The sequence below is a fragment of the Anarhichas minor genome, unplaced genomic scaffold (genome assembly GCF_050575085.1).
Source record: "Anarhichas minor isolate MPS153535 unplaced genomic scaffold, ASM5057508v1 ptg000011l, whole genome shotgun sequence".
Taxonomy (NCBI): Eukaryota; Metazoa; Chordata; class Actinopteri; order Perciformes; family Anarhichadidae; genus Anarhichas; species Anarhichas minor.
The window spans coordinates 15,124,026-15,184,973 of NW_027466457.1; the positions used below are offsets into that span (position 1 = coordinate 15,124,026).

General features: G+C 42.6%; 1 protein-coding gene and 1 non-coding gene across 2 annotated transcripts; both read left to right on the forward strand.

The window, feature by feature from the left end:
• Positions 1–45,945: 45,945 nt before the first annotated feature.
• Positions 45,946–54,379, forward strand: eif4g2b (eukaryotic translation initiation factor 4, gamma 2b). The gene is made up of 18 exons (XM_076089618.1): positions 45,946–46,071; positions 47,744–47,846; positions 47,989–48,120; positions 48,296–48,362; positions 48,454–48,605; positions 48,771–48,881; positions 49,179–49,361; positions 49,619–49,760; positions 50,091–50,254; positions 50,331–50,437; positions 50,859–51,000; positions 51,551–51,655; positions 51,878–52,093; positions 52,189–52,447; positions 52,594–52,798; positions 53,003–53,211; positions 53,414–53,535; positions 53,625–54,379. The coding sequence occupies exons 5-18, from the start codon at positions 48,522–48,524 to the stop codon at positions 53,688–53,690; spliced, it is 2,115 nt and encodes a 704-aa protein (XP_075945733.1). The 5' UTR covers positions 45,946–46,071; positions 47,744–47,846; positions 47,989–48,120; positions 48,296–48,362; positions 48,454–48,521; the 3' UTR covers positions 53,691–54,379.
• LOC142948173 (small nucleolar RNA SNORD97) lies at positions 50,622–50,779 on the forward strand. Its single transcript, XR_012953457.1, has one exon. It is a non-coding gene; the product is annotated as a small nucleolar RNA SNORD97 (small nucleolar RNA).
• Positions 54,380–60,948: the final 6,569 nt, after the last annotated feature.

Sequence of the window (60,948 nt, forward strand, 5' to 3'; positions counted from 1 at the left end):
TTTTTGAACTTCACCCTGTGTCCTCTGTCTGTCATTGTCCAGTCCAAAACCGTTTGGACAAAACAAAATTTGCCGAATGATGGTGTCATTGACCTGAACACTCAGATCTCCATCTTAATTCAGCCAGCAGAGCTGGGCACCGAAGCTTCTTGTTATACGTGCTGAAATGTAAGTGTCTACAAACCAGTGAAAAGCTTTTTTTTCCCTTCATAGGGCCAATGGGGTTCTAAAAATATGCCTCTTGAAAGAAGAAAGAGTTTGTTTAAAGTCAATTGCACAGCAGTTTTTCTGTGTTGGCTTCTATTTTCAGCCCGCTTTGAAGATGCAGGGGGAAAATTCCAAATTAGTGTGTGCAAAGAGATCCGTGCAATGAATTGTGTTCGTTAATTCAACATGTAGAAACATGTCAAAAATGATTTAGGCACACAAAGAAAGTCACCTGCAGAATCAGGAACCGTGCGGTGCCATTATGTGCACGCTTGCAGAGCGTAAAAAAGTTGAGCTTTTGTTTTTCTCTGTTACATGCATGACAAACCCAGCTTGACATCTGTGGGGGGGGGGGGGGGGGAAATGTGCCGTGAATGTTCTGTGAGACTCCGGAGCGGGGTGTGATGAAATTCCCTCATGTCTCAGGGAAGAGGTGTGTCATTTGGGGTGCAGGGAAAAAACAACAAGCAGACAGAATTCTGAATTTCTCTTTTCATGGCGCAAGAAGCTTTACAGAGCAACTGCCCCGTTTTATTATTACCCCTTCTCTGCACCGTTCACAGGATTGTTGGTTAAAAACATAGAATGCGTGGCCAAAAGTATTGTCAACTTCTGAACATCACATTTCAAAACCATGGGCAATAATATGCTGCTGTAACATCCTCCGCTCTTCTGGTTTCATGCTTTTCACCAGACTTTGTAAACTTTGGAAGCCCACTGTTGTCCAAAACGGTGGTTTCCAACCTTTATGGCTTGTGACCCCCCTCAAACAGACCTTTTGTGAACCTCTCAACACAGGTTTTGTATTTGATTGTAAGCAGTTAAACTCAAGACCAAAATAATGATTCTTTGTTTTCAGATTGTTTTTATTATCACCGCCAGGAGGATCATGCACTTGATCAGGTGCGGGAGTGAGTGTGTGCGCCTTTGTGTCTGTCCACGGCTAATTTCGCAAACTGCATTATATTTTGAGTGGCCAGTTGTGGCTGCATGCTCAAGAATCTCTCAATTCAAACTTTTTCAAAACACCTTAATTGCCTGTTCTATTCTGCCATTGACTGCCTGCTGACTCCTAACTCACTACTGTTAACAGGCCGGTGGGGGTAGCTTCTGATAATACTGCTGAGTGCATTGCCAAACCCCTAGCTGCCAGTAGTCCTTGCAGACACACCTTCCCGGAGATCTGCACTCTACTAAGTGCACCTTTACTACTTTGAATTGAAGTTAATTGTTTTTAGAGTAACAGTTATCCATTGTAATAAAAAGCAATATTTAAAGCATGTCTGAAAAACTCAACGTGGGTTTTTGTTGCGGAAATCTTTTTAGATTGTTAAGTCATCTCATGACCCTTCAGATTCATCTTACGACACCTAAGAGGGCCCATCCCCAAAGTTGGGAACCACTGGTCCCTTAATTTGATCTAAGGGGCCGAGCCCAAACCATGACAAACAGCCCCTGGACCAAAAAGACGCCCAAGTGTCTCCACAAACTTTTGACATTATAGAGCAGATGTAAGCCTGCTCCGTTTGGACTCTTTGGGAGGAGTAAAGGGGAATTAACAATAGCAGGCATCACTCATTAACATTATTATATGCTGCACTATAATATCTACAATATTAATGTTACACAATCATCATGTTTGAATGTTCCTACCTCTGCCAGACTGTGTTTCTCTCCTGAGTGTAATGAGCAGTGATGTCTAAGAATTCAGCTGTCAACAATACAAAGAGACAAAAACACCCAGTGATTAACAGTGACGTGCAGGTTTCCTTCGGCTCTTCCCAAAATGATTAAAAAAGACAAACTAATTAACAACTGTCCAACTTGTCCAAGAAAATCTGAATCACGTTGGACTTTCAGTCAGACTGAAGACAGAAAGCTCGTTTTTTTTCGCAGCCTGTCGCAGGGTGTGGTTCGGTCCGGACGAGGTGTTGATGACTCATTCTGAATAAAGTAAATTATTCATATACTATCATGCTGCATGTAAAGATATCCAGTGTGAAAAACAGACATTTTCCCATCTGTGCCTCGGAAGTGTCTGAAAGTTGCAAATAAAGCTTCCTCTGCTGACGAGGTTTCTTTGTTCCGTGAACGGTACGTGCCGCAGTGTGATGAGCTTTTTAAGTCATTTCCATCATGTGCACCATCTCCAGGGACACACACACACACACACAGGACAGCTTGTGCTTCATCTGTCGGTTGTCACTTTTTATGACATTAACAGCATGATTAGCATCGCTCTGTCAAGGAAGAGCATTTGTGTATATATATATATTTAGCCCTAAAAGAAAAGCACCACCCCTCCCTTCCTCCACGATATTAAAATGTCTCCAACTGTGAGTGGCATCAAATTAGCATTTCTATGTGAGTCATTTAGCTGTTATCCACAATTACTCGCAACAGTAGAAGAAAAGCCTCGGCTCCTGGATCATCAGACTAACAGGAGTGGAGAGGGTCGAGGCAGTCTGACATTCCTGTAACCCTGTAAGGGAGGTACGGGGGAGTGAAAGAGGCTGATATGAAGGAATGGGGACAATGGATTACACCTTCAGCCTACTATCTTGTAAATTGCATGAAGGAGATAAAGCAACAATCGGAGTGAAAAAATGGAAGATTGACATGAAGACAGTTTTCAGTGAGCTGTGTATCAGTTAAAGAAAGCAGCGACGGCCTGCACAAAGCAGCATCGCTGAATAGGCTTCAGCTTCGGCTTACTGCGCGTTTTGACAGTGATGATTCACCACCAAGAGGAACAACAATGTGGATGGCAGCACGCCAGGGATTGAGAATTATGTTCTGTTCGACACCTTCATTTGTATCCATGTGGATCTTCTGTTTAATCCCAAGTACCTTAAGTAAACATAAGTTGGGTGTTTATCTTGAAAAAGAGACTATGCATAGATTATGAATAGAATCATGTTATTTGTTTCATCAGTCTCATAATGTAGAGTAATGATCACTGAAGATGAGCCGCTAGCAGTAGCTTCAGGCTGTAGTTTTGGTTGTGTGATCCAGTGACTTTACTGATCCAAAATATCCACAATATTCATCCTTAGCTTGACCACAGCTCTCACACATCTCAGCATTTTATAGACATAACTTTGCATCCGTTTGGTTAGTAACAGTGACAGCAGATGAGCGGCTCATGAATGCTTTGATTTGATCTCAAAATGTGTACCAAGTCAGCTGTGCATCCCAATTAATGTGGAAAGAAATGTATTTTTAAAGTAAAAACAACTTTGTTCATTGAGCAGTCTGTCCACTGAAAGGCTCGCGACACATTCACTGATGCACCACTTTTATTTCATCTTTCTGTTTACAGCTCAGTTATCATTTGACTTTGGTTTGCTACTTGGTCTCTTGAATTAATGCAATAAATGATTGCTCTACGGTTTTATTCTACGGGATCTTTTCCAGGTATTATTTGTGGTAAACGTTGTGCCGCCTCATTCAGACAGTTTCAAACGCCCTTAGGGGTCAAAACAAGAGGTGGATGAGATAGTGGCGCACTTCTTTCATGTTGCCGGGTTAACTCCAAATTCTGTGAACCGTCAGATTCTGTGACACTCGATTAACTACAAGAAAAAAGGGCCAATATGAGGTCAACTAGAAATTGACAGGTGCTCATGCGCAGACCTGTGGTAGAAATTTAAAGTCTCTTTCCTTAAATGCCTCGAAGTCTATCCTCAACAAAGGAAACCTTTATAAGGGACTCTGTGCAACACCCTTAAGTAAGTCCCTTAGCTTAGGCGTGAGTAAGCCTTAAGTGTCATACTTAAGGTGAAAACTTAAGGAGGTCTGTGCCACCAGCCCCTCCCCTGTTAGAAAAAGATGCAGCAGAAATGGCACAGTAGCTGTACATGAGTCCTTTCTCTGGTCTTTTTAAGACAGAACCCCCCACATACTCTACATATCAACAGTGTTTTCCTTTCACAATCTTTTAGTGTAAGAAATGCAACTGTAAATGGGTTTAACGAAGAGTAAAAACGGTAATTAAGAGCTGCTGATCTAGTTCAAAGCAAAGCAAACAGAAGTTGACTGTTTTTATACAGATACGAGTTAAATTAAATTTCCTATATGATTTGCAAAACAGCCAAATGGTTTGGTGGAGCAGTGAGGGTGGATGAGTTTTTCCCCCTATAGTTATTATTAATAATTATGATTTTCTTTTTTGTCTCATTTGTTACATTTGACACTTATTTTACATCCATTTAAATCAGTTTTATAAACATACATTTGTGCCACATAAGAAAGCAGTGAAATCAGTGCTGACATATTTAATATACAGTAAGTAGTCACAGAACTGTTTCATTCCACGACAACTGATTTAATCTGTACTCCGACCTGTATACTGGCTGAGTATTTTAAACCAGGAGAACTTCATTGCATCTCTAAATTCTTCTTCTACTGTTTGTGTATCTGCCCTGTCATCAGGTTTGCCCCTGACATATTTTTCTTTTCTCGTGCGGTGGGGGAAATGATGATGTATGTTCCTGGCATGCTCACACATCGATCCGTCTCTCTAATTCTGGAGCTCTGCGGGACATCTTATCTCTGGGACAGATATTCTGCCACACACTCTGAGTCATCCCTCTGTCTGAGCCAGAGAGGGATCGATAACCATCTATCTTATGAACAGTGAGCAAAGTTATACATCCTGAGCAAACACACCTATTCATAAAATTAACGGGCACTACGGAAGATGAAGATAAAAGGCTTTTCAACATAGATGACTAAAGACATTTAGTATTATGTTTATAAAGAAGGTGGAGTCCTGCAGGAAGGGGCTGTTGAGAATATTTGAGTTTCAACTTTTAAAAGGACAGTTTGAAGTTTGAACAGTTTTACCTCACTTAGAATATCTGTGTTTTACATGTAGATTGGTTTCTAGCATTTCCTTTGTCTTTGAATTTTTTTTCTCCAAATTATAGTCTGGATATGAACACCGTTAATGCAGGGATGAGTTTTAAACCCAGGGAATTAGTCATCTTTGCACTTCTGGTTCCCTCATCTTGAAATCTATAGTTATTTTAATTGGTTTTTGGTAAGATGCCTTAAATAAGGTCTGTGGTTAACACAAGCTTAAGACATTGTAATGCTTTGTTCTACGATATGAAATACGTCAGTAAATACACTTCTGGTGAACTTTGAAGCTTTTACGTGTCTTAAAAAAGGCGGTTGCTAACAAGCGGCTAATTAAGACTGCAAAACGCCATCGCGCCGAGTAATCCGCCTTCACAGCCTCGGTGTGAAAACTCGCGCTCATGTGGCCGTGGTTTAGCTTTTGACTTCTGCCAATTGCACTTATGCTTCAAAAAGTCTAGATTATCTTGCTGAACAAAACGTGTAAGTATCATAAACGTTTGTTCCCCACAGACCCTTTTTTCTGTATAATCCAAAATCCAATGGAAAAATCCCATTGACTTTTTGTGGAGGGAATCAGTGCAACGCTAATGCACAAAAATACATCATCCCTGCCTGTAATACCGTATTCGTCTGCTTTGTTTGAGCTCCCTTTCCAAAAGTCACATTATGACATCGTCACATTGTTTACCAAATAAGTTCTCGTGCATCATTAGGCAAGGACACAGCACTACATAATGGCTGCCATTTCGGCACTGACACCAACATTAGGACTTCATTCATCATAATAAAGTCGCTCGGTCACAAGTGTTGGATCGCTCCGCCTCGCTGAGCAGATGGTTAAAAAAAAGAAGAAATGTCTCGGATCAACAAAACGGCACTATATGATGCTACTGAAGGTCTCGCGTTCAAAGTAGCGAAGTCACATTATAAGAAAGATAATCATTTCACTAAGAAGTCAAGTTATCTTCTATAATCACTGTAATTTCATCATACAAAGTGATACAAAGTGATTTTAACAGGTGTTGATTTAGCAGCATACGAATACACAAACCCTCTGACTTCGTCTTTTGAATTCTCAAACTCTAAGATGAAAGGATGCTTTGTGTCTGTGGGACATCAACAAATCTGCCCTCAGGCAACTAACACGGCTGATTAATTATTGTAATAATAACTCACTGCTTTGAAAGAGGAGAGCCAAGAGGTGTAAAATGAACTCTCATTGTACTATTGACTATTACAGCAGTCATGTTTCATGTGATGCCTCCTGTCAGTGAATGTTATGTATAACGTGAATATTAGAATATGAAGTGCAAATGTTACTCATTGCATTATATGATCAGAACTTATTTTATACTATGTTTCTTGCAGAACTTATCTCACCAGACTAATCTTTTATATGATCAGCGCTACACGGCATATTTCTTATGGCCAACAAATCCAAGGGTAGACCAACACCGACGATGACTTGTTGTTATTCATCTGTGCCATAGACTTCTATTGTTGTCCATTAGAAACACGTCAACACTGCTGCACTGGCTGACATGTTCCTTCGTTACCATGAACACACGCACACACACACACAATTTAGTTAATTCTGAGTCAAACCCCAAATACTCACCAGCGCCTATAAATACGCAGCTGAAAATGGTCCCCATCAAATGAACTATTTACTCTGAAAACTGAAGTTATCTGCTGTTTTTGGTTATTACTTAGGCTTTGCTTGACAGTAAGTCGGGCGTAAACAAAAACAGTGGTGGTAGTGCAGTTGCACCGGGGCCATGAGAAAAAACATGTAATAACACTTGTTTAATCATGCATGTGTAAGAGCGTAGGGGAAGTTACAGGAGTCGTCAAAATAAACAGACAGTATGAACTAAACCTCCTCTTTTAGTGGAACCTGAAACTGGTATGTTTAGACCCTGTATCTTTCCAGACCTTGTCATGTTCCACCTGTCCAACGTACATACACCGTCCTCATTATCTCCCATGGTATACACCTGGGGCTCTTCTACTTTCTTGATTTTGTGTCTCCTCGATCCTCCGGCTTGTGAAATCCATCTCAGCCCTCCATCTCGAAGGACGTCTCCTTTCTTAAAATGCATCTCGAGTGAAATTCAACAGTGTATCCTTTGCGAAAATCTTTTCAGCACCCGTGATGAATAAAAGAGGCAGCTGTGCCACACGTCACTATTCAATTGACACCGCTTTAAAAGGACGCCTCCGGAGCACGGATGTATCATTTTGTTAAATGCCTGTTGCCTTGACTCCTCCACCTGCATCTCGCGTGGGCAGGACAAGGACGCAAGGAGAGGAGACGAGGAAACTCCACAAACTTGGAAACAGGAAATGCCCAGATTTCTAGATTCAGGTCCTTGTCAGATTGAATTGATTTTTCATTCTGCCATTGTGTTCCTGCCTGTTGCCTTTTTCTATACCTGTTATTCAAGTAAATTCTATTTATATAGTCCAAAATTACAAATCAGATGTCTGTCTCAAAGGGCTGTAGTGTGTATCTTCCGTCCCCATTCTTCCCGACAAGTCCTCCAGATTGTTTGTCCATGCCTTCTAGAATGAAACATAGACGGGGTTTCTAATCTGAAGCTCGTATCGGCGGGAAAATATAATTTGTCACTTCGAAAACCAACCAAAAAGAAATTAAAATCATTGTTTGATATTAAACATGAAATTTGGACAACATGTAAAACAGTCTGTTGTTTCAGCTTCTTAAATGTGACAATTTATTGCATTTCTTCGTTTTCTATGATTGTAAATTTGATATCTTTGCGTTTTTCGTAGTTGATCAGACAAAACAAGAAATTTGAACAGGAAATCTAGATTTCTGGAATCTTAAAATAAGCAAAATATTGCAGACTTCAGTTACAAACATACAATCTGCCAATGAATCACTCACATACTAAACACTTACATTTCACTGCGTCCCGCTGTGTTACTGCAGCTGTACCACGACAAGCTTTACATTATCGTCCTTTTCATTAGTCGCCCCTCTAGGCTTTACTTTGCATTAGCTCTTACAGGGGGAAAAAAGTAAATAACAGATCAGGGATGACCTTGAGTGTCTTGTAAATGTGCTCTTTTGTGGCTTTTTTCTATTCAATACCAATATTATCTAATCAACACTTGACCGTGTTTGCAAATGTTGAAGGGCAGATTTAATGAGACGAAGCCCCATACTGTTTCCATTAAAAAGCCATCATTGTTATTAAGATTTCGGACATTCATGACCTTCATCTGATATGAGACACACAGCAAATTACATAAGATTATAATAGAGAAGGGGCTCTAGTGACAAAACTGATCTTTTTAGACCAATCAATCTTTTGTTTGCATTTACCATTTGACAGAACCGACTTTCCTTATCCGAATCAAGAATCTGAGGACTCAGGTTGTTGTATGCATAGACTGTATACAAGAAGTGGACGTAGTCACCATGAAGTCACCCATTGGTACTGTATGTGGACTGCCGTTTTGAAGCCTCAAGTTCAGCATTTTGGCTGTTGTCATCCTGTTTTTTTTGCAACCAGAAGTGACACGACAACCGAACGCTAAATAAGACATTTTTAGGCAACCAGAAAGGTTCCAAATAACTTTGACAAACTAAAAAATAACTGTGAAACTACTTGACTCTAAATGGAACATAATTTACCAAATGAACCGCTGCATTGAAGAAGACCATACACTCAAGTTTACAATGTTAACTCAGGGAATAAATCAAAGTGAGAAGTAGAGTCATTTTCTCATAGACTTCTATACAATGGAACTTCCTTTTGCAACGAGTCGCCCCCTGATGGCCATTAGAGAGAATGCAAGTTGAAGGCACTTCAGCATTGGCTTCACTTTTCAGACCCGGTTTCATGCTGAAGAGATTGTAAAAGCCCCTTCAGGCTAACTTGTGATTTTTGATATTGGGCTATGTAATGTAATGTAAATTCAACTGACATAATGTTGACTTGAAAAATGAGAAAGATCTCTCTTTTTTTGTGGGCATTAACATTTTCAGTTATAACTCGGTGTCTAATCATAAAGGACATCAGTGATATCACCCATCTCATACACGTATTGGTGCAGTGTAGGGGGCGAGCACACAATGAGGCCAGTAAGAAACTGCATGCGTAAGAATTTGAATAGCCACCAGCTGGTGACAAAGACAATGAGAGAAGCAATCTGAGATGTGTGTTTTTTTTTTCTGTGTGTGTGTGTGTGTGTGTGTGTGTGTGTGTGTGTGTGTGTGTGTGTGTGTGTGTGTGTGTGTGTGCTGGGGCCCCTCGTGCTGGATGTGGCAAGACATTGCTCTCTCTGAGACATTTCAATGTTGTTCTGGATCCCAGCAATTAACATTATCATAACCAATATTAACAATGTCCCAAACTTCCAAAACAAAACAAGAAGTAATAAAGCAGCCCGGCTCCAGAGCTCTTAATGTTTGGAGAGGAACCATTGATGAATCACACCTTTTGGAGGTGGAATTAACAATGGGGACGTCATCTTCCTACAAAGCAACATCCATAAAAAAAGTGTGCATGAGGCTGAAAGTTGTTGTGAGTTGACTTACATAAATAAAGACTCTGAAATCTGTCTGTCGTGAAAAAATACCACATTATCTGCTCCTAGCAGCCACTACGGCAGCCCTGTGTCAACTGGAAACGGTGTGCTCCAGTGAGAAGCGGCTAACATGAACTCAATGTCAGGACGGATGACTGAAGTGAAACGAAACGGCAATTCAGTCAGATTATGAGGCCGGCGACGGACAATGGAATTATCCACTCAAGCAATGCAATAATGCGCTCAGTCCATTATCTTTGATGGAATTCACCCGTTCATCTCCGTTGTCCCACCTAGCTCCCCCTTTACTGCCATATTAACTCAGTATATAGCAATCAACATCGAGCCAAGTGCGTGAACATTTTTGTTGAAGGGCAGGTCGGAGCAGGCCTCACACTTTCAAAGACGGACCGCTCTGATTCTCACCCGTCAGAGAGTGGCGCATCGCAGTGATTTACGACTCTCCACGAGCGAGGGCAGGTAGGGGGGGGGGGGGGGGGGGGGATTTCATTCCGGGCGAGCTGCACGGCGTCTGCCTTTTAAACTAATTTCCGCGTGCCGAGCTACTTTCGCTACCTGCGCTTGTGTCATTTTTCTTAATGGCTGTTAAGGGGAGGCCGGGTAGAGCAAGGCAAACAGGCGCCGCTCCACCACAGGAGCCGCCGACGAGGATATAATTAAGACGGGGTCGGGCGAAAGACCTCGGTAGGTAACTGAATATTCATTGCAATCACACTCAACAGCTCGATGATTAATTGCTCGGCTGCGGTGATTAAAATACGTCTGACTTGGTGGAAAATTCAGAACTAAGTCAAAGGTGGCTTAATCGAGTTTCTTCTGATTAACAAATGCCGGTCCTTTGTTGGAGCTGAGAGAGACAGCTGGAGTTCTGGAGCCAAGTTTGGATACTTCAGAGAAACAATTTTGCTGCGCTGTCAAAAAAAGAGGAATAAATGATTCCCCCCCCAGTCTCCCTGTTTATCATCACAAGGCCTGATCTCGGTAAGCCGCAATCTTTAATTGACCTCGGGATATGTGATCAGAGCAGCTCAACGCGGGGATGGCGGTGTGTCTCGGGCCCCATTGTGCAGCCGACCAACCTGTGGTTCTGACCCACTTTCTGGCCTCATCAGTCACACCGAGAGTCCCGGAGACTCTGATTCATTTCCCCAAGAATCCCATTTATTCCTCCCAGGCCATTATGTCATCATTACAGACTTACCTGCTCCATTGTGCCGGAAGCAGGCAGCATTTGAATATTTCATTATGGCACAATAAGACTTTAAATACGTCATTGGATGTGATTTACAGGTCATGCACGGCACTCAAATCATTTTTTCTAACCGGAATGTCTCTGCCAAGAATCTGATTCAGACTTTTTCTACAATACAGAAAAATAAAAAACACTTCAACTGTGTCCTATATTTCACACAGCAATAATAACAAGAATCTATGACACAAATGGCCTCCTCTTTATATTGGCATCTATTTCACACATGCAGCAAATTATAAGCACAAGGAGGAACAAGTGGGAGAACCTGTGTTCATTTTCTTCCTCTCCAAATTGATTAGAGGATCAGGGGGCTAATTCAGCCCTTGAGGAGCTACGCGTAGACAGTCTCCCTGCCCAGAAGAAGTCATCCATAAACCACATAAGTCAGCCCTGTTGCTCTCTTAACTCCCCATCACCCACCGGCGAGCCCACAATCGCATTCGCACCGCCTGTTGCCAAGGGTGCTGTGTGCATTCTCTCCTCAGTAATTAAAAGTAATTGGATGGTGGAGCCCGCTTGTGGTCGCAGCAATCCGACTGGACTCCATCTGGCATTACGGCGACGAAGAAGAGTCATCGGTTCACAGACGACTGCGGTCAAAAGGCAGCACTTGTAAGTGAGCTTTGAGGACAAGCAACTGAGGAAAATACTCTGCTTCACATCTTCATTTACGTTTTTCACACATGTAATGAGGAATCTAAACTAGTGTGTCAAGTTTGAGGTTTAAGTTTAAACAAATGTAAAAATAGAAAAGTTCAGTCAGAGTGCGGATCTGCTGGACTGTTTGATTGAATGAATACAAACCACAATTGTCTAACCGCCCGTCTAGACAGCAAGCATATCAGACATGTCAATGCTTCGAGTCTATTTTTTTGACAGAGGCGTATTTATTTACAGGCAAACTGTAACCTACACTTTACATTTACTGTCACTAGAGAACTTCACTGCTTCCCTGTGAAATACATTTATTGTGAAGTTAGCTGGCAGTATGAATCTGCAATCAAAGTTGGATTGACATAGTTTGGTGCCCTGTTATTATTTCCTAATGGTTCAAAATGTAGAGTGAAAATAACAATAAAACAAATACATTTCTTGCATCCTTTATTTCATGATGCTGTTAAAATCATTACATAGTTAAAGAAGTATTTTTGGGGGATGTTCGGGGTAGCAGAACAAGCTTTAAAAACAACATTGGCAATAAGTCCATATTACCAGATAAAATGGTGCAGTGGCTGTAGTTCTGTTCAATAAGTCGAGTCTTTTCTGTAAGTATAATTCAGCATCTGCAGATGGACTCACAACACATTGGAGGCAATAAGCGTAGTGAATGAGCTGTCAGTTTTTATACACACTGACAAACAATGATACCGGAATGGAGGTGAGTTACACATTATCTAGAACTTGTACAAAGCAACATCCTCAGTAGATGACGGAGCGAACCATCTTATCTTGTCCTGTCCTTGAACAGTGAGTAAGGCCCCAACAGCAAACTCTGTGCAGAGGAATACAATGCATTTAAAGAGAAGTAACATGTAAGTGTGTCTTTGCATTTTCTACTTGGTCTCTGTGATAAAGGACAAAGTATATCGGGGTTAGGGGAAGTATAATGGCCGCTGTGGGCCTGTGGTATGGAAGAATACATGTATGGTCTATTTGACTCTAAATTGACCATAATTTACTAAATGAACATCATGCTGTATTGAAGAAGACTTGAAACTAGAGATTGAGACCATAAACTCATGTTTACAATGTGGTAATAAATCAAGTGAGAAGTAGAGTCATTTTCTCATAGACTTCTATACAACCAGAGGAGTCGCCCCCTGGTGGACACTAGAGAGAATGCAAGTTTAAGGCACTTCAGCATTGGCTTCACTTTTCAGAATTGTACCAGTGAGCTGGTGCGGAAAAGTCTGTTTTTTTATCCGGTCCAACTGATTCAGACATTTGCGTTCTCACATACAGCTCATTTGGGTAATGTCTAGATAAGTTCAGGGTTGCTGTGCATGTGTGAAACTGCTTGGTACTGGGCCGATGGCCCACAGTGGGTTTACAATTTTAAAAAAATAATGAAAATGAGCTGCTGATCCCTAAAAAATAAAAAATGTGTGAAAACTATTATTCGTCAACATAAGAAGCTAGCGCAGTGACTCACTTTGGGAGGTAATGAAGCTAACCACTTGTAAAACTTTTTGGTACCATATATAACAATACACAGAGAAGACCAGCAATTTCCAGGTTGTTGCCCAATGTCACCTGTCTCACTGTGAGCCCTGTTTGCATCACCAGATGTTCCATCATGCCCAACCCTGTGTCCTACAAAGTGACGTTACCATACAACATGCACGCTCAATCAAGGTTCAACAGAAATCTATTTTCTCCCGGAGCATGGTCACAGCTTGTAACTGTTGGAAACACCTTAACATGGTCAATTTAAACAAAAAAGACTGTGAAAGTACATCGATAGGTTTAGGCATTAAAACCACTTGGGTAGGTTTTGTTAAAAACATCATGGTTTAGCTTAAAATGACTATAAAATTGAAACAAAATAAAAAGAAACGCAAAAAAGATAATTTGGTTAGATTTAGGCAACGGAAGTACTGAGTTCACACAGGACACAAACAGCATGTCTCCTGGTTGAAGACTCACTGATACGTATTCCCTCGAAAAACGTGATTCGCAATGAAGTTTCGTCGTATGGGAGACATGGCTGTCACGCCATATAGTCACTCGTTTATTATTACCAATGAAGGGAGGCAAACTGTTCTGTGCCTCATGAAATCACATCTGTCGTGCTACTGGCCTCCTGTGAAGAGAGCGGCAGTATTAACACACGGGGTCGACCCAGACTTCCGTACATTTCATTATCTCCTGATTTACACACGTCTCTCTGCATTAGCAGCGGGACACTGGCGCATAACAAGCAGAGTTACCGACTCCCAAACAGCGTAAGGCCCGGGAGGATGGTGTGTGTGTGTGTGTGTGTGTGTGTGTGTGTGTGTGTGTGTGCGCGTGCGGTTGTTATTAAAGAGCAATGTCACAGCTCCTGGCTATTGTGGATAGCACGACTGGAAAGGTAGATGTTGCAGCAGGCGATTTGAGGTGCTTAATGACCCCGGAGTTGCATGATTAATGGAAAGGGTTTACACAATATTTCTCCAACTTCGGGGGGGGCGAGCGCGAGTGGAAAAGCCTGGGCATGTCATCTTGTAAGAGCCCCCACCCCCCCGCTCAAGGTCGGCCGAGCCTGGAAGAGAGCCCACGGAGACGATAGGGCTATTAGTGCAGTTTCTTTTCCATTCTGGACCACTCGCGCACACCTATACGCAGTGGAGGTGCATGCACATACATAAACACACACGTTCACATGCATAGTATAAACACACACATCCCCTGCACACATTTACCTCAGGGACCACCCCAGCATTGCAGGGACCTCTGGGATTCCTGTAACCTGCTTTGAGGAAGCAGAACTCATATCCCTTGTTAGGCGCGGATAGCCGGAGGATGATCGAGTGCAGGCGCGATGCGATTGAGCAGCATCCAGGCCTCGTCCTGCTCACTTACCTCCCTCGCCCACTGTGAAACGCCGCACATAACATAAACACAAGCACACATGCACACGCTCGCACTGTATCCGCCACTCTCTTTCTTCCTCACGCTCTCGCAGTCCCTACAACGGCGATCAAAGCTGCTGCTTTAAGTGACCCTGCAAACTGATGCTGCATTTTGCATGCTTCAGTTTGATGGGGGGGGGGGGGGGGGCGGTCTGGTTCAAGTGCGGAAGCTGCTTGAAAAAAAACAAACAGATTTTTAACGGCACTCTAAATGGATGAAGTTAGAAGACACCTTTGTTAAGCCAATTAACTGAGATTGATCCGAGCAAGTTTTCGTGCCTTTTCTGCGACCACTGAAGCAATTAATACGACGGTGCACAGAAGGTGATTATGAATGCAAATTCACAATAAATGCCTGGTAGGTTTGTCGAAAGGTTTTTCACTGGAATAATAATATAGCCTAGTGTATCACGATTGCATTTTTAAAGCAGCCAAGAATGAAAAATGAATAACTTATTCAGGCAAACAAAAATAAGCTCAGAATGTGAGCCCACAGGGTTTTTGGTCCATGAGGGAATGCAGATGTGAATCGGAGGGAATCTCAAGTCTAGTCTTGCTGCAATTTTCACAGCATTATTATACTGGTGCAGGTAAATATGAATATGAAAGAGTGACCTAATAAATTAAGTGAATTTTATGTTTTACATTGAAAAAGATGGCTCTGACTTGAATAAAATGTGTGTGGTGTGTGTGTGTGTGTGTGTGTGTGTGTGTGTGTGTGTGTGTGTGTGTGTGTGTGTGTGTGTGGAAAGAAGTTTGACCTTTGGCATAATGGTAGGATTGAAGATAATGATCCTCAGCAGGGAGCCCCGGCTGTTTATCAAGACTTCCTCTTCCATCTCACCTCCGCTCAGATGGAAATTAGCTGCAATGAGGCAGTGAACTGCGACGGACCGATGTAATTGACAAGTAAGTCAATTAGAAAGTGAAGTAAACAAAGTGTCACTAACAACGTGAGCTGCAATAAAAAGTAAAAATGGTCCACGGAAGAGGAACTCGTCACGCCTCCTGGCTATTGAGGGTCTTCTTGATGTGCAAACCTCTGACATGTTAGGCCGTTTCTGCTCAGTTGAACATGTTTTCCCAACAATGAGATAAAGCAACACCACAGTAAAGTAAACTCAGAACAGAAACAGCTTCATATTGGGAATCCACGTGGCTCCCAAGCTACTGTTTTCTCCTCCCGAGCTTTTCTTCACCACATCAAAGACCGAGGCCTGAGTGAAACACTCTGCGGTTTGTGAAGAGAGCCGGATCTCAGAGGTCGGTCGGTTTGCACTCTGCCTCCTCGCAGTCTGAACGAACAAGTCCGCAAGGAGAGAGGAGAGGTGAAAAGAGGCCGACTGCTCGGAGGAGCAAGGAGGCCTTGGAGGGAAAAGAGCTCGGCGGAGTCAAGAGGTTGGTTCTCTCCTCTCACTCTGCTCTTTTTGACGGAGCCGCTCACTGGCGCTGTCAGGTTGTCTCATATCAGAGGGCTTCAACACAATCGGCACTCTCAGTTCACTGTCTAAGCACAGCATTGATAGTTGCTCTGCGTTACTTTTTCAACTACTGGGTGGTGGGGAAGTTTTCCACCGGTTTAATACACAGCATGTCCTTGGGCAAATTTCTCCCGGGGCGCTTTACGGCAGCCCACTGCTTAGGATGGGCTAAATGCAGGGGTCAAATTTCATGTATGTATGTATGTGTCAATAAAATTAATAAATGAATCAATAGAAAACAAATAAATGGTTAAATTATCATGTGTTGAAGCTGCCTTATCCAGGCTGGTCTCATCCAGCATTCGTAGCAATACCTCCGAAAAAGAATGCGCTGTATCTCGTAGATATCCCACAAACTTTTCTTGTATGTTATCTACGTCATTTTGAACATAAAGAGCGCTAAATTACACACCAGGGGGACGGGATGGGAGGCGGACGGATCCAACTAACAGCAATCTTTCGGCCAGGAGACCGCAGTTGGTTCCCTGTGTAAAGAAACAAGAAGTCAATGTTGGTGTTTTTGTCAAGTAACTTGCGTACTTCAGCGACGGCACATCCGTTGTTATTTTAACCCAGACGACGATCTTTTTGCTGAACCTAACTAAGTAATATTGTTGCCTAAGTTTCATGTGAAGACGGAAGCTTATTTTGTATGATATCATACAAACCAGTGATGAGGATACGTTGCCTTATCATGCATGTTTTTGGACTGTGGGAGGAAACAGACAATTAGAGAAAACCCACATAGAGATACAGAGAAAGCACACAAACCCCGAGCAGAAAGGCTGCAGCCGGTCAGCAGGTTTGAACCAGACGCCAACCTCCGGTTCTGAGAGTGAAGCCAATGAGGAAGTGTCTTAAAACTTGCATTCTACTCTACTGACCAGCAGGGGGGCGAATTTAAAAGCATTCAAGCATTTCCTTTTTACAGCAGCACCATATTAACATAACGTTAACCTTCCCAATGGGCATCAATGATATTTCATTTCACATCTTAAATCCAAGTGCAGAGATTAGCAAAGTGCCAAGAGTATTTTTAGCATTTACCTTGCACCAAAAAAAAAAAAAAGCAACATATTCCAGTTTCTCTCGGCAGGAAGATTCCCTCTCCTGTGACAATCGTCCTTGTTTGTTCCACAAATGTCTGAGAATCATGTGTGGCTGTCGACACCGTGGCATTACTTAGCCATGCTGGAGGCATATCCTGTTCATTTTAATGCACGGCAGCCTGCGACCAGCGTCTCAATCTACTCAGGAGAAAATTACAAAGCCCAATCAATACAAATGTGTCCTACAAAGTTAAATACCAGCTCGCCTGATAAACAGCCACTTCTCCCTGTCATACTGCACAGAGGCAATCTGGCACTACAAATTGCTTTAGAGGCAGGGCAGAGGAGAGGAAGGCTTCATGGGAGGAAAACTGGGAATATTTGTTCCCTTTTTTTTTATTTTTATGTAGCGCTTTTCCACTCATTCAGCCCATGTTGTAGTCGTGGCTCATTTAGATTGTTTGGTGATTTAACTTGGTGACTGGTGACATCGTTCACATTGTCCTGTAAAGAGCATGTTTGTTATATTCGGAGAGCGCAGCGGTTTTGGAAGGTGTTCATGATGCCACTTCTGTTACTTCCTGTGCCCTCCGAGCTTTGATCCGTGCCACGGAAGGACTCTGAACAGCGGGTTTCGTTAGTTAGCGGTGGTAATCCCTTGTGCTCCCCTTTTAGCTTTAGTTTTTTTCAGTTTTTATGTCATTCTGCAGCTTCCCAGTGACGTTCTTTATTTATCCAAATCCGAATGTCGAAGTACGTATGTTTTAGTGTCAAAATGCTAGCCCTTCTAAAAAAATGTTTTAGAAGGTAAAATATCAACCACCATGCATGGATGACTGTGTTGTGTATGATTTGTCAAACATGACACAAAACTAGACCTCCAGAGATATCGGCAGGTGCCAATCTCCAGACACTTTGCAGCTGCCGACGAATGCAGTTTTGTTCAGTGATGGTGACTGTGAAGCTTTAATTAGATCATGTAGTGGCCTACTTGTTAGCCGGGACCGAACATGTGACAACCCTCAGTGAGATTCCTGAGCGTTTGTGTGCACTCGATCTGGTCAAATGAGATATACTGCTACCTATTTAGCTAAGCAAGTAGGGCAAGGTAATGTTTGCCCGGTATGCTGCCATGGTAGAAGCAATGCTAGATTTCTCAGCTCCACAAACTCGTCGTAAACTCCCTTATTACCGTGCATTGTGCAAAAGACTTCTCAGAGGTAGCAGCTGACTGACGAGCTCAGTAAGCCCCAAAACACTCACCATTTTCTCTGAGCACGATCCTCTTGTGTTCCGGACTCAGACGCAAAATAGCGTCCTTGTTGCTTCAGGATTTTGATGTTGATATTCGTTGTAATATATAGGGTCTAGATGGTGTCATGGCTGAAGCTATGTTTTTGATGTGTCAGACCTCTTTCCTTCTCCACCTCCACCACTATCAACAACAAGCCAGTCCATGTTTGCTGAGATTTGCTAGTTTTCCTGTCAGCAGCAGGCCTAGATTTGATAAGCCATTTGGGAAGTCTGTGTAGTGTTGTGCTTTGAAATTAGTAAACTTTGCATTTCAGACAACTTGTTAACATTCAGCTACGTCGTCCTTGTAGATAACGAACACTTAAAAGCAGTTTGGTAGGAGTGAGAAGCCCCCTTTGTGTTTTGTTTACTGTTGAACATTGTTTTAGGAGCTCCGTTCAGAAACTTTAGTTTTATCTCTTGTTTGTTTGTTGGGAAGTTTAAGTTTTTGATGAGTGGGTTTATGTTTGTGGTTTTTGGGCACTGTTCATCTCTGAAGCTTCAAATGAACTGCTGTCTGTGAATTGTGATGTATATTCTGTGTTCTGGCCTTATATGGATGTGAGAAGAGTGGTAAGTCCCGCTGCATGTTATGTCTTGGTTCCCCTAGACCGGGGACAGAACGCTGCTCTGCTGGTCGTCCCCCCCCCCCCCCCCCCCCCCAATACCGACACCACACCGCTGGAGACCCAAGCCTTATTGCTGGGCCCGCTGGAGGGAAGGGAGGCACGAGAGAACCAGGACTGTGCAGAACGGACTGTGAGACCCTGCTGCAGTTGAAATGAGAGGTTTCCTGAAGGGACTCTGGGGCTCGGAAACACTACCGTGAAGTGAATATAATTTGTGTTTTCTATATTTTTTATTATTAATAAATGGGTGTTCTACATCATGTGACTCTTGTGTCTGAAAAGATTGGCGCTCCCCCTTTTGGGATGTATTTGTTGTGCTGGTTGCGGTCACCTATAATTAACCCCACCTGTGTATATTGATCGTTAAAGGGCGTCTTGCCCGAAATATTAAAAAGTCAAATCGAAGTGCTTTCCTAGTCTTTCCTTGAATAAAGTATTTCCAACATTTGCCCCGCTCATATACATGTGGATGGCTGAAATGCATATGTGTTGGCATCCGCTCAGCTGCACTAATGTAAAGCCAGTGCTTTATGAATGCACACATTAACCTTAATCCCCCACAGTCTGAATTCACTTTGTTTTGCTTTTTGAGAAAATCTGTCACTCAGTGTCTAACAGAGGAGAATGTTCACCATATGGCCATAACAGCCTCTTCTCTCATGGGAGAAGCCTACAGTCTGCAGCTTAACTGCAATACTGTTTTTATATAACACTCAGATGTGTGCTGCTCCTGTGTGCGTGGGATTGTGGTGCATGCGAGGATGTGTTTCTTGTTTAAGGTGCATTGATTATTCTCTTTTCCCCCATCGGTTTTTTTTTAATTATTGATGTTGAAATATATCATTAAAGAAGATCAAAAGTTGAAGAATAAAACTGGGTCTGTTGAGTGCTTCCTTTTTTGAGCGTTCCTCTTGTCATTCCTCACTCCACCCACACCCATCACAAATAGCCATTAAACCTCTCTCTCTCTCTCTCTCTCTCTCTCTCTCTCTCTCTCTCTCTCTCGATAAACAGAGACTCTGTGCTCAGATAAAGGCGGAGGATAGATGAAGAGGCCCGCACTTCTGTGAGCAGAACAAAAATTCGCTCTGGAGTTTTTTGTATTGGTAACCGTGACAGTATCGAGTCAAAGATTGGCTAAAAAGTGAAGCAATTTCGAAGAGAATCAAAAGCCTTCAGCTGAAAAAGAAATAAATGGTACCTCCACGGTGTTTTGGGGCTTTTTAGTGTTGGTTCCTGCGGGGCAGGAGGAGGAGCTGAGGAGTTTAATGTGTGCCAGGGCCACAACTGTAAACGCGTCAATAAGTGCCCGCGCAGTAAAGCCCTCCTGAGTGTGAGATTGGCTATATTGATTCGTTTCTCGGAAGATAACATCCTCGCTTGTGGACCTGCCTCTTTTAAAAATGCAGAAATTGAGATTGCAAAAGCCTCCCATTTTGTCCTGTTATTCCTCCTGTGGGAGACATGCATGTAGGAAAACACCAACAAATACCCGTCTGCATGTCAGTGTAGTTCAATGTTTAATTTGCAGCACAAAGCGCTCCGCAAGTCTCATTCAAACGGGTTTAGATGCCGGATGCGTGTGTCCCAGAGACAGCGGTGGGCGAGTGTCTTAACGGAGGTGAAATACACTGCTGGGTATCGATCCGAGACCATGTGATTCAACTTCTCTCCCCGCGGCCTCGTGCTCCCTCATCGTCTGTATCCGCCTGCATCGATTGGCCGGGTGCAGACAGGCTGGACCTGCAGGAAGACCTGGTCGACCAGATGTCCGCTGCAGAGAAGCTTAGCCCCACTTAGCCTTTAACCCTAATTGATATGCCTTTGAGTTGTATTATCGGTGCTTTGATTGCATGTCCCTGAGTGCGGACGTGCAATTTATCAAATGCTGTTTTGCAAGTGTTGCTTATATCAGTAAAATTAAGATGGGATTTTAATATAGCCCTAGAAAAATACCCTATGAGCTCTGAATATAATCGAATAACTTTTTTCCTCCAGCGTCTAATGTGTTATCGGCTTAAGAAATCTACAAGGGTCTCCACGTTTAAAACCTCTGTGATATAAAACTTCTGCAGGAATCAATAAATTATTGTATTGTTTCATAAATGTATCATGAAACCTAATGAACATTTAGTTTGCTTTGGTGTTATTGATTGTAATAAAGCTAAAACTCTTTATTGATCACAGAGGGCTAATATAAATTTCCAGAGTCCGTGCTCACCACACCAATCAGGATTTTGGTGTCGGCTGAGTCAACAAACACCTCAAATGTGCGGCGCAGAAAGTAAAGCATGACACACATCTTGTATTATATTCAGGCATTTTCCCCCATTAAAATGTGATCGTTATGCAGCAACATATTCATCAGTATTTATGAACCATCAGTTATTGTCAGAAGTAATGCTCCGGTACCTTACAGGATGATGCTGATGCTGAGATCTGTGAATGCAGTAGAAAAAGGACATCCGACAGGGAAGGTAAGGTCAGATATTTGCCAAAGTGTTTCTTGTTCAGAGTGATTATTAAATGCCATTACACACTTTGGTTAGGGTTTAGGTAACGGTTAACCCGCCAAACTCCTCCAATACTGCAGCTTGGTCAGTGCCCCTCGGCGTCTCACACTGACGCACAGAGGCACCCTTACCAAGTACGGTTGTACTTATTTGTAAGCGCAAGTAAACCTAAAAGATGAAGTTCATTTTGAAAATACACTGTATGCATGTTACAAGCTGAAACTGTGTTTCCTTTGAACACTGAAGTTTATTTTGAAAATACACTGTATGCATGTTACAAGCTGAAACTGTGTTTCCTTTGAACACTGAAGTTTATTTTGAAAATACACTGTATGGATGTTACAAGCTGAAACTGTGTTTCCTTTGAACACTGAAGTTTATTTTGAAAATACACTGTATGCATGTTACAAGCTGAAACTGTGTTTCCTTTGAACACTGAAGTTTATTTTGAAAAGACACTATGCATGTTACAAGCTGAAACTGTGTTTCCTTTGAACACTGAAGTTTATTTTGAAAATACACTGTATGCATGTTACAAGCTGAAACTGTGTTTCCTTTGAACACTGAAGTTTATTTTGAAAAGACACTATGTATGCAAGGTGTGGAAACTGACACATTGTCCCTGAACATGTCCAAATCTGACGCTAGAGGGGAACCACTGACCAAGCCGTCGGTGTTTGACGATTCGGGAGTGAGAATGTGTTGAATGACGTTCCCAGTTCTCAGCAATTACTTTTGTGAGTTCAATGTTATCAAAACCAATAGAAACGTTCAGCGATAAAAAGCAAAACAAGCTATAATTAACCAAATTCATCCTTTAATAGATCTTTACTATTGCTGTGATGGTCAGCGGCCATTAGCATTCCATCTGATGCACATCCAAATGCTGATCCTCGTTTAATTTGCTTCCCAGCTTTAGCTGAAGCAGCAGAGATAATGCAAGCATTCTCGCTTTGCTAATTGAAATCCTGATTAATTAAACAGACTGCCTTACTCAGTGTGACTTTTTTTATTTTTTATCAGGCAATATAAATCCTACATAAAGCAGATATGGAAACCATCTTGTCTTGGCCTTATTCATCTTTCAAAACCTGACAGGCTTCACTGAAATATGGATTGTCTCGATTTAAAAAAACAATCTGTATATATGGTGCAGCAGCTGTAAAACGAATAACAATAGATCTGCTGTATTCACATACCCAGAGGGAGAGGGAGGCTTGTCTGACTAACACTGAGTCTACAGGGTGTCAGGCCCTCTGAGTCGGACTACCAACAAAGTTAGTTGCTGCAGGATACTTTTTCACGTGTCATTATTTCCTTGGACCAGTGAAACTAAATGTGAACCTATTTTCTCCCAGATTGTAGAACCTCCTGGATGTTCCGGTTGGGAGGAACTGTCCACTTCATTTACTCCTTCCATTTGTTAAGGCTTTTACGAAAGTCACGCGCCATCTGCATGGAGAAAACACTGGAAACTTCTCTTAGGAGTGCGACCGCTCCTGCAGAACGCTCGCCACCTAAATTGTTAAATTAGGAGATTTATAACGTGGTTCTCAGTCGCCTGTGTGACCGCTGTTGGGTTTTTACCTTGGTGGCGAAAGTTAATGTGTTCTCGGTCGAATTAAAATGCGTGCAGTAAGTGCGTCGGCCCATGGATCAGCCTGCTGTTTCAAAAGTGTGTAAGAATGCAGTTGAAATCTGTGATCCAAGTCTCAGCAAGACATCAGCTGTCAGCACTGCAGGCCTTCCTCTGCTCCCTCTGGACTCAATTTGTGCATCATTTTATTTTTACAAACAGACACACACACACACACACACACACACACACACACACACCTTAGAATTTCAGTTACCTCCGAAAACACATGTTAGGTACTCCAGATTCTTTCATCTCTTCTGAAAATGCCCCGGGAGCGCTGTCAGACGCCGACAGTCATTAGAAATGAAAAGACACACTCCTGAATGAATGAGCTGTGGTGTTTGTTTGTGACAGGACGTGGTGCAAAACAAGTAAAAGCGATAGAGGGGTTCGATAAGTTGTGTTGAATTCTGCGATATCGGTGCAAATTCATGCTGAGTCACTTTCATTTCTCTTTTGGCTCACTCCTTTAAAGATAAACAAGTGATCATGTCATAAATAAATTAAAGGTGCCCTGTGGGGTTTACAAAAAGCTATGTTTACATTCAGAGTTTCTCACCAAAGCTCATTGAGTGAATCCTTGAGATCTAACAAATGTGCTGAATGCATTTCTGTCCTCGTAAAACATTTGCTCAATACTCCTCGTTCACAGGGCAGGTACAGTTTCTGCTTGTTAAATGCATACAGTCTCTTTTCAAAATAAACTTCAAACGTAGGTTGACTATGTTTATAGGTTTACTTACGCAACAAAAGCACCTCGTTGGGTTTAGGAAAAGATGGTGGTTTGGGTTCAAATAAGTGTGATTGTACTTCAGTTACAAAATAAAATCAAGGTAGACTAAGTCAGCATTGACTTGGTTTCACACGGGATATGAACAGCTGTCTTCTGGGTGAATGTCCTGAGTTTGTTTGATAAAGTCGTGGATGGGTTTCCATTGGAGGTAGTGGAAAGCACTGTGCGGCTCATACAGACGCTAAAGGGTGCCTCAGTGCATCAGTATCGGACGCCAAAGGGCACTGACCACGCTGTGGTATTTGATGAGGTATGAGTGAGACCAGGTTGGTACAATCATAAAACAAAATGGAGCTAATTGAAGCTGGAGAATAGGGGCCCAGACACTAAGCAGATAGTATTTAATATATGTTTACTAACACTAGATTTAGATCTAGATTTGAAAATGACACAGTAAAATTTACAACCTAAAAAACATCTGCAACTAACCAAAGAAGATGAACTAGTAAATGACTAGTAAATGTCCCAAGACATATGTGGTAATACGAGTACAATACAAATGGATTTCAGAGTAAAGTAACTTACTCTCGTCTTCTTCTTTCTTGCCTTTGTTGGTGCGTTGCTGCATATCTTGGTGTGTTACCGCAGTGTGACACATTTTACAATCTAGCATTGAAATAAGTACAGCAGAATCTCACATACTGTATGTTTTTAAATGGCGAACAAAGACTTGCTTTGAACACGTGTTTAAATCAGGTTGTCCAATCTATTCCAAATATCTTTGCTGAGTTTAAACCTATAAATACATCACATTCTATGTGGTTGTGTTTGTAGAACTTACAGAATTTACAATCTGAACGTCGGTAGTATTTCAAAAGCAACTGCATGGACTTGCAGTTGAGTTTGGGTGATGTTGCGCTGACTGGCGAGGAGTCTCAGGTATTTTAACCTGTGGACCCGTCTGGGACGTCTCGTATGTGAGAGTCGCATGGAGGTGTGAATTGTTGTGAAGCAGAACCAGGGTCCTGACCTCCCTCGCCAGGCAGTTTCCGAGCAATTCACACTCCAATTCTTATGACATCTCTAACATGAGCTGTCACACCGTGTCATGTGACCTCGACAATTCACAGGTGACATTCAGGTGTGAAGGAACCACAGAGGTGAGGAGAGGTACTCCTTCTAGATATACTGTATATATGACTACAATGACCGACCATACAAGTGGTCAGTCACCTCAAAATTGTACACGTGCAGTCAGTGAATAGACACTTTGTTTTGTCTCTGCCAAAGAGACTCATGTCTTGTTCTCTTTGTCCGGTCATATCTCAATCCAAATCCAGATTAAAAACATGTTTGTTCTCGAGCTTTTTCTGCTTTACTCTTCATGTGATTCCTGTTTGTGTCTCTCTTTCTATGCACACCGCGACCTCCTGACCTTTTCCTGAAAAAGGAGACGTCAGGTAGATCTGAGGCATGATTGCCAAAGCCATCGCAAATACCTACAAAGGTAATGCTGCCTCGACTTAACAGCGGGGCTCAGCGTTGAAACCGACAGAGCCTCCGTCTGCCTTCAGAGTTGTCAACCTTTGTCACGTCTCCTGCTGCCGTTACTCACTGCGCGCTCCTTATTCGTTATGCTCGGGCTCAGCGGGATCTCAGGTTTGTGATCTCTTATTTGAAGCTGGAGGTCTCTCTCTCTCCGCTCGCATTGCTGCAGGGCTGCCACGTTGCGTTGACAACACAGCAGGAATGCGGGAGGGCCTGAGATGCGCCACTACTGAGGAGAGAAAAGTGGCATGAAAATCAGGTGCTGACGAAAGGTGTTGGGGGCAATCACTGTTGTTTGGGAGCAGAGCACCTGATGCCCGCGCTGAAACACGGAGGCTAAAATGTCCCATCATGACTTGCAAGCCGCTGTTGTAGTTGGTTTATATTCCCGGGGCAAGTTGGATACAGTGAGTCCAGTAAATGTTTTGACAGGGCTTTTGATTTGGAGAGGCATGCTGTGCTTTGCAGTGTGATAAGGGGCACTGGCCTGGTGCTCTAACAAGAGAGCAACAGATAACTCCTCCTTTTCCCCAAACTGACTATCAAATGATTAATCGCTGCGGCGAACGAAAGTACAATGGCGCGTCGCATTAACTCATTATCTCATTAACCGAGGAATGCCCCATCATAACGAGTAATTAATGCAAACGGCAGCCAGCACTGATTGGCTGCCCGCTAAGCCACCGTGCACCGCAAACGCACGGCAGCAAAACATTTTTGCAATGACTTAAAACTTTTCACCCGCCATGATGTGTTCTTCAACGGCAGCGGCGGGCAGATTGAGTGTGCTCTCCGAGTGCAGTGTTCCTGCGTATACTGCGTGACACCACGTTTTTTTATGCCCGTGCTGATCCCAGTAGGGTTGATGGTATGGAAACATGCCATATTTCAATGCTGAAGGATGATGGCGCTGGCAGGGCAATAACAGTGTGTGAGACGTTTTGCTGATGTGGAAAAACAATGAAGCTGCAGTTTTATTATTATGTTTGTGTCTTTTATCATGTTTGAATTGATAGTGGAGGTGGTCACAGTAATGGGTGCAGTGGGTTTCTTGGCTGCTTGTCCTTGGCCACAGGGATTAGTCAGAAAACATGTCGGTACTTTGGCAAGCGTATCCAGCTTTATTTCAATGTCAGGTGGGTTCCTTTTGCAACCCCCGCAGGTTTGTCTTTCAACCCACTAACCCTAACCCTCTTCTCTCTTGTTTTATTCTATTATTTGCACAAATAAAGATCAATGGTATTATTTTTGGTTTATACATGACTTTCTCACAACACAATAATCACTGTTTTATGTCCAGATTAATCAGTGAGGTCTGACCAAACGGTGTATGAATGACACGGTGATTTGTAAGTTATTGAGATAACAACACCATTCTTGCGTCCGAAAAAGGTTCTTGAGTTATTTTGAAGTTACGTTGTGATGTAATGTTTGTGACGTGTTATTTTAAGCCCAACCATGATGTTTTTCTGAAACTTGGCTCAGTGGTTTTATTGCCGACACCTAACAGCGGAAGTTTTACGGTAACAGCGGTAACAAAGCCTAACATGCGTCATCATGACATGCAGAATGTCCTTAAAATGTCCTTAAATTTTTCTGAGGCACAAAAATGCTATTGGCTGTAGACATAATACTTAAAACGTTGATATGGCAAACTTGTTAGCAAATAGCTATTTACACATCCAGCAGAAATTGCGCATCGTTAAAGTTAATTTGGAGTTGTGATTTTGGCCACCTTTTCAATACAAGTCAAATATTTACTCTCGTTTTAGCTCAGCTTTGGTCTCCACCGTCCCCTGAGAAAAATATCTGGCTCCAAATCTGGTAGGTGCTCTGCTATCTTCACTAGCTGGTCACTAACTACGTCCGTCTGCCATTTGGTGCTCTGCACGTAGCATTTAGTGGGTTTATCAGAACGCTCCGTAGAGCTGAGGCGAACTGCAGAATGTTTGTGATAATTCTCTGGGGATTTGTCACTTTGAGTGACACCTTTTCCCTTCACACAGTCATTTCATTCATTGCCAAAGATGCCCTGTGGAGTTTTCTTGTTAACAAATTGTAAAAGATTGAGTGAAGACAGATCTTTTAGTTGTAACTCATGAACCAGGCAAATCTCATTAAAACTGCATTCTGAATTACATTTTGAGCAAAACATTTAGGAGGACTCGGTGATGGTTTGAGATGTTGTTTAATTAAAAAAACAGAGCCAAGTGACTGCTGTTCGTCTCCTGTGTGGCACAAATACTTTTGTAGTTAAGTAGTTATTTTTTGCCTCAACATAAAGTAGTTTTGTTACATTTATGTTTGGTTTTCATTAAATTTTGTATTAATTTTAGGACAAAAGTTTTGTCGTGTTTTTTGTTTAGTTTTGTTTCAATTTACAACGTTAGCTACGTGTTTCTTACTGTTTAAAACTGCGACCATAGTTCAAGAGGTTTCTCCCTAACGCAGTTGAGAGTGCAGTTTAGTTGTATGGGAGCTTCAATTTTGTAGGAGACAAGCTTGTAGGAGCTGCATATTTTGTGTGCTGCAATGAGGTAGACCTGAGTTACTTGTATTTGTTTTTGAGTGACAGAAAAATAATGACTGAACCACAACAACTCCAACTTTATTTACACAGCGCACACATAACAAGCTCCTCGGTGGCCTCGCCAGGGATGATCTGCAACATCCAACACTTCATTCCTCACAATCCCTCTGGAATCCATTATGTTGGCTTCCATTGTTCTGCCAAGTTGGTGGGTGCAGAATTGAAAAAGGCTTCTTGCCCGGGCTAACAAAAACAAACGCAGGAAAAAGTTCATTAATTTGCTGGTGAAACAAATTCTGACAGCTGAGCTGCAAAAAGATATTGACCCGCTGTTGACGGGGCGTGTTAATCGGGAGATGTTTACCAATGGCCACCAGACACACACATACTAGGCCTCCACACTTATCAGAATTGCTCAGGTTTAAAATGAAATACATGTCCTAGATTGTTTGAACAATACCACAGCTTAAAGTTCTGCAATGTTCCAATCAACAAATGCAATAACAAATCAGCACGTGCTTATCAGACATCACCTAATCTAATCAGCAACTGGATTTAACAACAGCGATCCCCCTACGGCACACGGTGTGTCATTGTACCAGTTAAGATAATCTTCCCTCCCATCACACCTTTTCATGCTGAATAGAGCCGTTTAATTTCCCTTGTTGTCGTAGAAGATTAATTGCACATTAGTCTCATTTTATTTAAACACATCTTTCTAAGCCTCCACAGCAGACGAGTTGTGTTTTCAGCGGTGAACTGGCCGCTGTGGGCGGGATAGCTGTTGGAACAGAACAACCGCTCTTCGCAATCAACAAACAAGGCAGCAAACCAAACAGAAAAAGCGACAAACAAGGGAGAGGGCACATTTGTTCAGACGTTGGAGTAATCTGGGCGTCTGGTCCTGTGTGATATGCGGTGATCCAAGAGACTAGCATATTTGTTTGTGTTTGTCTTCTCATTTGCATGGAAATATGTGTGTTTTTCTCCCTAAAGAACATCTGAGGACATCATTAAATGTTGAAAGGCATGTACATAAATTAAATATCGCCGTTTCATGTTGCCTCGGTTTGTAAACTTTCTGAGAGATTTCTTATCATAGCCCCACATCTTAATTACAAGCCACTCGGGTAAGTCTTTTCTCCGCCAGGACTGAACACAGAGAGGATGGAGGGGAAAGTCGCAGAAACGTTTGCCAACACACTGATTTGCATTGTGTGTGCGCTGAAAATGGAAAATAGCATGCAACTGAACGGAGTAGAATTATTATCACGCAGCCTGATGACTTATTTATTGCTGGTGGAAGAAAAAAAAACATCCTTTATTAGTCTGTCACTGTAAGAAATCATGATGGTCGCTCCATTCTGGGACATATTTTATGGAAAAGTGCTGTTTTTCTATCTTACTGTCTTCACTCATTCAACTTTACTTAGTGACTGAATTTATTTTAATGACTTTTAAGGGACTCATATTGTAAAAAGTGAGATTTTCATGTATTTTTTATCATGAAGCAGGTCTAAGTGCTATATAAATACTGTGAAAGTACCTAAACACTAAATCCATGGAGAAGTACACATAGCCCGTATTCAGACACTGTGCCTTTAAATGAGCCGTCGAAACTCCTGTATGGTTATGATGTCATGACTATACAATATATAAACCATTTCAGTATCCAATTCAGGCTTTTATTCATACAATTATTACATCAGATCTCAAAAGTTACCCTGGCCTCGGTCCCCCTGGCTCCCCCGCTCACAGTCGATGCCTCAACTCGCCCGTGGACGTGCACTTCTGTCGGGCTGGTGACCTTTTATTCCCATTGGTTTATGGGAAATTGCTTTTGCTAAACACCAATAAACAGAACTATATAATATTGGATGGTTTAATGAAAAAAACTGACCATTATTTTTTGGACACAGAGTAAACAGACACATTCAACACACTGTTGGATACGGTTCTGTTCCAAGGCTGGATTTGTTGTTGTCATTAGCATTATTACAAATGTCAATGACTGTGTCCTCATTAATTACTCCCCACTCACTATGTAGAGGACTTTATAGTGAGCTCATGAACAAAAAACTAAAAAAACTTTTGAAAACCTGCCAGATCAACGTCGGCTGGTGGGCCATCCAGTATAAAATAGCTTACAATATGTATTTATCGTAAAAATAGATGTCGGTATGCATTGAGTTAGTAGTGAAATGCCCTGAGGGAATTTAGGTTCCACTGGTCAGCAGTGCTGCAACGTATTAGCTTTTATTGTGAAAGGTAAGAACATAAGGAGAAAAGTGATAGGCCATCGGCTATCAGTCTGACGACAAAGCTAATTCTAAACCAATAAAAATCTAAATCTTCTCAGACTAAATTTCGGCCAATGCAATTTGCCTCTTTCACTCTCCACACGGACTGTTTACCTGCATTCAACCAAAGCCTGCTCGAACGTGATTGGTCAATAATACGCGGACGACATACGGAAACCAGAACGCTTCCGATACCAAACAGCATTGGTCGTCGTCACCCACTCCCACTGGCTGCTGCATGCAGTTTGATATTTTCCCATCACGTGCATCAACGGCAATATTTCAGGACCATGGACAGCGCTGTGTGTCGTGTGTAGAGGGCGCTGTCCGGAGTGCTGAAACAGAGATCGATAGTTTCTGAACCGCTTTGAGAAGAGAGAGAAAGAGCACTGAAAGCCGCAAACAGCTGTTTCTACATGTCTCCCCCTGCTGATTCAAAAAATGTTAAGAGCTCGGCTAGTGCTTCGTTCTTATGAGAGTGGTTAACTAATATATTCTCTAATATATATATATAAAAAAAAAATAGCTTTATGTTGTCCTCAGAAATGTTTTTTTTAAACCCCCTCGCCACTTTCAACAGTCCCCTCAGTCACTTCATCCTGATACCTGGCCTGGGTGTCGGGCTAAAAAAGTGTTCTGTAACTACTCAATTACTCATACATCAGTAAAGTACTGGCCTCTTTCTGTCTCACCCCCACTGAAGTTACGTAAGCTGGAGAAGCTGCTCTTTGAAATGGAAGAAAGGCATACCTTTTTTCCTAATGCTTCACATTATTTAGATTCCTTTCAGGCTAACAATGTGAATTTCACCTTGAATGTACACGGTGTAAAAGCAATGAAAGGATGTTATTTTTTTCAGCATTTCAATATAATGAACTTAATATACATCTCGCACAGTTACCGGTATGGCGTTGCAGCTTCTGAAGTTCTGGTTACGGGATAATTGCAGACAACACTGTGTCCCTGAGTGGGCTCTGAGGACCTCCAGGGCTCCTCGAGGCTGTTCCAGGAAGTTCCAAGAATACTTTAATTTCATCCACAGCTGGAGTTCCTCAGGGCAAATATTATTCGTTTTCATTAAATGAGGTTCTGTTGTTGCAATTTGAATTAATAACTGTGGAAAGCAATGGGGTGTCCATCAAACTCATAGCTAACTTTGATCACTTTAGCCACATTTACTCTGTTAAAGGCCATATTGATGATACTGTACCATCATCGTTACACATATACAGGTAAAACCGCCTATATGGATCAAAAAGCTCGGGGCCGATTCAATCCAATAGTCCTCATAGTGATCAATTAGACAAGACCTGGATCACTATATGAGGTTTCTGTTGCAGTGCCTTGACCGTTGATCTCACCATTAGTAGTCCAAGTTCACATTGCCGGGAAAGACTTTCTCGGTGGATTTTTTCCTCATCTACTTCTGCCCTTTGTTTATACAGCTTTGAATTTTAATGCTGAAAATGCTTTCATCAGGAGGAGAGGGGGGGGGGGGGGGGGGGGCACACATCTCTTTCAAGTGTAAATTTGAAAAGGGCCAGGTGGTAATTTGTTAGTTTAGAAAATCTCAAAAAAAAAGGGAAGGCGGGCTTCCTCACGGACGGCGTAGTCGATGTTAATTTGTGCTTGTGCTCCTTTGTTGATGTACCTCTCTCAGATGGCGCCGCAAAATGAGGAATCACCTCTAATCCACGTGCCGGAATATGAACACACACAAAAAAAATCCTTTGGGAGATAACACGAAATCCAGTTTCTTGTATATTGCTCATTTGAATATAAATCAAAAAAGGCATGCTGATGACTCCTTCTTCAACCCTGTCTCCTACAAAATGATGTTCCCATACAACTAAACTGCACTCTTAATTACTTTTCAAGAGAAACGTATTTTCATCCCGATTTTCGGTCGCAGTTTTTTGCAGGTTGAAACACGTGATCAACGTTGTAAATTGAAACCAAACAACACAAAAAATGCCTCAGAACTATTTTGTTATGTTTAGACAATACTACTTGGTTAGGTTTAGTAAAATCTTAAAATGCTTATGAAATTGAAACAAAACAAACCAAAGAATGCAACAAAAGCACTTGGTTCACACGGGACACAAACATAAACTGTATACAAGTAGACATTGTCGTCGTGACGTCACCCATTGGTTTGTAGATTACAGTTTGAAGCCTCCAGTTTTTACAACCAGTGAACGTAAGTGACCATGTTTGCACTGTGGAAGAGTGACGTGGAGACGCCTTATACGGCTCTGGTAGAGACCTGTCAATCACCGTGTAGCCGCGCCCTAAAGCATATCCTGCTTTATGGTCTATTTGACCCTAAATGGACCATAATTTACTTAATGAACATCATGCTGTATTGAAGAAGATCTTTACAATGTTTACTGAGGGAATAAATTAAATGAGAAGAAGAGTAATTTACTCATAGACTTCTATACAATCAGACTTCTTTTCCGACCCGAGGATTCGCCCCCTGATGGCCATTAGAAAGAATGCAGCATTGGCTTCACTTTTCAGAACCGGAGTTTGCCGCCTGGACACAAACAGCCAAGGAGACCGTTGTGTTTTATGACCCATCCACCACAATGACCTCCTTCCTACGCGGACTTCTGTTGACCCGTTTGAAACTTATTTGTGATACATCAAAAGTAAATTTATAATGCCATAATTTGTAGGAGACAAGGCTGCCTTCTTACGCATCATCTATTCTGCTATGGCAGTTGTCCAACCGAAATTCAAATAATCAATTTATTTGCCTCATGAGAATGTAAGGCCATGAACACGTTTAACCCGCCACAATTTGTCAATCAAAGCATTTTTAGAAACCCTCGCAAACCAGATGCACCTCACAGGAATCAACGAAGAAGGTTCAGTGTTGGTGAAAGGGACAGAGAGGGCTGAGGGGCAGATTGAGTGTAACACTAGCTCTGTGTATCTTCCATGCTGTCCTTCCTATTAGCCACATGTCTGTCAGAGTCCTGCCGCTGTGAGGACTGGACAGGCCCGCGGCAGAACCTCAAATTAACTTAATTTGGGCTTGGATGTCATCCTCCACAAAGCCGCCTCACTTTTTCTTAGTCCTAACCTCTGATGTGCTCGGACCGGGAGCACAGCGATTCTCCGAGCCCGGGAAGACTGATGGTTTTTAATGAGGGAGAGGATCGGCCCGAGCGGTGGCTTTTTTTTATTTTTTAATCGGCAGCAAGGCCACTTTCCTGCTCAGTCCTCCATTACCATTGCAAGAAATTATTTATGGATGCTTGTGCTCTCTGGTGTTAGGCTGCCCATTACAGTTTGGATGGCACAAATGACGGGGCGTGGTAATTGGCATGGTGCAAAATTACCGCCGAGGTCCAGACTAATGGTGTGTTTGATTGCCATTTTGTGCCACCACAGTGCTTTCCTTTTCTTTTTTCTTCTTTTTTTAAACACAATTTGAGACATAAAAGAAGATATATTGCACTGTAAGTGTATTCATATTTAGACTTTTTAATGTCAGCAGGGAGTAACCATTTTAAAAGGCACAGCAAGAAAGAACACAAATCTTCATTTTGTTCACTGAAAGAATAAGCTCCCCATGAATATATTGGTGCTCTGCACTCGACCTCAAAGTTTTATCTCGCTGGCTTTATCTGATTCACTATTTGGATTCTCCTGGTTAATACGAGACTTTTTTTTAATATGTTCCACAGCTGCCAGCATCAAGGGACCGCACTGCTTCAGCCCGTCAGCATCTACTGCATGCATGGAAAGTGACATTCCCCGTGTACGAAAACATTTGTGTGTAGGGACCGAGGACCCAGGAGGCCTTCTTTAACATTCAACATATGCACCATGAATACTTAACATAAAGCTATAAAAATGGATTATCCCACACTTGCATACAGAGACAAATCTCGACAAACAAAACAAAAAAGGAGAATTTTTTTAAAATTTCAATCCGAAGGCAGTCTTTGGGTGTATCAGAGGGGGCATACATCCTCAGGTCTAGATACACCAGAATGCTCACAGAGAGCGACCCCGCCCTTGGGACCGGGTTTCTTTGAACATTTTTACATAATAGAGCTCATATTGATTTTTGTTTTCAACTAGAGGGAAGAGTTTGAATAGGAAGTGCTAATATTTTAATCCTGCATTCCCAAGACGGAGGGAGATGCTCGGCAAAGAGGAAAAACACAAACAAGATATTTTGTTCCTTTCCAAAAAAATGTTAAAAATAATCTTGCAGAAACCTGTTCATCTGCACTGCATGGAGCACGGTGGAGTAATTCTCCTGCACTTTATCCTGCAAATGCACTCGCAAGTCTGTCCAAGTCTTAATAGGCTGTTCTTGACTCTGACATGTGGCTGACAAGTGATCAATTCTTCCACTTAGAGAAGTTTATGGAAAAGTCTGCCGAACAAATTACCGTCTTGTGTTGAACCAGAAACTGACTGGAAGTTTGCAAACATGGATTCAATATTGATTTCCGCATGAAGGGTGAATTATTTCTCCCGCGTCTGAAGTCTGTAATTTGATATAAAGTCATCTCGCTTTCTGCGCTTTAATTCATACGAGCAGCCAGAAAGCCCTTTCTTATACGGGGAAGCGATACCCTTTTGCCACGGGGCACTCAAACAGTAATGCGCTCTTTGAGATTAGCCTGTCAGGTACAATGTAATTGACTGGGGAGATTAAAAAAAGAAGATATCACAGTGCATTATTGATTCGCATGTGAAGAGGGTCACATGTACCGCAGTTTATCAGCACCTCGGCAGACAGCCTGGGAATTGGAGACAAAAACTCTCTGGGGACGAGGAAGGGGGAAGGATTAAAGGGTTGCACACAGTCAATTGTTTTCAAGTTTGCAACTTTGGCCTATTCCCATTCTCATACCTGATCCTCTATAGAAAAACAAAGATGTCTAACATAAGGCATCAGACACTTCTCAACATAGATTACAGTAGAGAGGAGAAGATGCAGGTGGTGGCCTCACATTTTTGCTGGCAGATCTGTCAAGGCAAAGGAGTGCTTCAAAATTCTAACATCAGCATAATAACAAGTGCACAATGACAATGCTAATGTTTAGAAGATGGAAGAAGGTAGCAGGGGTTAGCATGTAGACATTTGCTAATTAGTGCTAAACTAGTTTTTGACAAATATGAATGTTGACGCTCGGTCTTTGCTCAATGTAGACGCGGCGGCCGGTAGCTCGAATGACCTCTCTACATATTTGTTTTAATTGTCGTTGAACTGTTGCTTAAACACTCGTTGACGTAGCTATGACGTCAAATAGCATTTGGAACTAGCTGATGGCTTTTTTTTTCCACTGAAAATGAATTGTATCCTGTCTGTAGTGGGAACACTATATTTCTAGGCCTTCATTTTAGTCAAAATCTTTCAAGATGACTTCTTCCAGCGTACTTCTGTTCCAGTTAGCCATTTCCCAGAATACCCTTGAAAAATGATAATGTGGTGTGAAGATGTGTAGGCAGTGGGAGCTGGCAGAGCCAGGATTTGCTTTCCCGGTAAACAACACATCGCCTCCCTGAAAATACACCGGTATACTGTATGCTGTAAGGTCTATTGAGGCTGCTGTTGGGGATAAATGGCGGCGCTCCCTCCTCCACTGTGATGGGTTTCTCATGTATGATGATTGAATGCCATTGCAAAAAGGCAGATTCTTACCATCTCCTGCTATTTCTCTGCATGGAAAATCACAAATCAGAATACACCACAAAAAAACTAAATATCTGTTTTGGTATGCTGAATTATTTTAGTGTGTTTTTTTTTTTTTTCTTCTGCTGGTCCCGGTGCCCATTGGCCGACAGCAGAAGACTTTTGGCCGCACTGTGAATCTCTCAGGTGTGAATTTTGTATAAATGCGGAGCTTGTGGAGCCGAACAAACCCAGCATGGTGAGAGGAGCCTTCCCTGGATAAATAGAGGCTGTGAAATGTGTGAGAAAGGTCACACACACACACACACACACCTCAGGGGAGAGCGGAGTGTTTCATTCATATTTTCGGTGTTCTCAGAAGGTCATGGATGAATGCGCATATAGGTCCGGGTTAAAGGTGAACCTGGCATAAATAGACGGTGTGGAAAGGTGAAAATCATGACCTTGTTGTCAATATGTTTCTGCTACTACGAATGATTAAAATGCTGTGACCCGGCTTCAGATATCTGCAGTATTTTATCAGATTATTCCCCAAAGTTCGGCAACTTTCAGTACATTTCAGGAATCACAACTCAAATTAGAACAGATAAATAGATAACTACGATCATTCACCTTTGCGGTACAGACAGACCTGTTTACTCCAGCTGGTTTCTAACAAAAACTGGGGGGGGGGGGGGGAACTCATGTGGCTGTCACTGAGTGATAAGTGCGTTTTTGGAAAAGGTCACACTGGTTGTTTTTGTCAGCATCAGCCCCTCCTCGCAGGGGTTTGACAGTACCTGGCTCTTTCAAAGGCTCCTTTTAAATCCTGTTGAGAGAAGCGCAAGTAAAAGCTAGGTTTGACGCTTACGGTATGTGACAGCTTTACTCAGCGTTTAGACTGGAGCGACAACCTCATTCGTCTGCTCTTACTGTACACGCATATTTCACTCTCCTGTAAATCATTTGCCTCTTTTTTTATGGCAACAGAAACATTTATAGAACGACGGCAAATGTTTCTAAAGAAGAACAAAGTACAAATGAAGGATTGCTGCCAAGCCTGTGCATGAGCATCGTCTTGAAGCGGAGAGATTATCACCTGGGTGGAAAATCACACGGTGCAGAGCAGGAAGTTGTTCTGTACATTATGTTTTAATTGTATATACCTGTGTGTATATACGTATATGACATCAGTATCCCGATATGGAGAACATGACCTCCAAGCAGTGCTTAAGTTTAGCATCTTTTTGTCCCTCCCTTTGGTCTTTCATCCATGTTGAAGCTCAAGTTATACTTGTCTATGATATCAGCAATGGACCTGAGCAGATATCTGTGTCTGTATGATTAGCTTTTTAAGTCAGAGTTTCCCGCACCCAAAAGCTGAGCTTTTTTTCCAAAATGGCATCCAGAGTGGATCAATCTCAAAATATGTCCTCATGTTTTATTGTGGACGAGAAGAACGGAGCTTTTTGGGATTACAACTCTTCTGTCAACTGCAGCTTTCCATGTAATAACTCATTTTAAATCATTATGTCATGTGTTTATTTTGTCAGAAACTTCATCTTTATAAAGTAGTGATTTGGTGACATCTCGGAGCAGCACCTACAGATAATGATAATTCTAAAAAAACTCTAATGTGAACTAAGTTTGACTAAAATGACAGAATTATTGGGTTTTTGGCCAGACTAGATTGAAACGTTCAATATATTATGATGCCATTGATGGGTTTTTCTAGTGAGTGATATTCATGACCTGAAGGTGTGGACATACTCTCAGTAAACCTAAGCCCAACCTTTTTTTCACCTCCCCTGCAAGTTACCATCACAAAGCCGAGGCTTCTATGTCTCCAAACGCTGCATAAACACCAGTATGGATAAGGAGGCCAGGTCCTCAGCTAATTAAATCTGTAATCACTTTGTACTTTAAAAACACAGAGGGGGAGGTGGAGGCATGGCGTGAGGGGGTTGGCTGGTGGTTTAAATGAGGTCCAGTGGACTGTTATTTAATAAAGACAGCTAATTGGGTCAGAGATCTTTATCCTCATAAAGCAATAAGGAGGGTTACTGCAGACCTGCAGCATGAAGGTTTTCCTAAAGGAAGTCTGGAGAGCAGTGAAGAGAGAGAGATAAAAAAAGAAGAGGAGAACAACATGATAGTGATGTCAAGGGTACGGCACACGTGTTTTATTTTCTCTGCGTGGGTTTGATGTCAGTGGTTATGATAGGGGAAGGTAATGGGATTCATGACTGAGAGTACATCCTAATGGAGGACAGAAGGACAGAGCAGAAGTCCATGAACCCATTTTATGTCTTTCATCTCAACTGGAAGGCTCATCCTGCCCTCTAGTGGAAAATGCAGTGAACTACATCTACATGCTATTCTCTTTTCTGTCTCACACAACACCCAAAATAAGTCAAGCAAATATCCCCCTCACCATAACTGTTATGGTTGTTATGGCATAACACCACTAGTTAAGTAAGGCAGTTACAACAGGCTTTAGTGCACACTAGTTACTAGGTATGAACTGCACGCACGCACCATTAAGCGTATATATATATTTTACCAACAACACGTTTTTTTTTTACAGTTAAAAGAGTTACTTAGGCTGTTGTATTGGGAAAGTAGAGAGGTCCAATAGAAAGCGATCAGGATTAGCTACCATAGAGTATTGTCATGTCACATGATCAAACAGAGACGTCAGCAGACGTATTACCCAGCAATCATCAGATCAAAAATACCTAAGAAAATAAGAAATGATTAATTAAAAAAGTTTACATATAGTTTACGTAGAATAAAAATCTAATTTTGTTATAGATTGCTACTGACTTTACCAAAAATACTGGAAAACATGACAGAGATGGGTGTGCCTTTTCAAGGGAGCATAGCTTCCGAGTTGTTGATGCGAATCAATTCACAACTGTAATCTGGGTCAGAACTACTACGCTGCGTCGCTGGTATTTCACCGTGTGCGTCTGTGTGTGTGGCATCCTGGCAAAATGTGGTCCTGGAGACCTGCATGTAGTCCTTTGTCTGTCTGACTGTCTGTCCGTCTGTCCATCACAAAACGTTACGGGTGTTTAGTAGGTATAAAAACTAAGTCACACACACACACACACACACGTACACACTTTAGGCCACCACTATACGAGCAACTGTGCCGGAAGTATGAGGGGTAGAAAGTGAAGATAGGGGCCATTGCTTCCCCCAGTTCACACCCCTGGTCCGGCTGGTGTGATCCCATCACAAGAGGGTTTCTAGAATGAAACGCATTTTATGTTTTTATCTATCCTTGTGTGCTGCTGCAACAAACGAGTTTACCTTCTGGGGGTCAACAAAGGTTTATACTATCAGATGTTTTCTTATCGTACATCCTCAATTAAATTACTGAGTGAAAGGAAAGAAGGAGCTCTTCTTCTATTCCGATGACTCGTACAATAAATGAAGTAGAGTCAGTGGTCCGTACAACTTCCCTTTCAGATCTAACCTGTGTGTGTGTGTGTGTGTGTGTGTGTGTGTGTGTGTGTGTGTGTGTGTGTGTGTGTGTGTGTTGCTTTACTGTGTGTTGTTTCCTTGTTGTCATTCTGAGTCTTCTTGTACATTCCACCTATTTCAAAAAAAAGGGCCTCGGCAGGTTGTGTATACCTGAATGTATGATTTGTCGATCTCACTTACAGTTGAGTGCCACAAAGGTTCTGGTGTTTTCTCCACAATCTTTTAAAGATGCAACTATGGAGTTCAGACAGTTTTCTTCTTTATTTCACATATCCCCCCCCCGTCTGTATATTGCCAATGTCACTGCCTATATCAAATATTGTAAAAAACAAATTGCTGTGTTTGGTCGCCCCACTCGCCCACTGTCACAAGTCACCTTTCTAACTAATGGCTTGTCATCTCCTGCATCTCAGTGGCTGTTGTGTTTTTCTCTCCACCCTTTCAGACACCCACTGGGAACATAACCGCAGGGTTCCTTTCAAGCGAGCGTTACACCAGCTCATTTAGACCAGCTCGTTTCACCTTGAACAAGAGAAGAGGAGAAATAACAATTTAATCCGACCGCCGTAGTGCTGGTTTGGAATGAAAACCCGCAAAACACCATAAGCGGGCAAAAGAGACGGCTATAGATTCCTGCTTTTTAATATTTTATGTACATTTCAGCACAACACCACCAACTAATTTCACTGATTTGTAGTGAAAGTGGTTGATGTTTTGGTTTTCTTATGAAACCCGGCTATTACACTTGTTAGAATTTGCATTTAAATGAAATTTCCAAAGACCTCACTACAGTGCTACACATTTCCTTTGAGACATGTGACCTACGGCTGAAAAGTAACTTCAAATATCACACTAAATGACAAATCCTTTAATTTTAAGAGATAAATATTGAGTACAATGTTGCAATGATTCCACAAAAGCATTTTCTTTCTTGTTTTTTGTCCGTTTGTGTTTTCTTGGCAATGGCACAGCAGTAAAGATGAGGTGGTGGAGGGGCTGATTAGCTGGAAGTGCCCGGGGGAGTTTTAGGGTGTCCAGGGTGATGGAGGTGGCCAATTATTTTCCTGGCCGCACGAAGAAGAGGAGGCCGTGACCCCTGGCCTTCTCAGCAGAATGACTGATGTGCTGCAGTTTGCCCGAGGCTTGGAATGATGCGGCTCCAGTTGTGGAGGAAGTAAAAATCAAGTCAGTTAACTGTTCAACACTGGACTGTGATTGGCAGTGGACAGTAGATTTTCAGCACAGAGGTAGCAGGGCGGATGAGCTCCTAAACAGAAGGGCATGTGTTCAAGCCTCCTGATTGCTGCATCCATCAAATGTCATAAGCCCAGTGTCACTTGCAGCCTTTGGCAATCTGAACCCTGAAACTGGCCCATAATTCCTTTCTGATGATTTAGTATTGATTACTGAGAATTAAACATTAACTATGTTTTGGGTTGTGTTGTGCTACATTTGTATGGCTTTTATGGCATGAAGTACTTCTGAATATTGTTAATATGGTATGTTATTTGGCCAATGTTTTTCTTTCTATAAGTGGAAATCCACCAAACTCAGGCCAATGAGGTGAATTAAAATGTGTTATGTGTGCTAATTAAAGTAAACAAATAAAACTACACACTTTAAGTAGATCAGAATTAGCTGTATCTGTTGAATCATAAAATAATGAGACAAACAGATAATATGATACATAAGTACCAAAGGAAAAATTAAAGGTAGGTTATTTTTTTTAATTTTTTTTTATTATACTATATTGATCCCTTTAAGGGTGAAATTTGTCTCTGCATTTGACCCATCCCTGTATATAGGGAGCCGTATTAATTTATATGACTTATTTGCAACTCTTACAATGCACTATCCATATGAAAAATAATAACAAATATGTTTTATAATCATCCTGAATTCCTATATATTGTTCCACTTCTTTATTAAGAATTTGACAATTATTTTAAGAAATGTAATACTATAATTAATAATCCTGTACTAAGTAGTAATTTAATTAATGCCTTTAACTCCCTTTAATTAGCAAATAACCTATATCTTTTCCTGCACTGCACATGTTAAATTGTGTGTCAATCACATAAAGGGAGGCGGCCTCTTTTGTTTACAGACGCCTCTCATTGGATGATATGTGTCACCGGAAACGCCTTAAAGAACATATCCTTCTTGTGATTGGCCAGGATTGACACGGCAACAAACTACGTGCCGGGTGCAAATTGGTGACTCCTCCGTCCCCATAAGGCAGCAGTCTACCAGCTAGCTAGCGCAAACATGCCAGGCATCAAGTAACGGATTGATGTGTGTGTTTGTGCGGTCATCTTTCTGCTTTTTAGCTCTCCTGATAACCGTCGCATACCCCCCCCCTTTACAACTGTCTTATTTCTTCCGTGATAGTCACACAACAACATAAAACTGAAGTTTCTTTGGTAAAGGTAAGGCAGATTTTTTTCTCCCTTGCAAAACCGCGCACCGGCTCATCCAAAATGGCGTCTGCTAGCTAGCTAAGCAAGCTAAAGATAACAACGTCTGACATAAGCTCGCTCGAAGCTAACAGTATAACGGCAACGCTATAGCTTAGGAGCTGGCGGATTTAGCTTAGTTTACCGATGGCTCAGCTGATTCGAGTAGAAAATGGCGTCTCAATATTATCAGCCATGATGGGATGGCTACAAGCACAGCCGACTGGATGTATTATTAGCTGCTAACCACGCTCCCCTGCCCCAATTTACTGCAGAATGGTGCAACGGTACCGTTAGGTTTGCAGGTCCTCTGTCTAAAAAAAGCAAACCTACACAGTGCATCTTCGGTTTGGACAGCTATTGCACTATTCCAATGTAACGCTAACTGCAAACCTCTTATCATCTCATATGGTTACACAACCGACTAAACCGTTTGTATGTTGTTAAAAAAAACATCTGACCAATATCGTGATATTAGCTAACTTATGGATTTAGCAAACCCAACTATAGTGAATTGGTAAATGTTAGCGTTAGCCGGTTAGCTGACGTATCTTTTGCTTTATTGCAGCAAATACGAGCACATAATTCTGCGTTTTTGGGCATTTGTTGTCATTGTGCCCAGCGTGCTTATAAATGCTCCAACTAATACTACTAAAGTTGTATTTTGTAACGTGTCGTGTTTGTAATTCCCTTCATGTGTTGTGTAATGATTAGATGTGTCATTAGTGGGGAGGCGTGTAACAAAGATCTGACTACTGAACTGTTTATCACGCTCAGCTGGCTAACTGACATCCTTGGATAATGTTGGATGACGCCTCTTGCCCTCTATAATGTTGTAGCTACTGTTGTATTCTACCAGTGTGCATTCCCCCTCCCCCCCCATTCAGTGACTAATTGCCCTCCCTTTTCTCTTCCTCAGCACCGTTCCCCCCCATCCCTTCCTATTATTCTTATTCTTTTGAGTATTCTTCATTGTCAAGCCGCCAAAGTGGAGAGTGTGATTGCAGAAGGGGGTGCTTCTCGTTTCAGGTAATAACCCAAAGCTTGAACACAAAATAACAACAAGGGCATCCTTTTTTTATCTCTTGCATGGTTAGCCCTCTGTTAGCGTTTTGGGGCAGGAACTTCTGGCCTTTAGAACAAAGCAGGATGTGGGAAGGCTTAAAATGGCTGTCGGAAACCTTTTTGTAAAGGGACACGGTGGACATGATGACCCACGGGAGGATTTCTGAATATTGGTGCTGGCACTCACCCTGTTGACAGTTTAGAGTCACTGTCAAACCCAGGATTCAGTGTTAAAATGGCTAGATTGAGGCCTGAAATGATCTGGGACACCGTATGTTAGATGCATTCTTCAGCTTAAGGGATTTAAGGTTGCCGTGTTACGTTGCAGCATCTCATTGGGTACCAGTAATGTATATTTCCAATATGTTATTTGGCAGTTAGCAAATTGGTTTATCATTGATCTGTTCAGAAAAAAAATAATGCATTGGAAATAACTTCACAAGGCTCACAGACGCCCTGCATATACAAATAATCAGTCCCAGTCACTGCCGATGTGCTTCATTGACTTGGAAATTTGAGTATTAATAGACCGTGATGACACCACAGCAGCAAAGTGTAGAGAGCAACCTCTTCTGCTTTTCTACTGCACCAGAAGCCGTGCATGTCGCCCTAGTTTTGGTGCTTCGCATAGTGTTTTGGTCATGGAACCGGCACCAGAAGCAGGGTTAGTAAACGGTGAGAATGGTACAGTGGTTAGTACTTCTTCTTCTTCATCTGTTACTTATTCAGCCTCTCTTTTAAACTCTCAAACCAGAGTTGGTGATTATTGGAGATGTGGAAAGACTTGCAAAGACTGTTTAGATGAGTTTTATTTTGTTTCTGTTGAGTTTGATGATCTGAGAGCTAAAATGACTTTCGTCAGACTCGAGTCTGTTGGCTTTGAGGAGAGTATATTCATTTTGTTTTGTACGTTAATAAATTATGATTGTTTATTATATATTAACTTCAACACGCGTCAAATTGAGTCGCAGCGAAAAGGGGTGAAAATGAGCGCGTCCACCGGGTGTCGTGTTTCATCACTGCTGATCGGAGCTGGACCCAATACACTGACTACTGCATTAATTTGTCCAAAGGAATATATGCAAATTGTAACTTTTCCCACTAAAGACCAAAGCCGTGTGTTCATAGGTCTTTTGTCCAGAGTTTGTTATCTTCTAATAGTTTGGATGTACAGTGCATGCTTTTAGGGAAACGTTCAGCAACATAAAGCTCATCCAAATTGACAGATTTGTGTGCACTAAATAACTCTCAAACTTGGGTTCATCAATAATACACTCTTTAAAATAATCAACAAAGGCCAATACACTACTGCAGGGCGCAACATGAACGGTGAAGCCTCGGCTGTATCGGTGGAAGATGCCCAGGCTACATGTAGAGTACACTCCCCTGGGCTTTGTTCCACTCAGTTGACTGACTCATGCATTAATGCAAACGCCGTCACCTTAGATGTGCGGCTCTCTGCGTTGTTCTTTAAGTGAGTGCATTGTCCGTCTTGAAGCTGCGTCTCTGGCTCTCAAACAGCTGACTGTGACAGCCGCATCATGCAATGTTTATACATGACGCTGTTAGCCAGGCCAAGCCATTATTCCTAATTGGTTTTGACTTTCAGTTGGTCAATGGTTTATTGTTTAGTGATAAGCGACAGTTTTAACCTTCATCGAGTGTTAGGATACATCCATTTGATAAGGGCTTTCTATATCTTTATAGCTGATTGTATTCTTACTTATTTTTGTGGCATTTCAAATGTTAGTTAATATCACTTGTAAGCTCTTGTTCCCTTGTGTCTTTGGTGTAAATAAAGGTTGAATGTATGAATAGGCAGTGCATTTAATCTTGTTTCTTATGAGGTTGAGATTCAGGCACATTCCATGTTTTTGCATGAACCTAATGCGTTTCCTTCCTGTTTGGTTCTGCAGTGCTTCTTCGGGGGGAGGAGGTGGTAGGGGCGCACCTCAGCACTATCCCAAGACTGTCGGCAACAGGTTTGTCATTTGGAATTTTTCCAGAGCGCACTTAATGTACAGTGATTTAATTATTAGCATTACGGCACTAGTAGGATTCCCCACTGCAGAAAAAGTGGATGAGACGGCTTTGTTGATTAAAGGGCCCGAATTCCAGGAAACTCTGATTTGAATACCCAGAAGTCCTGCTACTTGAGGTCAGTCAGCTGCAGACAGAACATGCATGTTTACCAACTGGGCAGTCTGAGATTATTTTTACCATAAAGGGTAAAGCTAAAGCCGAGCATTGGCAAAAGAGTTCACACTTGTGTGAAACAATATGAGTTTTGTTTTGGCATCGTTATCTACACCTGAATTTAATTAATTTAATAAGTTACTATCAGGAACTTAACTGGTTGAAACAGTAATACTGATGCCTCTATATGACCAACATAAGTAAACAAGACCATCAACCTGGTTGGATTCCTGCAAAATCTGACAAAACCATGCAGGTCCACCAGAAACTCGGCTCCGCCTCCGGCAGCGACCCGCTAAGTATATCTTTTATATATCATAATTAAATAACATCTGTTGCCAAACAAGTTTTCTTTTCTTTATGCATGCAAACAACAATGTATGCAGACAAACTCAGATCCGGCTTTGCTGCCACCTTCAACCTGCAGTCGTAGCTCCGGCGGTAGGAGGAGAGCTCAGCACCTGGTAGCGGCGTCTCCTCCAGAACTGCTTTAGGTAGACGGTCAGACCCTCCTGCTGCCGCATGAGAGGGTTTCTAAAATGACTCTGGTGCTCTCAAATGCTCCTGCTTTTATCCACAGGGTCGCCAAAATCACCTCTAAATAAAAGTTCCTCGTAGCAGCTTGTATGTGGTTCTTTTCTTTCGTTGGACACAAGTTGATAGACCTGGTAGTGCAGCATTTGTAGTATGAGTGTGCAGTCACTTATAAGATGATTATAAAAGGGATTCGATTTTGTGCTAGAACAATAACTATATTGCAAGGTCGGTGTATTTTTCTGAACCAGCCATGACGTCTCCAGGTTCTGTGGTACTCAGTGTCTCTCTCTCTCTCTCTCTCTCTCTCTGTACTTTAACAGCGAGTTCCTGGGGAAAACCCCAGGGCAAAGCGGTCAGAGATGGGTTCCTTCACGAAGCACTAGACGAGATGTTAACTCCAGCACCGAAAAAGAGCGACACGATGCAATCTTCAGGAAAGTGAGGGGGTAAGATTCAAGTTAATTATCCATCCCGAGGGACAAAAAGCTTCTTTCTTTTTCTTTTTTGGCTCCCTCCTCCTCGACTTTTTAATCCAGACTTACCTGGAAATAGTGAGCAAGAATTTCGATGGCTTCTGGCTCAAGGATTGTTGGCACTTCAATAATTTCACTTCAATTTTAGCAGAGTTTAGAAAACGTATTCAGACAAGACAGTATGAGAACATTGGACATGAAATCATGTAAACATGTTCTAGTAGTATGAACCTTAAAATGATTCCATGTCCCCTTTAAGGAAAATATATAATGTCAGCTTCAGGGACAGTGTGTTAAATCTCCCAGTTCGGCAGGCACTGAGATAGCATGTGCTTTGCTAAAGGCACTTAAGCCCCTTCACCTCCATGTCCGGTGATGTTTCCAAGTAGAAAACACGGAGATGACGGCGTTTCCCGTAGGAGTGTAGGCGAGCAGGTGGCCACCACACGGGGCAGAAGTTAGACCCAGCAGTGTCGACCAAATGTGGCAAAATGATATGTGCATAAAATGCAGTTTTATAAACTGAAATAAAAGAAACTAACAAAAGGTAACCTCTGGATCTCCCTCGTTGCAAACATGCTTTTCTAAATCCCTGATCAGAAAATGAAGGTGTGGAACATAAACTCACACGCTGCTCTCTGTAAAAACAAAGCCAGTGAAGGAGGAGAAAGCCAATGTGGATAATGAGATTTAGGAAACGAAGCCTGCGGATAAATAAAGCGTTATTAATTGGCTCTGTCGCAGCAGAAATGAAGTGAAGCTGCAGAATGAGTGCTTAGGCAGTGAACCGTTATTAAGTGGTGGTTTGATGATTTTTTATTTATTTTTTTAAGTCTACAACTGATACGTAATGCACTATAAAACAATCATTTAGTGAGTTTGACTTAATAACTTCAAACAAACGCCAAGCTCCAAACCAGCAGTCTCTATTCTTGGTGTCGCATCAGACGGCTGGATCGTTTCGTGGGTCTGATGCCGCTCCGCTGATTCCAAAGAGACTTTAGCTTTCTGTCACAAAGATCTCTAGATGATCAGTCCTGTGGAATTAAGTCAACATGATATTAGCCCTCACTTTTGAATATCATGGATATTGAGATTAGGGTGTTGAATTGACTTAAAGTAGAGCACAAAAACATTATTACTTAATACTAAGTTAAGTCAACTATTCTGTTTTGCAGGTGCAATTGTTCCGCTTCAGACCTGGGGTCTGTGTGAAATCTTATTGAAGGATATTTGTGAAAGCAGTCTGGTGTAAGTGGGCTGGATGCAGGTTGAGTGTGGATAGCAGGTGTTATTTTATGGAAGTGGTGGTGTTTGTCTGTAAAGTGTCAGCCTCCAGGTGAAAGAGTAGGGGCTGGTCCAAAATAGGGATGCTAACGTTAGCACTTTATCGCGACTAATATCGATTCCATTACTAAATAATCACTTTTTAACTTCCTATGTAAAAGAAGAACAAATTCACAACAGGATTAAAATGTATTTATATTTTAATATAACAGCAAAGTCACAACATAAACTCTATAATATCTCACTGGAAACAAATGTTCCCGAGTGAAGTTTAGACACCAGTCCTACTAAACATGGTAAAACCCCTTCTTGATATTATTACGTCACGCTAACATCTTCTTCTCATCTTTTTTTCTAGCATACTCAACAAACTCACGCCTGACAAGTTTGACAAGCTATGCCTTGAGCTCCTGAACGTGGGCGTAGACTCAAAACTCGTCCTTAAAGGAATCATCTTGCTGGTAAGGGAACGTTTTTATCCTCGGGTCCTCTGCTAAATCCGAAATGTGTTCGTCCATCTTCTCGCCAGGCTGCTGTTTTTGATGACCCGAGTGGTTCCCTCTCGGCTTTCTCCCCCCTCTCTCCTCCCCCGCTGCGGTTCAGATTGTAGACAAAGCCCTAGAAGAGCCCAAGTATAGCTCGCTCTATGCCCAGCTATGTCTGCGCTTGGCAGAGGACGCACCAAACTTTGACGGCCCTTCATCTGAGATCCAAACATCCCAAAAGCAGAGCACAGTAAGTGTGGCTGAGGGCATTTGTCCTCCTTTATAACACTGCTGCTGCCTCGATCAAAGCTCAGGGTTTTTCTTCATGTCGTCATTGTTTATAACTCTCTGAAACTCATTTCTTTTAATCTATGCTTCTGTGGACATTATCGGATATTATTCTAACCAATGGATTGTTGTTATAGACCTTCAGGAGACTGCTCATTTCCAAACTTCAAGATGAATTTGAAAACCGCGCCAGAAATGTTGAAAGTAAGTTCCTGTGAGACATTCAGTAATTTATTAGTTTAGGTCCTGTCCTCACAGCATGTCCACTAAACCTCCGTTTCTCCTCTCACCTCAGTCTATGACAAACATGACAACCCTCTTACTTCTGAGGAGGAGGAGCAGCGTTCCATTGCCAAGAGCAAGATGCTTGGCAACATTAAATTCATCGGGGAACTTGGCAAACTCGACCTCATCCACGAATCTATCCTTCATAAGTGCATCAAAACAGTATGTTGATTTTTGTGTGTGTTTGAAAGAAGCTTTTAATCTTTGTGTTAAGAGTGCACGTCAAGGGTTCCAATCAAAAGAAATACTGCATACCTTCATGAAACCAGACCAGAGTACCTTGTATGACCCTCCTGCATTCCTTCTCTCCTCAATGTTTTTCTGAAGCTTCTGGAAAAGAAGAAGAGAGTCCAGCTCAAGGATATGGGGGAGGATCTGGAGTGCCTCTGTCAGATAATGAGAACTGTGGGGCCGAGACTCGACCATGAGAAAGCAAAGGTAACTGCTCCAGCCTTCCATGTCGTGAAGATGCACCTTACAGTCATGTATTGGTAAAAATGTGTATGAACCCAGAAAGAGAGCCAGTTATGCTTTTGCATGCAGAAGTCAAAGCTTTAGTAAAGTTTACAAAATGACCAGTGCGGTAAAAGCAAACCAGACATTTTACATCCTGGTTTCTCAGGTCGTGGCTAAGCTCACCTAAAGCCCCACTTGGCTCAGAGCCGGTGCTAACGTAAATCCTGCTGCCACGCTGTACTCTGCCGGTCCTCACTCTCTCCGTCCTCTTTCCTCCAGTCTTTAATGGATCAGTATTTTGGCCGTATGCTATCCTTAATGAACAACAAGGAGTTGCCCGCCAGGATCCGCTTCCTGCTGCAAGACACAATGGAACTGCGAGAAAACAACTGGATCCCCCGCAAGGCTTTCATCGACAACGGACCAAAGACGATTCACCAGATCCGTCAGGAGGCAGTGAAAGTGAGTCCGGTGAAGTCACCGTGCTCGTTGTTTGGATGGCCCATATTTTGGGATGATTAATAGTTAATGCCCAACATCAGAAGCAGAGGTTGAGACTTGTGTGTTAACCTATTGTATGCGAGTCAGTAAGACGTGACGATGAGTTTCTAGCTTGATAACAAACTCGAGTTAATGTTAAAAATTTAAGTTCAGTTCTGGGATTGACTTGTAATCAAGGACAATTTAATGACGCCAGTTGTTCTTCTGCGTTTCTGTAGGATTTGGGTGTTTTCATCCCAGCACCCATGTCTCAGGGGATGAGAATGGACTTCTTCCTGGAAAGCCCCTTCATGCCCAACAGAATGAAACTGGACAGGGAGACTCTCGGGGGATTGGCCGATATGTTTGGGCAGATGCCAGGTACGGCCTTTATTTGGTGTGTTGACTTGTGTAGTGTCATCTCATCATGCGTTTGTTTCCTTTTTCATTTTGTGTTCAAGGACAGTCAGAAATCAGACGATGTCTGTTTTTACAGCTTTTTCTGTCATTGTTTTTAAAAGAGAACTTGCTTTTCTAACCTGCCAGCATGTTTTGAGGTTTGCAGCATTAATTTACCTCAAGAACAATCCATTTTCAAGATCAGTTTTTATTATGATTACCTCGAGGTGGTCAGTTCATATAATACTCCAATAATCTCACTCCTCCGAGTTAAACCTCTACTAACATCTTCTTTGGACTTTGTTCACTCAGGCAGTGGGATTGGAACCGGCCCGGGAGTTATTCAGGACAGGTACTCGCCCACTATGGGACGCCATCGCACCAACCCGCTCTTCAACGGCCACGGTGGCCACATCGCCCCCCAACCACAGGCACAGTTCGAAGTGGGGCCAAAGTCTTTCGTTAAGTCCAACCAGGTAATACTTAGCAAGCGTTAACTTCCTGAGGTCAAAGCTTAAAGCGACCCACTAATGCCCATTGGACTTTCCACAGGTTCAGAACCAGCACTTCCAGAACCAGAACCACATGGCCCAGCAGCAGGTCCAGTCCAAGGACATGCCTCCACGATTCAGCAAGAAAGGACAGCTCAATACAGATGAGGTGACTAGAATTAGCTTCAGCTTTAGCTGGCTTGCAGGAGATGGACAAAAACACGACGGTTGTTTTGTTGTGAAGTGTACTCAACAATATCTGAGCTGAAAGCTTATTATTGTTGTTACGATATCATCACACTAACATCAATGGCTGTATTGTGAAGTCCTGCCTGTCGGTGTTTAAGTCTTCATGCCCAGTGATTATAAAAAGACGCGTTATTCTGAGGAACACAGCCTGCTGCCAGTCTATCTTCTACCTTGTCCTCTGTCTTTGATCGCCATCTTTCTCCTCCTCCTCCTCCAGCTGGTAGCTGGTCCGCTGACTGCGATTATGAGATATGAGGGCATGGGTGTAGTTGATGATCAGATTATAAAAGAAAATGTCAGCCCAACTGATCCTAATTTGTTTTTTGTGTTTGTGACACTTGCTGGTCCCACAGATCAGCCTCAGGCCTGCTCAGTCATTCCTCCTCAACAAGAACCAGGCACCCAAGCTCCAGCCCCAGATCCCCACCATGATGCCCCCCAGCGCCCAGCCCCCACGCACTCAAACCCCTCCCCTGGGACAGGTAAGAGACTGTCCCCACGCGCAGATTACTTTCACTTGCACAAACCTAGATAGAACACAATTTAAAGAATAGAGAAAAACAAGTGTTAAAGAAAATGTTTTGAGATGCATGTGAAAGGCAGAACGAATCCTAGCCAAACCAATCATCATAAACTGCTTCCAGTAGATCCCTAAAATCCAACAGATCCTTAAAAAGGGTGGCGGAACCAATAACACTCGTATTTTGTTCCCGGTGGGGATGCTCAGCAGAGGATCCACCGGCTGCTTGCTAGCTGGACGACATGGGGAAGTGCAAATTCAAGGAAAATAAGCCATTAAGCAAATGTTTTGCAGTGTGGTTGAAACGACTACAAGGCGATGCGATGCACACGGGGCTCGTGTATTTTATGCAAAAAGTTTTACAAACTCGGCATGTTTATTGACAAATTGGTCATATATGGCATTCAAAAAGTCTTGGATCTAACTTGCTTACAGCTGCAGGAACTCTGATAAAATGTTATGGTTTCTTTGTGGAACTCCATCTGTAATAATCACATGACCTTTCACCTCAGCCTCCACAACTTGGGCTGAAGACCAACCCTCCGCCCATCCAAGAGAAACCTCAGAAGACGAACAAGAAGCCGCCTCCTTCCAAGGAGGAGCTGCTCAAAATGACGGTAAAAAAAATCGTACATCTTTCTAGAGCTGCTGCAATATGTTAGAAATAATATAAAGTTACCACAAAGTTAGTCTGTCATACGATTAATAGGCTGTTTATCTTTTAAAGGTAGCTCTTCTGTGTTGCGATTGGTCCACGACGAGAGCACAAATCATTTGTCACATTTGTTGGTCGGACTGTCCACCGCTCATTTTCTGTGCGCTCAAATGTCCACTTCCAGGAGGCGATCGTGACCGAGTACTTGAACAGTAAGAAGCTGACTGAGGCTGTGAGCGGCGCAAGAGAGATGAATGCGCCCAAGCACTTCCTGCCGGAGATGCTGAGCAAGATCATCGTGTGCTCCCTCGACCGTCCTGATGAGGACAAGGAGCACGCTAGCACTCTGATCCACACGCTTCGCACTGAGGGCCTCATCACTGGAGAGAACTTCATGCAGGTAGACGGATCCGTTCCTTTTTAGACCAGACACAAACCAGACTGACGCGTACTGATGAGAGACCACGTAATGCTGCGGTGCTTCCTCTTCTGCAGGCTTTCCTCAATGTCCTGGACCAGTGCCCTAAGATCGAGCTGGACGTACCCCTGGTGAAGTCCTACCTGGCCCAGTTCGCGGCCCGGGCCATCATCGCAGAGCTGGTGAGCGTGGCGGAGCTGGCTCACCCCCTGGAGAACGGCACTCACTTCCCCCTCTTCCTGCTTTGCCTGCAACAGACGGCCAAGCTGAAGGACCGAGAGTGGCTCACAGACCTCTTCCAGCAGAGCAAGGTCAACATGCAGAAGATGCTCCCAGGTACTTGTTCCTGCTGCATTAATATCTAATGCCTTCCCCTGACCCACCATGGCAGGACCTGGTGGGGTTAGAACTGTGACCGCTAATAGCCCTGTTAGCCGCTAGCCACTGACCTCTCCTCTGAATACCTGACTTGTTCCCGGCAGAAATCGATCAGAACAAGGACCGCATGCTGGAGATCCTGGAGGGTAAAGGCCTGAGCTTCCTGTTCCCGCTGCTGAAGCTGGAGAAGGAGCTGCTGAAACAGATAAAGGCAGACCCCTCTCCACAGTCCATCTACAAGTGGATTAAGGACAACATCTCGCCCAAGCTTCACACCGACAAAGGCTTTGTCAACATCCTCATGACCAGGTAGACGGACAGCAAAGTGAACTTTGAAGCTCAGTGAAGTTTATCAAAGTTAACATCTAAGTATAAGAACAGTGAAAGTGGTCTGTGCATCACAATTTTCATACGCAAAGTAATTGCAATTGACAATATTCTCCCAATAATCGTACTTACTAAATATACACAAGACTGTTATATTTGATGAGATGTCCTCTGATCTTCTCCCAGTTTCCTCCAGTACATCTCCCAGGAGCTGTGCACGACGGAGGGCGATGAGCAGCTGGCGGCCCCCCCCAAAGAGCAGCTGGAGCAGGAGAAACAGCTGCTGCTGGCCTTCAAGCCCGTCATGCAGAAGTTCCTGCACGACCACACCGAGCTGCAGGTCAGCGCCCTCTACGCCTTGCAGATGCACTGCAACGCCAGCGCGTTCCCTAAAGGTACAGCACCTCCAAGTCCTGGGCAGTCCACCAGAGCACAACCGATATCGACAATAACGTTTTGCAAATATATTGGTATCGGTGTACATAGAACGGTCACTAGAAATTTCATGAATAAAATGCCCAAATTATTTTGAGTTGGGTCAACCAGAAGGTTAAGAAAATTCAATAATGCTTTTTCTTTTTAATTCTTTCCACGTAGGCATGCTGCTGCGCTACTTTGTCAACTTCTACGACATGGAGATCATTGAAGAAGAAGCCTTCCTTGCATGGAAAGAAGACATCACCCAAGAATTCCCGGGGAAAGGAAAATCTTTATTCCAGGTAATGTTTTCACCGACCGAATATCCTCAGCTACTCATGAACGTCGTGCGCGCACACTCGAGCGCTGACGTGATGTTTCTCTCCGTCAGGTCAACCAGTGGCTCACCTGGCTGGAGACGGCGGAGGAGGAGGAGTCAGAGGAAGAAGCAGATTGAGAAACCGAGAGGAAGCATCATGGCGTAGAAGATCAACCGTTATCTTTATTAGTACACTCGCCTTTCATTTATTTAACTCCAATCTTCATTTAACCACTACCACGGGGCACTTAGCTGCTTCTGTCGTGCAAATATAAACCGAAAAGCTTGTACCTGTAGGGCCTCGTGCGTTACCAGCCGTGACCGTCGATGGGCTGAGAAGCCTCATTTGATCCGTTGCCTGATGGATGTTTGATTTTTGGATCTGTGTCCCGATCAGCTACATGAATTTCTGAAGTCTGGAGTGGCTCAACCATGTGTTTTATTTTCTTCTTCTAAACTCTTGACTGAAGTTTGTAACTTTTTTTTTTTTTTTCACTGTATTGCATGTTTTTCATTTCCAATCACTTTATTTTCCTGATTCGAGACTTCCCGAGTAGCCAAGAGCTTTATTTAAGAACGCGCAGGATTTCCCCTTGAATATAGCAAATTAGTCCTAACAGCTAAAGCTGTTAACAAAAGGACCCGTCAGTGGCCCGCTGTGTGATCTTCTGTAAGGGCACAACGATGAGAGCGAAGCATAAGCTGGCAAAACCTTTCAAAGATGAACTGAGGTGCGTGTTTAGTCAACACATGCTTACTAAAAACAACTGTTCTTTTTCAATAAAAGTGCTCTTCGTAGTCGCTGATGATGAGCATCTTCCCTCGTTTTCTTTTTTGTGATTCCTCTCTTTGTCATTGTCCATCTTTTATTACATGAGTGGTTGCAATACTCCCGATCCTCCTGATGTTGCAATATGTTTTTAAGGAAGTTGTAATCATTGTTGTGCCACCGTAACGTTTCAACGGTGCCTGTGTTTCTACCTCTTCGATGGGCTTTTGTTGTGCTAGAATGATGAAGTCTACTAAAGAGAACCGACAGCCCAAGCACATGCTGAAGTATTTGATTCAGTCCTGGCCTCATGGCACAATACATGTATTGAAGCTTCACGTGGTTTACAAGAATTAACATTGAAGCAGGAAGAGAAAATGCTCGTTTTTTATTAATCCGACAGCGTCCTCTTTGAGACACGGCCCTGTTAACAGAGTTTAATTTCGCCCACAGTTTAACCTTTTTATGTAGGTTGTAATTGACCCCCCCCCCCCCCCCCCCTCACTACGATAAATAACCGTTAAATAAGTAAACGACTTTCACCCAAGAGTTGTGCCGACAAGCCATGTTTCTGTATGAAGGCGATGGGTTTGGATCATATTGTTCGGTATTCAAAATGATTGTGCACCTCCTACTGCTTTAATGTCAAAGTCCAGTACATGAGCACCAAAACTAGTTTTCACTTTTATTTATGTTATAAACTCCCCGTTAAAAGGCTTCACACTCAAGAGAACAATGTGATTCTATTCTTACTCTGCTGGTTCGACCTTAAGGAGTTTCTCCAAACCTTGGATTGTACATTTGAACAGTTATGTCGTACAAAGTGTTTAGAAAGGTACAGACTTATCTTTGGCATTATGAGTAATGCATTTTAAATTTGGAGCATTAATTGCATCAAACTAATCTGTTGTGATTTAGTTCTACCGGAGTAGAGAATGACGTTGCGTGTTATCCGAGCTTCTCTTTACATATGTGGGCTGGCCGTGCATGCTCTTTATGCCCGTCAATGTGAGCGTCACACACTTAATGCGTAAGCACTGTGAGCTGCTAACTGCTGGCCCAGCTGTCACCATGTTGACAATCCCCCAATCATGGATATGCTCTGAATTTAGACTTTAGCACCTTGAAATGCCAACAAAAATAGTTTGTACTTAAGTTTAATATTCAAATCAGTTTTTAGATGCTCGTTTGAGTCAGACACGGGTACAAATACATACTGTACGTATCCATCTTCAGCTCTAAGTAACACTTGTAGAAAGGAACTCATGACAGGAATAGTAGAAGTAGTTTTGGGGTCAAAATAGGGACTATTGATATGAAGCTGATATGAATTTAATAAATGTACGAAGTACAGTTTGAGATGTATGAAAACTAAATAAATATTCAGGCTGTATGGTGACTGACTTCAGGCTTTCAAATGTCCAAAGCTGCAGGAGTTTGTGTCTTTTTTCCCCAACAACAATCATTTCAATGCAAAGCAGGTTTCGCCCTTCTGCCGCGATGGCAAAACGTTAAATCGTGAACTATTCCTGGTCTGTGGGGATCCAGAAGTATTCCACCACCTTCCTGCTCCTGCGTGGAGGTGCGGAGTCCGGTCGCTCTCCTCCGAAGGCGGCCAGCTCGTCGAAGTGACTCGGGCCCGGATCCCTGCCCGTGTGTGGGGCGGAGACCTTGAACATGGTCCTGAGGAAAGGATTCAGTTAAAAGCCAGTGAGTGATTGTACATTTCAAATGCAACAGATCCCTCTCAAGGGGGGAATCCTTTAAATTGACCTTTCACCTTTGTGATCAGGCTTTTCTGTCCACACACACACACAGATTCCCCTCCATGAACTGCGGCCTTTGTTTTTCCATCCATAAAACCATTTGGGTAATACTGCATTGTCTTCGTTGATATACAAGGTTTCAATGTGTTGGTGAAATGAGCTGTTTTTAGGGCCCTCTGGTGGCCACGGCGTTACCTGGATGAACTCCTTTCCGCCTCTTCGGGACCAGATTCAGGGGTGGAGATGTACACAGGGTCACCTTCCTGAACAAAAAAGATAATTTAACACTTTCACATGTGTATGTTATATGTTAACATTATTCAACAACATCTGTAGAGTCATCTCACCGTAAAATTTCTCGGGGTGCCGTCTTGATTTTTGAGAATTTTAACCCTCTGGTTGCTTTCTGTCATGCAGAGGAAGTAACTCTTGATGTTGGCTTGACACTGTTGGGGAAAACAAACGTAAAATGTACCTTACATTTTTTTTATCCTATGGATCACTCCCTGCTGAGAAGCCCATCCCTCTCGTCTCTAGCGTGTGATCGGTGGCGCTGTCGTGGATGCCCTCTTACTGCTTTATTCTGCCTCAGGGCCTTCAGGTCCTCCTGACCTCTGACCCCGTCGGCTAACTCCCGGTGCTTCTCCCTCCAGCCCAGACACTCGGCCGTCCTCTCCTGCCTCTCCTTCTCAGCCAGGCGCCTCTCGGCCTCGGCCTCCCGCTGAGCCTGGTTGGCCTTCCCGCCCTCCTCCTCCGCCGCCGCCGCCCTGCGCCTCGAATTCACCTCACTGTGAACACAAGACTTGAACTTACACCCCCAAAATATCTCAATTTTTCTCACCGCAGGAGCTCACTCTTGACTGCGCCCCTTTTTTTTTATTGGCCTTTCGACTTCTATTTTGCGAAGAAAACTTGTGTTTTGAAACTGCTTTGTGCGTCATAACAGAAATTAAAATGACAATCAGTCATTTTAAAGATCCCGCAGATACAAAAACAAAATGATTAGCATATAAATCACAGCAACAAGTGAATAAAGGACACTTAAACCTCTTTGGTGTACCTGTGCAGCCCAGTTATGTTTGGATAAATCTATAGTAATCAAGCACAGCTGGAGTTAGGAATTTGCCCCTTTGAAGAATCACCTTAGTTGACTGACACCGCACAGAGACCACCAGTAGAGACCAGAGTAGTTTCTTTTTGAACTTTTAAGGGAGTGTTTGAAATCCACCATTGATCTCGTGAAACGTCTTGGAATGAAAGAGCCCTTCTCTTCTCTGACATTCATTGTTATCATATATTATTATCTCTTCTTCACGTGTCGCTTCCCTCCTCTCCTCTGCTTTCCTCTCAGCTCCTCCGTCCTCCAGTCGAGCTCTCCATTGTGAAAGGTCGAGGCACTGACTGACCTCATTCATCATTCCAGCGGAAATGTTTTTTGTTTTCTTTGTCACAGATGATTTTTAATCATGTTGACAGTCTGTCTCCGATTGAAGATTGATTCTGGACATTTGCCTTGGGCACTGAGTTTAATTTAACCCCGAAAATAACACGAAAAATGTTGGAAATAAAACCGTGGCGCTCTGGATCAAACCGAAGCAGAGGTCAAAATGATAACTCTTAACTTTTAGCAGCGCCAACTGCTTTGATGCTTCGAGTTCGGCGGCGAATGCGGTTTAGGTTAGATGTGGAGCAATTCAGCCAAGCTGTTCTTCTTCTCCTGCTGCAATTTATGCTCCCGGCTTTACACTCAGCAGGAGGTAAAAAAACAAAATCCTTTCTAGTTGTTGAAAGATTAGAACTTAAACGGAGCTAAAGTACTCATACAGTTAATGTTTGATGCAGCGCTGGGTGGTCCAAAAGACTTATATATACAGATATATATATATATATATATACGTACAGTATATATGTGTATGTATATGTATATATACATATATGTATATATATGGAATAAATCACCCTCTTCTGACTAAATTCTCTTGTTACACAGTTTGCTCTTACGTGTGGATTTATTGCCTCCTCTAGGTGAAGCTCCCACTATATTCCTTGTTGATAAGGGGTTACAATCAGGTTTGACCTTCAACCTTGCTGCTCATCTTTTTATATTTCGGTGACATTGTGAACCTAAAGCATCCCTCCTCTGGCGCCGTTGACATTGTTCCAACTCCCCCTCTTAACTAAAGTGGTGTTTAACACTACTGGCTTGGCTTTACAGTCTACCATCAGTTCTCAACAGTTCACGTTGACTCATCTCCTCCGGTAAAGTTTTAAAAGGCTTTCTAAATCAAGCAGATGCAGAGTTCTGGTGCAGCGTGATGTCACGGGAAGGCGTATAAATAGCGCGCCACTTTCGAGCACATTTTGCGAATCTTTTCATTTTAAGCGTTCCGTTTAAGTGGCGTCCTCGTTCCCAACCCGTCACACGCGGACACACAAAATCACATAGTTATGTTTAGGAAGAGATCATTGGTTTGGGTTAAAATAAGAATGTTTGTTACGTCAATTAAGTTACAGGCGTGAGTTAAGTAGTCAACGTAAACCGTCGCATATGGACGCGCGGTGGTTAGTTAAATTCGAACAAAACTACGTGGTTATGTTTAGGAAAATATCGTAGTTTGGGTTAAAACAAGGACGTGTAGTTACGTAAATTAAGCTCTACAGGTTTAGTACATCCGATTAGACACGTTCAACGGTCTCCTGGGTGAAAGTCATGCGTTTGTTTGAACCAGACAACCAGAACTTCAGCAGTCGTGAATTTGAGGTACACTTTTAAATCCCAGAAATCAATGGGTACTAACCAAATAAGAACAAATTGTGGACGAAAATGAGAGGAAATTTGTTGTTACATCACTTCCTGCATGAGGCCCTCCTGTTGTCGGCAAATTCAAGGTGTATTTATTTTTTTTATACAAAACTTTCTGCCTATAGTGCAGCTTTAATGTCCCAAAAATGTACGTTGGGTTCACAGCCAGGTGTGGGTGAAACAGACCCACCTCTGTTGGATCTGGACGTTCTCCTCTGTGATCTGTCTCAGCTTGTGTCGGAGGTCGTCTCTGTCCCCCTCCAGGCTCCCGTTCTCCCGCAGCAGGGCCTGTTTCTCCCCCGACACCCGGTCCAGCTTCAGCTTGGTTTCAAAGTAACTCTTCTCTGCTTGTGCAAGTGAAAGCTGCAGGTCTGTGTGCTGCAGAGGGGACAGGCAGGAATCAATGTCACGGGTCAGAATTGAGTCGATTCGGTCCACCGGTAATGTTACATCCCGTTTGTGCTCCAGCTGATTGACGGATATTAATGCTAATAACTAAAAATCCAACATCCAAATCTGGTGGAAATTAAGACTATTAGCCTTCATTTCTATTTGTTTATTAAGTGTTTCCTCTCATCCCATGATCTGGAGAAAGTACTGGGTTTCTCACTGGCAGCAAAAAGAGAGACCACACCCCCTCTGTCCCGTCATTAACCGGCTTCAAGTGTGGCGTAGAATCATTTTTTTAAATCTCACTTTTTGTTTTTAAGAATTTAAATCCATGTGTCTCAATACGTCATCTGACCTGAAGATGTTGTCACACTTGTGATGTACAAACGGGGTTTCCCTTTGCGTTTGAGGCTCCTTGTTTGTGAAGAGTGAGTGCCGCCACAACTGGAACCTTTTCATCTGTTGGGCTTTAGGATCTGCACAATCACCTGTTGTGTCCCTTTGCGGGGTCTATATGTCCAACCTGATCACATGGGAGATCATATAAATAGAATTATTAAGTGACACGTCCACTTAATTCGTTTTACTTTCGGCATTTTAAGTCTTCCATATATCTTTGCTTGGAGGCTTTAAACCAGTAAATATTCAAATGTGAGTCCTGTTGTGTGTGGATTACACTGCAGCTCTAACTAACTGGAGCACCTTGAAGAGCCAGTGACCCATGGGGGAAGGAAATCAGAGAAATAAGTGGAAAACGCGCCTGAAATTTGACCTTTGATCCGTCTGCCACCCAGTTAGCTTGAGGACAAGTGTCACGATGATGCATTTCAGGCTTTTCACGTGTCATTTTACGCCCCGTCGTTACTGTGAAGCGGTTCTATTTAGGAACAACGTCACGGTCAACAACACACATTTCACTTTAACAGCTATACATACGAAAAGTAAAACACTATCATTTGTATATGTCCTCACTTAAATAACTTTACATCCAAACCACAACCTTTCCCAAGTCGTTTTGTTTTCTTAAACACAGCAGATGGAAAATGCACAAAAAATAACTTTTGAAGATATCATACGATCCGCTGTGCGAGGATACGGCCTTAAAGCACTGATGTATTTTTTAAGTGTTGGAACACCAGTGGAGCACTGTAACACGGAGGAATACCTTTCAATGCTATCTATCAATTGTTGGTTTTCATTTGATTTTGTTGACAATAAGAATATATTTTATAAACAGCCTCACAATTCAAGAAAACATTTCATGACATTTTTGATTACTAACATTATCTCTTATGACTTTTAGTCTTTTATTTTCAGGCCCATATGTTTTGCTTGCAGTTGCTGAGTTGGCATTCAACCCATGGCTCCTCTGTCCTACAACTACTGTATAATTCTCTGGTTGACGCTAACTGCCAACATTTGGGATGAAGTTACATTCAGCGTAACGTCCCACCCTGACGGAGTCATGATGGATCACCCAAGGAGAGCATCACATGTTGTGCTCTACATGTAGTTCCACTAATTGCGGCCTCCATTCATCCCCGCTCTGTCGCTAACAAGTCGTATAAATGTGAGCGTGCGGGTCAGCTGACTGTCCACCTCTTTCTTAAGCTGCTGCAGTTCTTCACTCAGGCGGCTCCTGTCAGCCTCTGCTGTCCCCTTGTCCCG

What these genes read in the sequence shown, in the direction of transcription:
- eif4g2b (XM_076089618.1), top strand. Translation starts at nt 48,522, where the DNA reads ATGCTTGGCAACATTAAATTCATCGGGGAACTTGGCAAACTCGACCTC. An exon ending in GGACAGCTCAATACAGATGA is followed by an intron (nt 50,438 to 50,858) that starts GGTGACTAGAAT and finishes TTTGTGACACTT; the next exon opens with GCTGGTCCCACAGATCAGCC. An exon ending in AGGAGCTGCTCAAAATGACG is followed by an intron (nt 51,656 to 51,877) that starts GTAAAAAAAATC and finishes GTCCACTTCCAG; the next exon opens with GAGGCGATCGTGACCGAGTA.